Below are 71778 nucleotides of genomic sequence, written 5' to 3'. Positions count from 1 at the left end.
TTTGACTGGAATAAACTGATGTAAATGCCATAAATATACCTTGCATGTAGGGTATGTAGTACACCGATAGAAAAAAGCCCTGATATTTTAATATTTTCACTTAGATTTTAATATTTATGCCATTGATTTTCATCCAAGAGTGGTTGTATTAAAATTGAATATTTTTCACTTCAATTTTTATATAAATATGGAAATATTTAAATGCAATAACTTTAACCAATTCACACCATGAGGACTTGAAATGTAGTCCGCGTATGCAAAATATAACCAATTAGTTTAAAAATGAAATATATATACATATAAATATGAAACATATTAGATTTAAATATTAAATATATTCAATTTAAATATGAAGCATATTAGCTTTAAATATGAAACATATTAAATTTTAAATGAATATATTAAACTACAAATTTTATATATTATAGTTATTTTGAAGCGTTTGGTATTTAGATTAAATATTACCGTATTAAAGCATTTTTAATACATTTATATTTGAATCAAAGTGAATTCTATTAAATTTTACTATGTTTGTATTTAAAAATGGCATTTTAAATTCAAATATGATTGTAGTTATTTTTACTATGCCTTTTTTCTATCAGTGTAGTCTTACCACAAGTAAAAATAGCAAAAAAGAGAACTAATCTTGGAATCGACTGCAGCTCTTTCTAGGCTCCAACTTTCCTTCTGTACTTTCCTTCTGAATAAATCAGAAATTCCCTTAAACGAAATTGAATTGAATTTGTATTAAGGCCAAACATTTCTAATATATTTACGGATACATCAATTTTCTGTTGATATGTTTATACGATATGTTTATATGCTGGTGCATTGATTGGTATTCTGTTGCTGTTGCTGTTGCTCTGTTGAATTTGTTACCGAAAGACATTCATTCCACTGTGTGGCGTGTACCTCTGTCTGTGTTGTCTGCTAAAATATATAGAAACAATCGAAACAATAAAAACAAATATAGATCCGATCCAATCAACAGCTGAACCGAACAGCTACTCGCTGGGACATGCCAACTGATACAGGAATTGCACCAAAGTTCGGGTGGGGCGTCCCGTCATTTGGCCCGCTCGCAGATACGGTATCAGGCCGTATGTGGACATCAGGCCAGTGCCAAAAGTATCGAGATGGGCCCAATCGGCGCAGGGCACCAGCTCGTGGAGCACGGCGGCCGCCAGGCAGGACGAGGCCAGGCCATCGCCGTCGTTGGTTAGATCGAAGCTTATGTGATTGGCCACTCGGCGCCTGTAGAAGTCCCACAGCGGGAAGCGCCACAAGCGATCCCCGGTGAGGGATCCAGCCTTCTGGAACTGCTTCCACACATAATGCGAGTTGGACCAGATGCCCGTGGCGCCTCCGCCCACAGCCTTCTTCACGCCCTTGCACATCGATCCAATGTCTACGACAAGACGGGGCTTGTACGTCTGCTGGCCATAGATCAGGGGATCCGCAATGACCACCACTCCAGTGCGATCGATATTCCGAATCGCCATGTTCTTGGAATTCAGGAGGGTGACCACATCCCCAGGCTTCACGGCCATGCCAGAGGGCAGGTTCTCGCAGAGCGGCAGGATGGCCGTTATGTTGATCGGCAGCGACAGGGCGGCAGCCGCTCGCATGGTTGCCAGGATGGAGGAGGCTCCGTTCAAGTCGCCACGGAACTCGTCCATGCCCTTGCACGGACGCAGATTGATGCCGCCCGAATTGAAGGTTATGCCCTGGCCCACCAGCAGCACCGGCTTGTCCTCGGGCGAGGTGCCGCAGTAGGCGAGCTCCAGGACGACGGGCGGCTCGCAGCTGCCCTTGGCAATCGTCAGGAAGGAGTGCAGCCGCTGCTGCTCGATCCACTCCATCGTGCGCACCTCCACGGTGATGCCGCACGGGCAGAGCTTGTCCACGGCAACTTGTGCGAAGGCCGTGGGCGTCATGCAGTTGGCCGGAGCCTCGCTGATGAGGCGCGAGATGTTCTGGGCCTCCGCCTTGAAGAGGCCTCGCAGCCAAGAGTCAGTATCCGGCGACCCAAATAGCTCCAGTTTGGGCTGGATCGAGCGGTACTTCTTGGAGAGGTTGTCCTCGTAGCGAAAGGTGGCCAGCAATGCGCCCTCGGCCGCCTGCTCCGGGTAGTCCATGTTGTCCACGTGGATCTCAATACACTCGATTGACTGCAGGGAGCGGGCACCAATGCCGGCGGCCACGCGGACATTCTCCATGCCCTCGTCGATCATCTCCAGCTCGTTGAAGCCGATGCCCTCGAGCCCCACACCGACCACGCACACCGACCTGAACTCCTCGTCGATGTTGTTGAACACCTTGCCGCGTCCCAGGCGACCACTGATCCTGGTCTCGCATATCAGCTCGTTCAGCTTGCCGTGCAGACGGTCGTCGAACTTCTCGCCGGCTGGCGTCAGGCGTGGCCCCCTGCCCGCCTCCTTCTCGTACAGCCCCAGGACGAGGCCCTTGCCCCCCTTATGGGCGTCGGCACAGGCAATCGATGCCAGACGCCGCTGCTGCACCACCAGACGACAGCTCTTCGCCAGAGATCGGGCCATCGGCATCCGCGAATACATATTTGTATCTTGTGGATGTGTTCTGCCTAGAAATAAATAAGGATTATTTACGGCAGAGTCAAGCAACTCAAAATGTGAATACGAACACGAACTGAGTTGATCGGCAGCTGAATGATTTAAGGTTTAAAGGAATTTTCCAGCAACTGCAAAGATAAACATAAAGATCAGAAATATGGAATCAAAATGGGTGTGGTGGGAATGAGTATACACAGGGGATTATATGCATACCCTTTGGCGGAGTATTAGCTATGGATTTATTATTATTATAAACTTAAGCCCATCCGTAAGATAATTCTCCGATGGAAAAGGCTTTAATCAAAGCCAACCAAAGTTAGCTAAAGATATTGCTAAAGATACCTTGATAATAATAATGCATGGAAGATACTTCACTAATCACAGAAGGGTTTATAGATGTACTTTTAGAGTGCACCCCCAATAAACTATCCAAAGAGGAGGTCCACCCATTTCTTTACTGCTCTTAGTGGTTTCTATTGAGCTCTAGAATATTGTGCATACGTAGCAAAGACAATTAAACTCACCATCAAGTTAAAACTAGAAGCCAATTTGAGGGAATCGGAAACCCCACTGATCCTTTTGTTTGAGCTGTGAATGTTTTCTGTACTTTGATCCACCGAAACGCTGTGCTGTATAATAAGCAAATTCGAGGCCAAAAGGCAGGAAGTTTTTGTGGGTAAAAATAATATATAAAATATACAGAGTGCCAACATCAATAGAAATATATTGAAAGTGATTTGAAATCGCTTCAAGGGCTTGCTGGGATTGATATTGTATGAATTAATGTGGAAAATGCCATGTGATGGGAATATTTACACTTTATCTGTGTAAGATCAGAAGAAGATCTTCAATCCGTATCAAACTGTAAATATTTCTAGCTGCAATACGCTTAAATATCTAGCGGTTCAGTCTGTAGTTCCTGGCTAAAGCGACTTTGCCACCAATTCCCCCCGGTAGACCGCCCACAACTACTGCCCATTACAGCTTGTTGTTTGGCTTTGCCAGCTGCCAACAAATGAAAACATGGCAAAGGAAAAAATAGAAACTTGAACCAAAAAATGAATTCTGCATATTTCCCACGTGGTCAGAAAAGTTTGTCCAGCCCGTCAACTGCCATCGGCTGTGGCTATGGCTGTGGTTCATGGCAAAAGTTGACTCGTTTGTTGATAGAAAATGCCTTTTATTTGATGCAGGGGGGGACTTGTTTTTGTGGTGGGGGCGCAGGGACTACATGAATCGCATTTTGATTGGTAACAGGAGATGTGTGGTTGGTAGTGGGTGGCGGGGGTAACGGCACAGCTCACAGCTCACGGCTCACAGCTCATTCCATGGACAGCAGGTGCGTCTCGAAGCTGATGTAGTTGATGTGCTTGATGCTGGGATCCTCGACGGTGCCGTGGAACTGCTGCCAGTAGGAGGCCAGGGATGCCTCAATAATGCGGCGCAGGAACATCATCTGGATGTTCAGGTAGAGCATCACCGTCTGCCAGTAGGTGAGGCAAAAGTGCTGCAGGACCAGATGGAGCCGGCCATAGTTGACCATTCCGGTGACGACAAATGTCCAGGTCCAGGGCAGGGCAAACAGCAGGAAACTCATCCATGGAAAATAGGAGCCCTCCGACTGCTCCAGCTCCATGTCGAGCGCTGCCGCGTCCACTTGGATTTCCGTTATGGACGCCTCCTTGCGCCGACGCACCCATTCGTTCATCACCTGCTGCGCCGTTATCCACTGGCTGGAGGGACTGCTGATAATGCTCTTGCTGCGTGCCCGATGCTCGGCCAGCTCCTGGCGCCTCTTCGCCCGCCGCACTGCATCCCGCTGGCGGCCATACCACAGCCCAATCAGCGTCAGCAGCGAGTACATCATGGCCCTGAGCAGCATCGACGGCTGGTACAGGTAGCCCACATTCAGCCGCAGGCTACGGTCCACCGTCAAATTGTTCCAATTCAGTTTGGCATGGGCCTCCACGGTCGGCTGTATTTCGGCACAGACACGCAGACCCGTGAGTATAACGAAATATACAATGTCTCTGAACTTGAACATGGCGAATTTTGAATTTAAACGTAAATCCAAACAAAAATTTTAATGAAAAAAATTGTTTTTTAAAGGCTTAGTGTAGGTTTGCTACTGAATTGTAGCTGGACATACACACATGTCAGAATTGCTCGGAAAAGCAAAACTAGTACAATTCAAATGGCAATTTTGCCCGCCAAACGAAAACAGTTTGAGAGTCACTCGCATGCCGTCCAGTGCTGCCAGAGTTTCAGAGTCGAAAATAAAATATGCAAAAGTCTAAAATAAATAAAACTAAATGCCCCCTTAAAAACAGAAAATTGTGTAGTTTTTGTGACGTTATTATACCATCAATAACTTAAGAATATCGTAGACTTCAATGTCCTCCTTTGACTATTAAATGTCGTTTATTGAAAGAAAATTCAAATATTTTACTGGCCATTAGTAAAAACAATAAAACAAAATACAGATCCAATAAAAAGTGAGTCCATAAAATAACCAATCTTGTAGAAAATGGATTCATTAATCGGATAAAATTGTATGTTTAGTACTGAGAATGCTAACTAGCAAGTAATATTAAACCGAATATTAATATCGAGGAATATCAACGCATCTTGTCGTGTCCGTCAGCATATTATTAATAATAAAAGGTACATATATTTCGGTACAAGTATATTTACTCAAGTTCCAATTTATTTTTCCATACATTAAGATACTTTTAAAAATGACCGCCAAATTCCATTTAGCGCTTTTCATGGTGACTTCCCCTCATTTTCGTGGTGTGAGCCACATGTTCCTAACGTATGGAACGTAGATTCATTGCTGCGACGTTTCCGTAAGATACATTTGATTTGTATGGGAAAAACGTTAGCAACATGGGGAAATGATTAAGCAGCATTGCTGTACAATTTTGGCACTGAATGAGCAACACATCTGAATACCTTGGAAAAATGGATATTATAGAATAACGGTAATGTGTGTAATCTAAGTCTCCATGATTGGAGTATTGATATGCTGAAACGTTTTAAAGACATTAACGAAATTTTGCAGCTTAAGGGTACCAATAAAAGGTATCAGAACCGGGGTAAATGTATATATACAACACAAAACATATGCATTAATAGGTATAAAACATGTAAATCTAGGATTATCTCATTATAAATGTTTTAAATGGAGCTTGGAACAACAAACTTAACATCAATTAAAGGAAATAGGGTATAAAAAGGTCCATACGCATCGAAGAAACTTTGGTTGACCAGCAACAACGACGTCACATTTAGTCAACATTTACGTTTTATGCTTTGGCCGTTTTTGTTTGAACCTTAATATGTAAACAATCCAATGAAAAAGAGTTCTAAAAACTAACCAATCCTGAAGGAAATTTATGTATCTATCGGTTAAAATTATTTGTTTACGGCTGAGAGGGCCAACTATCTAGTAATATTAAACTGAATATCAAAATTGACGAATTTCATATCACAAAATATCACGGTATGGCAGCCCGCAGCAACTACGAATTGCACGAGTCTGGCAGCGCCACAAAACGACGACAAATTCGTTTTATGCTGTTTTTGTTTGAACCTTAATATGTAAATAATCCAATAAAAAGGACTTCTGAAAACTTGCCAATCTCTTAAAAAATGTATGTATCTATCGGATAAAATTATTTGTTTAGGGCTGAGAGGGCCAACTAGCTAGTAATATTAAACGGAATATCAAAATCGAGGAATATCAACGTTGAATGTTTTGAAAAAAACAATCGATACTGTCGTAATAGTATCGGGCTCAAATAATTATTAAAAAACCATTGAAACCTTTTTGGAACTTGTCCATTGTAAAAATTAGATGCCACCTGTCGATTTGTTTACAAATTTGTCTTCGTATTTTATAGCAGCCAATCCAAACATATCAAAAGCGCAACGACTGTAGCTCGATACTATCATGATAGTCGCAAAACCGTCGATAGTAGAGACTAGCAGTAAAATATCGATACTATCGATAGTGCCCTCGATGGTTTGACACCTCTAGTGCGACGCCAAGGACCGACCGCGTTTGTTTTTTGTTTGTTTAAAATTTAACAATTGCACTGAAATGGAGGGCAGCGCAATTGCGCATAATTTGGCGAATGGCGAAAAGCGCACCAGCGACGTGGAGGCTGGCAAAGTGCAACACTTCTCGGACCTGCATCTGCGCCGAGAGGTACTGGGCGGCTTGACTGCCAATAATTTTAAGACGCCAACGAAAATTCAGGCTGCGGCCATACCCATGGCTCTGACTGGAATGGGTAAGTGTTCGCGCAGAGTGAAATATTAAAAGTAGAACCCAAATTTACATTGATTCCATGTTTGTGCGCGAGCAGATCTGTTGGTGCAGTCCAAGAGCGGCACGGGAAAGACGCTGATCTATGTGGTGGCCGCGCTGCAGACGTGCCATCCGACGTCGAGGCCAAAACCGGAGGTTTTGATTATTTTGCCAACACGGGAGCTGGCCATTCAGGTGCACGACACGTTCCATTATTTGGCTAGGAACAAAATGCGCACACTAGGGGTAAATTCGTTTATTGGCGGCACCGATGTGACCAAGGATCGTGACAAGCTGCGCCACTGTCATGTCGTCATTGGCACACCGGGCCGCCTGCTGCAGCTGCACGAGAAGGGCGTATTGAATACGTCGCACGTCAAGTTGCTGGTGCTCGACGAGGCCGATCAGCTCTACATGACGGAGAGCCTGCAGAAGACGGTGAACGCACTGATTGCGGTGCTGCCGCTTCAGCGCCAGATAATTGCCTGCAGCGCCACCTTTGATCAGAATCTGGACGAGAAGATAGCCAAGATGATGGAGAAGCCCATACTGATATCGAACAGCGAGCGGGCCACCGTGCTCCTGGGCATCCGGCAGTTTGTCTACGAGCTGCCCCAACAGGTCAACAACATGCTGGAGATGCGCCTGAAGCTGGAGGCCCTGAAGAAGATCTTCGCCCAGCTAAACTACGAGCAGGCAGTGCTCTTTTCCAACTCCAAAATGCGTGCGGACTCGTACTGCAATTACCTGAACGCCGGCGAAATACCGTGCATGCTCCTCTCGGGTGACCTCTCCCAGCAGGAACGCTCCGAAGTCTTTGAGGGCTATCGCAACTTTTCGGTGCGCACCGTTGTGGCCACGGATCTGATCGCACGTGGCGTGGACTCGCATCATGCCAATTTGGTCATCAATCTGGACCCGCCCGATAATCATGTCACCTATCTTCATCGCACTGGACGTGCCGGTCGCTTTGGCTCCAAGGCCATAGCCATTACATTCATCTCGTCGCCGCAGCAGAGCGAGAACTTTAAGAAGATTCTAGCCAAAGCCGGCACCGGCATGTCCGTCCTGCAGTTCCCCACAGAGGGGCCGCCCTCAAAGGACTTTAACTACTTTGAGTTTGATGCCTATCAATTTCCATACTATTTCAAGTCCAAGGCCAATGAGCAGGACGACAACGAGCTGAATCAAATCAAAAAACCAAAATCCACCAAGCTGGCCAAACAAATAGCCAATGAAAAGGCTGATAAGGTGGCGACAGATGTGTCTCCTGTGACACAGGAAGAGAATGAAGTAAAAGATAAGCAGGGAGACAAGGATCCACAACCACAAATCGATGTGCCCAAAGTGGAGGAGTCTGCTGCCCCTCAGGCCAAGGAGGATGCAATCAACAAAGAGGCTCTCTCACCCGCTCCAGTGGAGGATGAAAAGCCAACAAATCTACAATTTGATATAATCACATATCCCCCAGTGGAGGAAACCAACCAACCGTTTGAGGTACTTCACATTGCCCGCACCAGTGGATGAGATTCTGTCGCCGAATGATGAAAAGCCCAGCACCAGCTCGGCAGCAAAAAAGAAGGAAAAACAAAGGCGCAAATCCGAAAAACAAAAATCTTCCAAAAGCAACTTAAGTCCGCTATCAAAGCCCAATATAAGCCCTTGCCTCAGGGCTGCTCAGCCACGCGCCTCGACAGACAACAAGGAGAATCGGCCAGAAAATGGAGTCTGCTCCAGCACAGACAAGCCGCTAGAGACCAACCAGACAATCATGGAAGTAGAAGACTCGCCTCAAACATCGCAGACACCAACAGATGTGTCCCAGGAACCAACACAGACACCAACAGATGTGTCCCAAGAACCAACACAGCTCACTGGCAGCTCGGCTGGAGCCGAAACCACCGCAGAAAATCCGCTACAGTCCCGCCAGAGAGGCATGGAAGTTGAAGAGTCTCCTCAAACATCACAGACACCATCGGATGGGTCACAAGAGCCAACACAGTCGACCGGCTGCTCGGCTGAAACTCACCCAGGGCCGCCAGTGAATTCAATCAACACGAAGACCTATTGCCTGGCTGTGCCTGGCACAGATAACAGCTCGACCACACTGCAGCCGCATGTCCTATCGAATACGGTGGACGATGCCAGCAGCATCGTTTCGGACAGCCTGGAATGCGGCTATGCCAGTGATGGCTCCTATGTCAGCCAATATTCGGAGAGCGATGGCCAGATTATTTGGCAGCGCTACAGGGCACGCCGGCAAGTGCTTAAGAGGCGCCGTCGATCCCTCAAGCCTCGTTCCTGGTACCACAAATGCTCTTCGTTTGTACGATTGCACCCAGCATTCAGGAGCGTCAAGGTATGTGCATGGATCATAGTTGTAGATGGAGAAATTAAACAAAAGGTCTTCCTTTTTATTTCAGAGACCCGGCATTGAGTCCCTGCTGCCAATTCTTGCCCACAATGAGTTCCTTATGAAGTTTGAGAACAGGGAGAGCATAATCAGGCGCCTGAATGATTACAAAAAGAGATTCAAGGTGAAGAATGAGTCGGACTGGCTGGACGAACTTTACAAGACGGCAATGGAAGTGTACTCTACGGATTATGGCAATGCCACAGAACAGGACAAATCGGAGAAGCCGCAACAGCAGCAGCAGAAGCCACAGCAGCCACCACCAGCTCTGGGAAAGCTGAGCGTTCATGTTGCCCATCAGATGGATATTCCAGCAGTGGCTGCCGCAGCACCAGTAGCTGCAGCTGATCCGGACGATGTTGCAGACGATGAGGCAACATCATCCGAATCGGCCTTAACATCCGAAGAGGGGGAGGCTTTTGAAGAAATGAGTTCCCCATCGAGCGGCTTTGGGGAGAGTACAGAGGAGAGTGCCTCCTCTGGCATTGAGACGTCTGTCTACGATCCCTCTGGCTCCTCGGATCCACAGGACAATGAAGATGATGATGACGATGAGGACGCAGAAGACGATGTCGATGAGGACTCAGAAGACGATGTCGATGAGGAGGAGGAGGAGGAGGAGGAGGATGCGTTGAGCAATGTCAGCGTGGCCGGCAGCAGCTCCTTCAGCTCTGTCACTAGCTTTGAGATGAGACACGCACGTTTTAAACTGGTCAGGCGTTCGAGCAATCCCAGCAATTCTAGCCATGAGAGCAGTACCAGCGATGAAAGCGAGGGACATGGTGTCAGCGATGTCGGACACAATGAGAGCGGCACCAAAAAAGCCAAAGGTACGACCAATGACCCAAAGGCTGCTGAAACCAAAGACCCAGATGGAAGTGATGAGAGCAGTGCCTCAGGAGAGGCTGAGGACAGCAGTGCCCCAGAGGCTGAGGCATCAGAGCATCCGAACTTTGACCACATGAACCGTGCCATGCAACTCTGGGAGGAGACCTTCAACAGGCAGTATCAGATAATTGCCAACCATGTGGTAGCTCACATGTCCCAATATCAGGACATTCATCGTCCGAGTGAGAGTCAGAGTAAGCACAAATAATAAAAAAAAACAAAAATAAGCAACAATTTTCTCTTTCCGATCGACTAGTCGGAAAGTCAAGTCATTATTATTATTATAGATCAAACTATCTAAATGAACAAACTGAAAACGGAAAAACGTTCCCAGAGGCTGCATCAGTCTCGCTCTTTATACTTCTTCGAATGTTAACTATTAATTTAACGACACTTTTTGAAATGTGAAATGAAACTAAAGTTACTTTTTTCTACTCAACGTATAACAAGGATTAACCCTACACATATTCTATACTCTATAAACAAAACATTGAAAACTGTACACATGGTATTGGAATACCTTTATATTTTGACAAAAAAAAAAACACTGCAGTTATAGACAAGTGTACCCCAGTTGAAAGGCTATGTGATTACATATAATATATATACATATATATCAATAGATTTAATACATTTTCATACGACTTGGTGATACAAGCAAGAAATATTCAATATTGAAATGACAGACAATGAAAAAGTTAAGTTTTTGTTATGAAATTTTGACGAACTGAACTGAATGCGAAACAGATTTTATGTGTGAAGCATCCATTAAATCAACATTAATTAGTATATGTTAGTTACATTTTCTATAACCGTTTAACGAACATTTTTGGAATTTATTTTGAATGCACCACTGAAAACGAAAACTTTGAAAAGCATAAATAGTTTTCTCGATTGACAAAATGTCAGGAATTAAAACGTAAAAAGCATTTAAAAATATCTTTAATTTTTCCCCTTTCAATTTTTAATACAATTAAAAAACGATTGAAAAGTTATAAATATTTTCTCGATTGACAAGAAGTCACATTAAAATTTGAAAAACATTAAAAACTATCTAAAGAAGTTTCTAAAGTCTCCCACCATTTATTTTTCAATATGTACTTAAAAAAAAAAAGTTACTTCGTTTTTCACTCATATAATTTTCAATAAAATTTTGTAATACAAAAAAAAATATTTTGTAATTTAATTGGCTGGTAAAAAATATTGTAGGTACTACCAAAGACAATATTATAATAGGTACTTAAGATGCGTAACTAGGAAGAGCAAAATTTGGAAATTGTCACGTGCTACTACTATATTTTAATACCTCGTACTATATTATATTTTAGGTTTATCTTGGTTCCTATAGCAAGAAATATTCCCTTGAACGACTGAGGCCAGTCCACTGCCAAGTGCATAAATCATACATAAATATGTAAGGAGAATGGGCATGGGCATGGGCATCATCAGCTGTGGGGCAACAACATTGTTGCACAGCCATGCTGTGCCGCCGCCGCCGCCACCGCCGCTCACTTTGAATTGATTGCAACTGAATGCGGCATCTGCGTCGGTGGCAGAGCAGAGTCCAATGAACATACATTCGCCCTGCGGTGGAGCACGCAAAAGCTTTTGCCCCGTCGTTGTAGTTGTCGTCCCCATCTGAATGGGGCAGCAACAGCAGCACCATCATCAGCAGCAGTTCGCGTGCACTTGCGTTCCACATCCAATAAGGAGCGTGAGAACCTGCCGCATGAATGCAAAGTGAGTTGGGCAGCAGCAGCAACAGCAACGATTGTGGCTGCGGCTGCGGCGACAACGACAACATTTTATAGATGCTAGAAGTTACATTTTGTCGCTGCGCTTTGCCCCAGAGCCCCATGCCCATACCCATACCCATACCCCTACCCATTCGCGATTCGATTAGCGATAAATGCGAGATGCGAAAAATTGTTGCTGCTTTTGTTGCTGGCCAACTGCTGTTGCAGGTGTTAAGGCTTTATAATGATGTTAACATTTTTATGGCCCACAACAAAATAAACTTAAAAATTTGTTCAGCGCAATAATATTTTTGCGGTTAAAGCTTCTCTTTGCCCCCATACATGGGGGCACAGGCAATTGCCGTTGCCGTTGCTGTTGCTGCTGCTGCTGCTGGCGCGCGGCTGCCTTTCGGCTAAGTGGAACGCTCCAGGGGCCAAGAGCCAAGTCACAGATACAGATACATTTACACCACTCATACAGGCCTCAACAAAACTAATTAAAATTGCTGAACGTCGTAAACAATTATGGCCAAATTACTGGAAAATTAAATAAATATTATATGGTGTTTTTTTCCTGTGTAGGTTGCAACAAGAGAGACTTTGGGGGCATGCAGCCAGAGGATCAGCCAGCGCTGAATGGGAACACCTGAGGTGTGATGTTGAATCTCCAAGGTCGTCTAAAATATGGAAGATTCCATGGCACAGAAAATTTTCGCAGATAATTAAAAAGTTTTTATATCTTAGAAATGTTTGCCGGATTCACTTGAATACCTGTATCTTTTGTTAACCGGAAGACAAATATTCCAGCTGCTTTAAAATAAGTTCTAAAGAATTAAGAAAGAAATTAATGAATAATCTTTACCCTACAGCTAATGAAAATTTATTTCCTAAGTTGCCTCCAACTAGAATTATGAATGACTAAAGGTGAGAAAAGATCTGAATTTAGATCCTATCAGAGCCAATCAATTCAGGTTTTGACTCAGTGTTTTCAGCCCTGAGTCGCCCCAACTGATCAGACCCTCTCCGGTGGGTAGGAGTGGCCCCAGGCCCATCGCCCGGCGATTTATGTGACCGAACGCCTGACGCCTGGCCACGCATTCATAAATAAAAGTCATCGTTAATTAAATTTAGTATAAACAACATGGCATGCCTGCAATTATTCACTCACTCAGTCACTCACTCAGTCAGTACCGTGCCGTGCCACTCCCAGAGCCCAAAAAGCGGCGACAGGCCACAAGAAACAAAAACAAACAAAAAACGCTAGGGAAACGCACGCAATGTTTGCAGTGACAGCAAAGAAAAAAAAAAGGAGAAAAAAAAGACAAAGACAGTAAAGTGGCTGGACAATGGGTATACCCTGTACCTAAATGAGCGCTACAGCTGCTGCTGCCACAGCAGTTTCCTACTTCCCATGGCAGATGCAATATCCATCTGATTAGCAGGAATATAGGCAGACAATATCATTATGTACATGTCTAATAAAAAGAAGAAAATCGTATATTTTCTTGGCTAACATAAGGGATTGTTTCTTTATGTGTATACAGCATACCCTTTGCTGCTCAACCGAACAGCAAAGGGGCATCAAAACAAACGTTGACAAAAATGATCTGTGGGCAATTATAATGAATTATTTTGACACTTAGGGCCTGTGCAAATGCATAACTAAAATCGCATAAACGTAATTTATGCACTGCCCCTCTGCACCCTCCACCCGCTCACACCATTGGGGAAAATACTTTTTATTGCATTTTAAATGTGATAAATATCCAAGCGGTTCTTTTTGGTGCCACTTGCAACACAAATAAAGACCTACGCAAAATCTCTGTTAGAGGAGCGGCGGCCGCGCACTGGCAGCATGGAATTTTTCACTTAACTACAAGTGCAAAAACTAGTTGCACACATGGACCAGGGACGAGACTTTTGGCTGGAGGGGTCTCTGGTGGCATGGAGAATTGCGGAGAATCCGTTTTTAATTGGTGAAAAATAGCTAAAATTTTCTACGCCGATGCCCCAAAGGGTTTTTGTGTGTTGCCAAGTAGCCACAGCCGGCCTCACCTTCATGGCCGTGTCTTCCATCCAGCACCTCCTGCCCTCGTGCCCACTCTTTGACCATGTATAAATCGCACTCTTAATAGCCCAGCGACTTGGTCGGGACTTGTGCGCGACTTGTGCGCGACTTGTACGCGATTTACATCGCCCCAAAGATTCGTAATGCTAATAAATTCGTACACCTTATGGCGGGTGCTAGTGTTACTGGTGCTGTTCCCCAGGTCTTGTCCTGGAAGTTGAAAGGTTGAGCCCCGTAACGCATCAGCAATGCGTGGCATACTTTTACCTGGCAGTGTTTGAAATATTGGAAATTGAGAAAATACCACATGCGATGCTGAAGAACAATACATACACATTTATATTATAGTTTAAATGGGAAGCTAGAAGGGCAAGTAACAGGATCCCCCCACACCCCTCTCCTTCCGGCAGGCTTTAATGAGAGAAAAATCAGGGAGTGCCTTATCGAATTCCAATGAGCCAGCAATTAAAAGGAGAGCATGGAATGAATGCACCAACACCGAAGCCTCCACTCCCCTCACACTCACACTCCCCACAGGAGCAGCAAAAAGAGAGCATCGAGTGAGAGAGCACTCAGACTGCTACGCACTTTAAGCGTGTCACTCCGCTCTCTACCACACGAAGGAGAGCATGGAAGCATTGGAATTGGAACGAGCACTAAGTCACGTACGCATCTATCACTCTCTCCTCCCTCATATGTAGCTTCCACTTGTCAGCGTTACTACAGTTATTCCATCTTCCTTTGCGTTTTAGAACGTCCAAAACCCCCCAAAAGCGAGACCAACAAACTTCCAATTGATGTGGCAGCCAAATGGCGGCAAGAGTGCAGCAGTGGCCACAAAACTTTTTGGCTTTTGTGGTTCCCAGGCGACTTGAAGCGAAACATGCGAGTTGCGGCTTTAATTGTTGCCGCAGCAGCGGCCGCAGTCGCGTCTGTGGCTCTGGCTCTGGCTGCAGCCAAGTGGATTTTCTAATGCAATTTTCCAAAAGCGCTTACGCAATGCAGCAGCGCGGCAACAGTGCACCAGAGCAGCAACAACAATGGCAACATGTTGCAACCTACCTACCGCTGCTGCTGCTGCTGCTTTTGTTGTTGCTGTTTGTTGTTGTTGTTGCCGCCGCCTTGAACGTGTTGCGCGCATAATTACCAAACGCAGCCATTCAGCGAGCAGCAGCCCACAGTCCATACCCAGCAATGTTCTCAGATCTCGGGCTCTGTGCCGGCGGCTTCAGTTCCAGCTCCAATCCCAGCTCCAGGTCTCAGACCCCGGGCAGTAATCATTCCTTACATACGCGCATATTTAGCATTTTTAAATTGTTGCATTTCGCGCATTTTTTATGACAAGAGAGAAGCATGAACCAGCAGCGGCAGCCAGTAGTAGTACCACCATAATTAAAATACATATTGCAAATCACACTAAATAGTTGGCTGTTTCTCAGGTATTTCGGCAGTGATTGTTGTGTGGTTGCTGGTTGGCTAGAGGGGGGAAACAGAAGGTGGAGAATTTATGTATGTAGTTTTAAGTAAAAGACCAGTCGCAAATATCCAGAAAACCCCCCCCACTCCCACCAACAGGTGGCCATAACCACAACATTGAGATCTGATTTTGCATTAGTAGACGGCAGAAGAAGAGAAACATCACAGGCGCATATTTCCAATAAGCATCGCCTCGCTCTTCTTAAGGGAGAGGGGGAAAAAACAGCAATGACAATTTGCAATAAGAAAAAAGAGCGGGAAATGAGCTCCTGAGCTGCTACGTCTCACTCACACTCCCACAAACAGGAGCCTTTTCCATTTCCTTTGGCACTGTCCAAAGGGAGAGCAAGAAAGCATTGGAATTGGAACAATCACATCACCCACGTACGCATCCGTCATCCTCACACTTTCGTTTTTTCGTCCGATCTAAGCACGCGTTCCTCAAGCCGCGAAAATCGGGGAAAATTGTGAAAATCTAACCGGAAACATGTCGGAATGCAATGCAGTAATTAAACATTGAAAATTTTGTGTTTTAAGTGCAATAAAAAGTGAGTGATCAATTGCGGGGGCATATAAGCAGCAGATTGCAGAATAAAATGTGCGGAAATATGTGTGAAGTGAAGTGCAACAAGTGATACACATACATACATTTGTGCATATGTTTTTTACCAGCATATTTTTTTTATTATTTAAAGCATTTTTTAATGTGCAATATATGCGGAGCATCCATCGGCTTAGGGTGTCGTTCTGTTTTTTATTTTATTTTTCTGTTTGGTCACGAGATCTTGCTGTGCGTGTGGGTGTGTGTGAGAAAAAGGCGCGTCTCATTCGTTTTTTACTCTCATTCGTATTGGGCGCAAGGAAGAGAAGAAGGACGGCGATTAATAATATTAAGATTAATATTTCCTGCAGTAATTAATTTAATTTATATACAAAATGTGCGCAGCATCGGTGTAGGTGTCACACGTTTTTTTTTCTTAGGTCACGAGATCTCTTGTAGTGTGTGTGTGCATCTGTAGAAATTATGCAAAAATGGCGCGAAGTTTTTTTTTATTTTTCACTCCTACATGTAAAATGCGCAAAGAAGAAGAATTCTAGAGAGAGTGCGTGACCATGGAGCGCTCTCCTTGCAAGTCTCGCAATAGTAGAGGGTGAGGCATGCCAACTCTTGGAATATGTCCCGCTCTCTCTCGTTTATGATGTTCACAGGCTAAGTGCCTGTTGATCACAATAGGCAAGCATCGTGGGTGGATTTCCTCTTGTGCCTCACCCTACATAATAATACTGCATTCCTTATGTGCGCTCTTATTGGAATTGCTCTCTTCGAACCGATTTGGAGGTACAAAAAAAGCGGGAAAACGGTCAAATTCGCGCGCGAAAAAAGATTGCAGAAAAAGGCATGAAAAAGGTGAGTTTTAATTTATTATTATTTATTTCGATCTGTGATGTTTACAGAATTGTTTGCCCTTCTTTTTTTCAAGTTTAAAATATTCGCAGCTCAGGCGCATGTTAAAATTCAGCCATGCGGGTGCGTGCCACAATTTTGTAGATGCCATGGCCCCCATTTTCCTAGGTCAGTTCACACCAAAAAAAAAAAAATTAAACAAACCAAACAAAAAAAACAGTTGCCAAGCAAATTCCGGGGCCAAGCCCGCACCCTGCACCTCAAACAGAACTCGCCCACATCCGCCACCCGGTACTCGGCACCCCCCTCCTGCCACTTTGCATAACAAACGACTTTATTAATTTTCAAATTACCGAAAGTCAGAGGCCGACCGAGCATTTTTGTGGCCTTTCCGTGAATATGGATTGAGCCGCCACGAATGGGGGGGGCTTATACAGATTGTGGCCGCTCTGTGGGCGTTGTGAGAAAAATATTTGCCCGAAAATGCCAAGAAAATGCTCTGTCTGTCTGTGGGGGCAGCGGCAGCTGCAACAGCATCGGATACCCCGAGGGGGCGCTCCAACTGGGAGATAAGATGTATGAAATATTCCGGCTTATGCAAATATTGGCTAAAAGCAAAATGTCGCTTCGTGCCGTGTCGGGCTCAAAGTTGGCTAATAAATCAGTGGAATTATCCAATGGCCGATAGATTGATGAGCATTAACCATTTGACAAGTTGTCTCGTCGATTCCGGTGAAGGAGGGAGGGAGGGTGCTGGCTGCTGCAGTAGACGCGGAGGGGGAGGGGATTTTGTTGAGGGGATGACTAAATTGTACACATAAAAAAATAAATAAAATGTTAATTTCTCAATTAACATTAACATAACGCGAAATGCGAAAAGCGAAACGCGATTTGTGCAATGCCATAAATCATACAATTAAAAACTAATCAAGCGGTGACACAAGGCATCAAAAATACATAAAAAAACACACACACACACACAATGGCGACAAAACAACAATGTTGCAGCAACAAAACACAATTGGCACGTTGCAGTGCAACAGCAACAGCAACTGCAACAAAAACAATCTTTTGCTGCTGTCGGGCCCACATCAAAGACAATTTTATGTATTGTCAGAGACCCACAAAATACGAACAAAAAGGGAAAACCTTACAAATTCAATAATTATTAGAAGCATTGGTGGGGCAGCAGGAGGGTGTAGTGTGGAAGGGCTCTGAGGGCAGCTGAGAAGAAAGCTGCACAAGAAAAGACACCTTCGGCTAATGATTTGTATATTTTTTTTGATTCAAAATATTTCTTTATTGTCTGGCAGATCCATCTGCAGCTTGCAATTGTCTGCTGTGGAGTTTATCTAACAATTGTCACGGAATTTTATAATTTTACTAAATATTTTCATGAAAATTTATGATTGAACAAAGCTAAGCTGTTCAAGTCTTATTTGCAGATCAACAGAAAACGTGTTTCAATTACCGAATAATCCCCAATAAGCCTTAGCACCCTTGACTAGAGTCAAGTACGTTTCAACATTAACTGTTTTAAAGATGAGAATCCCCTCGTTACGGAATCCCCCACAATCATTTGTAGCCATGATTCCTGTTCAAAAAAGTACAAATAATACTTGCCCAAGAGCGAGAGACCGAGAGTGTACGATATGTATAGGAAGTGCCCCAGCCATTATCCATTAATCCATTAATTAGTTCGCCTTCAGGGTAGTAGCCTGCCCGCCGCCCCTCTCCCAAGCATTTAGCCAAGAATCCGGGGGCTCCAATGGAGCACATGTGTATCGGAAATTAATCTGTGTGGCGTGGCATTTGTTTTGTGTTTGTTTCTGTTTTCAACACTTCCCCTCCCTCCCTGCCTGTCTGTTCGTCCGTCCCACCATTCGGGGGTGGCTGTCGGGTGGGTTTTGTTTGCTGGCTTTTGGTCAAATTAGAAGCCGCCAACAGCAAAATTGCTGACTAATTAATGCCAATTGGCCAAAGGCAAAACAGCGAGGAGAGAGGGGGGAGTGAGAGTAACCACCACTCGGCGGCGGAGACACCAAATGTGGGCGCAACAGCCGGCTTTTACGGCATGCCACTTATTATAGACTGTTATTATTACTATTATTGCTGCTGCTGCTAGTGGTGGTGCTGCTAGTGGTGCTGCTGCTGTGGCATTTGCATGTGACATAAAAGTGATTGGAGTAATTGATAATTGTGCAGAGACACGGAACGATCCCCCCAATTACGGGACGGATTACGGGTGGGGGAATACAGCACACGGAAGACTTCTTCTCGCTCGCTGTGGTCTTTCTGGGCTGTATGTTTGTTGCCTAAGTTTTTGGTTTTTTTTTTGTTTTTTTTTTTAGAGGAAAAAAACCAATTACAACTGCAAATTGAATTAGCCGAAAGCATTGACCATAAACCCAGAAAAATCCGCAAATAGATTTATGAAAATATATTGATAGAGTGGCTCAAACAAAATATATCTAGCATTTGAAATGCATTTGAAAAATGTTTCTACAATTCCGAATGCAATGGTTTTGCTGGCTGGCTGACTGGCTGGCTGGTTGCTGGCTCTGGCCAATCTCTTGCCATAAATCAAAGCCATAGAAATGACCGCAGGCGCCTTGTAAGCGAGTCCCCCCAGTGACTGTAGCTGTGTAGCTGTAACTGTAGCTGTAACTGTGACTGTGACTGACAGCCGTACGAACCGAGATCTTGACCAACAGACGGATAGACAGGACAGGACAGGCAGGCAGGCAGGCAGACCCACGCCAGCTCTTGGCAAATCAAATACAAATTCAAATTCAAAATCTAGCTAATTTCCAGTGCCCGAAACTCATTTAAGTTTTGGGGGCCTCTCAAATGGAGCAAAGCAGAAACAACAAAATACAACAACCAAAATGTTGTACGAGTATATCAAACCGCAAAGTTAATTTTTTATTTTCCACCTACTGGCAAAATCAATTTGGTTCGTGTGGCACGTGCGCCAAATAGAATGAAAACTTTAGTCCGAGGACACATGGTCGGGGGGGTCGCTGTCGTGTGCGTCACTCCAAGCGGAGCTACAGAGAGATCTCTCTGACTCTGTTTGGGCCACAACGGTAGCCAACGAGACTTGAACCCATTTTGCAATAACAACAGCAATTACAATTAACAATTTTCGGCACAATTTGCCGCCGCGAGGCATCAAGAAATTTCTAGCAGAAATGTTGAAAAATTATCCAATTGAAAAATGGACACGGCATCGGCTTTCGGACAGTGTTTTAGCTGTGAGCTCTGGGGTTAGGATTTGTCTACCTACCTTGCAACATATTTAACAAATGCGTATTTAATGTGTCGAAAAAAGGGGTGAGGAAAGGGGGGAGGGGACTAGTACTGTTACCGATGCTGAAGTCCAGTTTCGATTTCCATTTAAAGCGGCCCGAAGTAATTCTCTAGTTTATGGGTGGCATGGAATCGTGTAGAGCGTTGAAAAAGCCCTCCGGCTGCATTTGCGCTTGCATTTTTAATTCGTTTTTAATCAACGCTCGGACACGGAGCCAGGTACAGTGCGGCCAATGATATATGTTTGTATGCAACCAGATTATAGAGAGAGAGAGAGAGAGAAGGAGAGACCCGACCCTCGCTCGTGTAATTTGGAATTCAACACCCGACCGACTAGGCCCACCAATGCCGCCAAATGGTGGGTTGTCAGCGCTGCTGCTGCTGCTGCTGCTGCAGTTTATTGCTGCCAGAGATGGGCATTGGCCAAATGGCTAACGACAATTCCATGCCTCAGGGTAGATATTATATCATGAGCATCGAAGCAACGCTTGAGCGTATCGATGCTAGCGATACCCTGGCAAATCCATGAGGAAATGCTCATGGAAAGAATTTAATTTTTGTTTTTTCTTCTTTTATGCAGTGCACAGCAAAAGTATATGCCCCCAGGCGTGCATGGGTAGAGGGTAATATTTCTTAGATTCAATTCCCATTTTCCAGGGTCAAACATTTCTTGGTTTCTTGGAATTCTCTGGGAAATCGCCAACTTAATGAGCAACATTTTGTGCTCAGAGGCCAAGATCCACTTCAATTATATAATTTAAGCGTGAATTAGCAAACAGCATTGAGTCGATGGATAGATAGTTAGATTGTTAGAGCAGCAACAGCAACAATAACTGGTGATTGTGTTAGAGAGAGAGAGAGAGAACATGAAAACATGTTAAGTGCAGGCCGCCGCATTATGTTGCAAAATGTCACTTTTAATTGGGAGACGAGAGACCTTGAAACATCCAATGTGAAAAACGAGCGAAAGAACGAGCAACAACAATAACAACAATAACAACAAGAACATGCATCCAGCAACATGTTGCTGAAGGCCAAACAACACCAACAAAGAAAATCACAATGACAAAAACAACAACAACAAAAAAAGAAACGAAACGAAACGATTAATGGAATGGAATGGAAGGGGTTGGGGGGGGATCGAATCAAAGTAATCCATGCGCGAAGGAAAGGGAAAGAGAGGCATAAGAGACCAAGACACAGTTCTGCAGTAGAAGAGAGAGAGAGAGAGAGAGAATGAGTGTGCAGGACAGGGATAGATAGACATGAACAGTTAGAGAGAACAAAAAAGAGAGCGGCGCTGGGTGGGAGGGCAGTGTATGTGTGTGTGTGTGTGTGTGTTCGTGTTACAATTAGCAAATTGCACATTTATGCTCGCTCACTCACTCCCCCCCTCACCCGCCACCCGCAACCAACCACCTCGCTCGACTGACAATATAAATCAATCATTGACCGACCGACCGTCGTCGGTTCTTATTGGAAAGGCAACCTTGAAAGCTGCAAAGTTGGCAGAGCTTTTGGCTCTATCTCTGTCGCTGTCGCTGTCTCCATCTCTGTCTAGTAGATTGGCACAAAAGCTTGCCATTAGATTGCAAAACACATACACACACACACATTCGATTGATTGTATGTGTTAACAATAATATATGGCACATCATTTATAATTTCCGCTCGAAACTTCCAATTCAAATTCGAAATTCAATTAATGTGCATTTCCTGTCGTTGCTTGGCCCCAACCACAGGAAATCGCCCCAACCCCAAGTGGCAGCCAGGCACGGCACTCGTTAAGCAATGTTGCGATGCACTTGCGGGGCTCCTTTCATTCAGATTGAACTCCAATAGGCAGTGAGCAGTTCAGTTTCCCAGCTAACAGATGAACATTTCGCTTACGTTTTTAGCTGAAAATTCACTTTCAATGGTTGGCCCCCCCCTAGAACAGCAGCCGAGCAATAGATTGTTCCCGCTACTGGCTTGGGGCATCCACGATAATAGGTAGCAGCATCAGTCGCTTGTTTGCTCTACACCTTTCCCTACTAGTCCGCTTCTGGGGCCAGCCAACTGGGTCAAAGTGGCACAAACCTGCAGGCACCCTGGAGCCCCCCCAGAGCTGGCCGTGTGATCATTAGGCGAGTCGTTTGCTTTGGGGTAAAATAAGAAACAATCTTCAGCCCACAGGCCACAGGCCACACCGCCAAAACGAAACGAAACGAAATGTTGACAACCAAAAGTGCAGGCAAATGTATCATAAATTTTCATATAATTTTCCAGTCTGGAGAAGGAGGCTTGTTGCCTGTTGCCTGTTGGCCTGCCAAACACTTGCAGCAGCAGCAGCAGCAGCAGCAGCAGCAGCTGTGTGGCAAGACAAACAAAAGCAACAACAACAACAACAATGATCGCTGCTTGTAGTTAATTTTTCACAAGTGACTGCCAGATTTGTGCAACAAACGAGAAGCGGGTTTCGGCTGCGAAGGGGCCACAGTCACAGCCTGACCTGTCGCGACTTTTGCCAGGTGCACGGAAAATACTTCTCTAAGACTCTTTTTCTGTTTCCCCCCTCCGGCTGGTTGGGCTTTCGGCAGTCACTTAGCTCTTTTTTTTGTTGTTGTTTTTGTTTTTTGACTCTTTGCAGCTGAGACGATAATTAATTCGGAGCACAAAACACTCGCGGTATCGCGGCATACACCCTACCCCTACCCCCCCGTATATCTATATATAGCCACCTCCGATCCGGTTCAATTATGTCCAAGGAATTTGTGTCGCGGGGAGGGATCTACGGTAGACCGAAAGTCTGAGATTTGGGGCAGTGCCATTTCTGTGGAGGCAGCTGGGGGCCATTTTTGACACTGACATGCTACAAATTCTATGGCAGGCAGCTTCAGTGCTGTTAGATAACCTTGCGGTACATAACCATAAGGTTTCTGTGGCACAAAATTGTGTTGCATTTACTTACGACTGATGGTTAGAAGCACAGGAGCTGAATGCTTCATGCTGTAAATTGTTGATTGTGGCAGGGCTTATGCAGAGATGCAGCTATGTCGAATGGGGCAGAAGGTCGTAGCAGAAGGCTAGCAGAGGGCTAGCAGAGGCTTTAAGCGTCCCTATAGAGTGCCTCCCCCGTGAGTATTTCTTTCTTTCCGTTTTCTAATGTTACTCCTGCCTCTCCGTGGCCCCTGAGCATTGAGTAAACTTTATTGGCTAGAATAGACATTTTCTTGCTCTGAAATTGATTGATATCCATGGACTCTTCCTCCCCGAAAGCCTCTCGGAACGCAGAAAGTTAATCCAACTGCTTTACTAATCAGAATACAGCCCACAAGTCAAGTCAAAGCTGAGAATATTCCATATACACGTATTAATCGGGCTTAATCCATCGATAATTTACGTTTAGACCATGGGAATTATTGCATCATGAAGTACGAAAGAAAAGAAAAAAAAAACACTTAACAATCGCAAGAAATGTCACCGTTTAATTACGCACACAAAACAGTTAAATGTTGCAGCAACTTGTGGCAGCAGCAGCCGTCACAGTGACAGCAGCAGCAGCAGCAGGCAAAAGGCAGCAACTTGCGGCAGCAGCCGGGCACTGAGGCATTGCACAAATCTCGTCAGAAATTAACATAAATCCAATCACAAAAGCCCGCGCACGTAGCACGTTAGTCGCCAGGGGGTTGGTGGGGGGAAGGGAGGGGGAAAGCCGTAGGACGGCGATCGTTTAAGCTGTGCGGCTAGTGGTGGGCAGGGGCAGGGGCATGCAGCCAAGGAGTGTGGGGATCGCTGCGGATCGGATCGAATCGGATCTGTCTGCCTGTCCGCCTTGGTCTTTGCATCTCAAACGGGCATCTGTCTCTTGTGTGTTGGCCGTCATGTTGCGCCTGCGCCTTGCGTCTGCTGCTTGCAACTGCAACTGCATTTGAAACTCTGCGGCGACTCTGCGCCCACGCGACTAATCGCGCAACTGTGCAACGCCAACTGCAGTTACGTCTGTGGCACATTTCTTGCTGCTGCTGTTGCTGCTGCTGCTGCCTCTGTGTTTTGATTGGTTTTCCGTTGCAAGTTGACAGAGGCAGAGAGAGAGAGAGAGTATCCGCAGGGTATGCCCAAGCAGGCGTTCTGTTTGCCCTCAAAAATTCATGCAACCCCCAGCGAACTGCATTAAAGGGTATCTGCCAGCCTGTACACAAGTACTTTTGCCTTTTGTGGATAGTTTTGGATGTGTTTTGCATGCTGGCTAACTGTCTGATCTGCCACATTCTCCAGTCCCTGTCACTGCCCCACCACGCACAGGAGAGGGAGAGAAGAGAGAGAGACACTTTGCGTTCCTTTTATTTTTATTGGCGGGAATTTGCGATTCTGTGGATGCTGGCTGTGGCTGTGGCGGCGGCGGCGGCGGCAGCTATGGCTACTCATGCCACATAAATGTTGCATTCAGCCGCACCGAAAAACAATTCAATTATCAGAAAATGCAAATGCCAAATGGTGTCTTGAAGGAATGCCTTGAGAAATCGAAATCCACAGCGAGAGGAGGTTCGGGTGGGGAAGGAAGGAAGGAAGGAAGGGAGGGAGCAGCGAGGGAGCAGAATTGCACTCGTGACATATTCGGGCGTGTATCTTGATTTCATTTTATTCAATTTTCCAGCAACTAACTGAAAGGAGGAGCCAGAGGAACCTTTAGCCATGAGCTGGTGGCCGCTCTGCCCCGAGAGGGAGGGAGAAGTGGAGTGGCAGTCGGCGCTCGACAACCTTCTGAGAGCAGAAGGAGGAGTTGGAGGAGTAGAAGGGCAGCAGCAGGGCCCAGACGCAAATTCTATGGCTCCTCTTGGCTTGTAATCTTTGCAACATGTTGACAAGGCGCAACCAGCAGCAGCAGCAGCAGCAGCAACCACGTAGCAACGTGGCCGGAGCGGGGGGGCCCATTTCCGTTTCACAATTAACGTTCTACGTGACAAGTGACACCGATTTTACCACCTTTACCACCATTTGCCCGCTAGTCTGTTATGTTCCATGTTCCATGTTGCATGGTTGCACTCCTGTTGTTGTTGTTGTTGTTGTTGTTGGGGGGGGGACCACCATCAGGGGGGCCGCCCCAGACACAGAGCGTGCTGCAGATGCACGTTCCGCGATTGTGTGCGCAGTTTTGTTTTGGGTTAATGGAGATGATTTGTTGCCCTATTCTAATGCAGCACAATGTGGCACACAGACAGACACCTCTGGCCACACTGCCACTCCACTCCACTCCACTCCACTCCACTCTCTCTCTCTCTCTCTCTCTCTGTGTATGCAATAAAAATGCTGACTCTTCTGGCCATATATGGCAGTTAAGAGCCACAAACTTCGGAGAGTTGTTTTCCGAGTTATGAAATTGACAAATTGCCACAGCAGCCGCTTGACCTTTGCCGTGTGACCCTGTGACGACACGCCTAACCATGAGGTTTTGCCTCTGCATCTGCCTCCGACTCTCTCTCTCGCACTCTCTCTGTGGTTGCAAGTTGCATGGGGGTCAGTGTGTGGGTCTTCCATGCATGCCGCTGACAATGAACTGAGTTATGGCCATGCAGATGGAAATTCGTTTCGACCAAACCAAAAGCGAGTAGAGTGTTGCCAGCCACAGAGAGACGGTGAAGGCTATGGCACCCATGTGGGCCATAACCAAAAGCCAGCATAAGCGAACGCCACCGCCACCGCCACCACCACACACCAGCATCGTATGTGGCATGTTGTTTTCCAGGGAAATGGAAATTTAGGAGAGTTCACTAGAGTTCAGGGGAACTGCTGAAAGAGATACTGTGGTTTGGTGGCAAGGTGAGAGAATGTTTCAATTAGTTATTGTCCAGTGCGGATGGGGAAAGATTATCTATGGATCTATGGAAGGATGGAGCTATGGATATATTAGTCGTATCCCCGCTCTTTAGATTAGATCAGAAGCAGCAGCAACAGCAAGAAGGAAAGGTATTTGCAGCATTGAAACATTCAACAGAAGCTAAAAAAAGAATTAGAGTCTAGTAACAGCAGTGTAACAGTGGTATAACAGGGGTATAACATCGGTATAACAGTGATATAACAGTGGTATAGAAGGGGTATAACAGTGTTACAACTGTAATCTAACAGTGGTGTAGAAGGGGTATAACCGTGGTATTACAGTTGTATAATAGCAGTATAACAGTGGTATAACAGATGTATGACAGTGGTGTAACCTCAGTATAGCAGCAGTATAAAAGCAGTATAACAGTAGTATATAGTAGTATAAGTAGTATAACAGTGGTGTAAATAGCAAGAAGAATATATGTGTGTCGGAATTACCCACATGAACTTATCATTCATCTAACATCCATCACACTGGCAAAATTATTCAAAGCAGCCAGCAACACCCCAAAGCGCAACACCAGAGGAGAGGAGAGCACATCCAAACACCTCATAGACACGATACCATAGGATAGATCGATCGGTGTCAAATCAACACAGTATTTTGTCGATTCGATCGGTTGCTGATTTTGTTTTTTTTTTCACACTCGAAATTCATGCAAAGCGGAGCAAGAAAGAAACAAACAAACAAACAGCAACATGACCATCGGGTTGGCACCTCGCAACATCAGAGATTTAAGATTTTAGATGGTTAATTTATGCTACGACTATCGCGGGCCAAGGCGCATTTGCATAGGCGTTGATTACAAAATGCCAATCCCTGCCTCTACCCTCTCCTCTACTCGTACTCTTGAATGGGGTGGCAACATATCTGTTGCTGTTGCTTGCTGGCAACATGTCGCCTTGCACTGGCTTGGCAACATTTTTTAAATGTGACTTTGTACACGAGGCATTTAACACCGACGGTTATGTGTGTCCGGGAAAGCCCATCCCACATCAGTCCATTGTGGAAGGATAATAATTGTTAAAGACTTTTCGGTGTATTATTTATTCTATTACTTCCATATGCCAGCCACAAAGACCCCCTCGTACTTCCCTGTAAATCTCATGCGAATTGTATGAATGGCAAAATATACCGACGGCAGAATACGCATCGTGTGGCCGCTGGAAAAAAACGTTTTTGACAGGCGGAAATTGTTGCTCGGTTTGCCTGTCTGACAGTCTGTTGCCTGTTGCCTGTTTGTTATGGCAAATTCAATCAGCGAGGAGGGCAAGCCAGGTCAAATGCCACTAATGAGTTGCCCCACACGCAGCCACGCTGCTGGGTCCATGAGGCAATGAGGCAGAAGCACAGGCCAGGCCAGCCCAGCCCATCCCAAGCCCCAATCTCGTAGCTGCAACAACACTCAAGGCTATTTTATCAATGTGTTGCTGTTGTTGCTGGTTTTGCGGTAATTGCAGCATCATCTTGAAACTTATTACATGCCCCAGCCATGCCACAGCTTATGCTGCAAACAGCAACAGCAACAACAACAACAATGATAAAGCCGTTGCTGATGACAATCGCCTAGACCTGGACATGGACATGGCCTGGGACTCAAGCTATGGCTATGGCTCTGGCTCTGACGCTGGCCTGAGACTTGGCTCTTTTTTGTTGGCCGCTTCGATGAGTTGAAAAGTGCAGCAGCAACAGCAACAGCAGCAACAGCAGCGACTTGGTTCAGCAGCAGCTGCTTAGATTTATTGGTCTTAAGTAGCAGCAAAATGCGTCTTTTGTCGTAGTTAAAGTTTATTGGCCACATTACCCCCCCTACCCACATTGCGGATGGATATTTCTGCTGAGTTGTGCCTCAGATAAACATCATTCATTTGAGTACGAAGTCAAGTCGAGTGTAGTTTATTTATGCCACAAGCAACAGTAGCAACAGCGACAGCTATGATGACGACAACATAAGCGTTTATTACAATGCATTAAAATATCAGATTATCGGCAATTACTAGGCAGAGAACGATACAAAGCGTTGAAAGAAAGCTGCAAGAACGTTGAGATGACATTAAACAGCAGGGGAAAGATACATATCTGAAGGGGTTTGCAAGGGATTATAAAGATGTAAAATGAATATATACAAAAATATTAATATAAAATGAATAGTTTTTACATATTAATGGGCAGATGTTTCTAAGGTAATGCCCTAAAATACAGTTTGCTCAAGCAAACAAATAATACAAAACCCTTACCTAAAGCTATACCAGATACAACAACAATTCAACCAAAAATAAAGTCACAAATGCAATCTCTTTACCAATTTGAACCGCTAAATAACTCAATAACCAAATTCTAATACAATTATCACCTTCAAATCTTCATCAATCTCTGCCTCATGCCTGCCTTATGCCCATAAAAATAAATTTGCTGCAGTTCAATTTGGGTCGTAGCCACACATTTCGTGACAGCAAACAGCTAACGGCAACGCTCCAAATTTAACCAAAAGATCGAAAAATGCTTACCAAAAATGTTGCATTTTGTGGTTGACCTTTTTGGTTATAAATGCATTTAAAATAAATATGCCATAATTTATGCATAACATTAAACAGAAACACAAACAAATAACGAACAAAAAATCCGAATATTTGGATGGAGCTGCCAGTATAGAGTTGCTGGGGTGGGTTGGTGGTGCCTGGGGGGCGCTGTTTCTGTATCTGTATTTGACTGTTGTCATAAGCCATGAAAATAAACTACATTTACCACCTCCTCTCTTTCCCCAGCAGCTGGTTGCTGCCACAGAAGCCGAACGAATGACAGAGCAGCCACCTAAAGCCCTAAGTGGCAGCCAGCTCTGCTCTGCTCTCCTCTGAAGCTTAAGATTCGGCAGCACCAGCAGCAGCAGCAGCAGCCTCGACTCAATCGTCAACTCATTGAGATATTGATCTGGCTATGCCCTCTACAAACCCACCACCCCGCTACTCAGCCAGCTTAAGGTTTTTATTTTTGACCAAGAGTCAGATCATCCAGCCGCCGGGGCCCCGATAGTGAACTATTGTTATTTCACGAACTGTGACACGTTCGATTTTTTGTTTTGTTTTGTGTTGTTTTTTTCGATGTTTGCTATAAGTTTTTATACCCTGGAAGAAGTTTATACACGACCCAAAAATTATACGATTTATGTGTAATATTTGTGTATTTAATATACATGAATTTCCCTTCTTCTGTCTGTAAAGATAAAGGCCTTTATTTCTGAACACAAGTGTAGTTTTATTTCATTCTATTCTATGCCATCAGACAAGGCATCTCATAGGATTTTTTTTATAAAAAAAAGCAAAAAGGTAAACAAATAAAAAATAATTATAATTAACTTAAAGACATTTATTTACGTAAATGCAGCTTACGCATTGGATGGCAGAAGGTAAGAGGAAGAAGAAAAAAAGGGACAAAGGCGAAATTTAAATCTTAAAAAAAAAAGTTTTAACTTATTCCTAATTAAAACTGTTAAACAACTTTAACTGTACAAAAATGGGGGTATACGAAAGTTAAATGCCAGAATGTGTTTGTACTCTCAACAAAAATTAAATCAAACGGTACAATGATAAAATCTCTGCTGAATTTCTAGGGTATCCAAAGCTTCGGCCCCAAAAGCTAATATTTCTTTCTTGCCTTTTTTGTTGTTGCTATAATTCCTTCATTTTTTGTTGTTGTTGCTTGGTATTATTTATTTCTTTATTGTACAATGAGTAAATAAATTCGGTGCTACCGTTGTGGGTGCTGCTGCCGCTGCTGTACCCCACCCTCACTCGACCTTTTGTGGCAGTAGCAGTAGCAGCTCCCTGGCCAAAAACCTGGCTAAATGTTTGTCTGCGATTTATCATTATCGTGACTTGTGATCTCCCGTTTGAGCCTGATTCCAACCTTTTTTTTTATTTGGTTGTTTTTGTTGTGTTTTTGTTTTTTTTTTGGCAGTTTCTATTGTTGTTGTTGCTGTTGTCTTGAGAGGTATTTAAGGCTATTTTGTTTTTGATTTTGCGCTGTGTGCTTGTGTTTTGTGTTGTTTTGTTAGTTAAATTAACATGTTTTTTGCTTTGAGTGACATTTGTAGGTGTACAATGTGGCACAAATGAAGTGAAGTGTGCAACAAATATGGATAGCCAGTCGAGAGATCGGAGATCGGAGGCGCTCGATAGCTTAGCTGTGACTGTGGGGTCAAGAGGTTGGCATGGCATGCCATGACTATGGGGCACTATGGGAAATGCGCTGAGATGGGAGCCTCCCTCTTTGCCAGGGGAATGGTATGGGTTGTGGGGGGTGGGCTTGAGTGGGATTTTCTTGTCAATCCGTTACCAACGCCCCACCCGCCACACAATTCGTCACCCAATTCGAGCTGCAAAGAGCATGACCATAACATTAAAATAACAATCGTCTACCACTTACTTATCGCCAAACCATCAACTGGGGGTCCCCCGTCCCCGTTCCCCCAGCCATGGCAACGCCTTCTTTTCAATCTCCAGCGAACGATCTGTTTAAAGTCTAAGTATGCCCCATGGCGACACTTGAGTTATTTTGGCCCCCACACCCTCCTCGCTTCCACCACAACTCGAACTCCAACTCAAAATCCGTAAAATCAATTTGCCAAAACGACTACAACTTTATCAGGGGATCCAAAGAAGAAGAAGAGGTCACCCCCCGCGATCCACCCACCCATTTGAACCCGCATCAAATGCCATAGACAACTCCATCCATCTATCCATCCATCCATCTATCCCTCCATCTATTTGCCTGGGATCAATCATAGCTTGAAGGCAGCTCCCCAGCTCCAGCCCCAGCTCCAAGAAGAGGAAAAGAAAACACTTGAAAATTTTCGGGGCTATCGTTCGGGCCATATCAATTGACTTTTCATGGCCCAAAAAACATAAATCATAGTGTGCCCCCACCCCCAAAACTGAGTACCAAATATAATAATTCAAAGTTGGTTTTTTGTTTTTGTTTTTTTGGGAGCAGAGAACTGCAATTTTCGCATCAAACGCTTTCAACTAATGTCAGAGATTATGAGAAATGGGTGGGTCGGGGAACAACTGGAGGGAAAAACACCAGGAAATGGCCAGCAATTGATATATATAGCAGTTGCAGCTGTTGTTGCACTTGTTATGTGAGTATTATGTGCAACATGGCTGCCAAAAAAACGAAAAAAAAAAGATTACTTTTGTGGGTCAGTGGAGGGGCTCTGGGGGTTAATCAAAAATAGTTGAACCTTCGACAGAGATCGCTCTCTCCATCGCTTTCTATCTACCACGCATGCGCTCAGCCTGGCCTTAATTGGCCATCATATAAAAGAGTGGCTAACATCGAGAGATAGAGGGGGAGAAAATTGCTTAATCAAGGCGTTGGTCAGGCTCGATCGCACGTTAATGGCCCATAAACATGGCTGGGTTGTGCCGGGGAGGGGGAGTGGAGTCCAAGCGATTGCTTGGCTAATTTGTCGCTGGCCAGGCATCAGAGGCAGCAGGCAATCAGACAGCATCATGGGGCAAGTGCAACACTGAGACTGTCCTCTGTGTGTGTGTGTGTGTGTGTTTGTGTGTGTGTGTGTGTGTGTGTGTGTATCTGTGTGTTGTTTACTGTCAAATGCTGACATTTGCAACGGTCGCTCCAATATGTTTGACATTCATTTGGCGATCATTCCGCGGCCAAAGCATGTTGCCAAAGTGCCTGACATTTTGCGTTTGCATAACACAGAGAGACCAGCCATGCCACAACAACAAGTGCAACTGCCACAGATGCAGATGCAGCAGAGGCAACAACAGGCAAATCAAATGCAGTACATCAACTGATTGCACTTGTTGCACCGCCGCACCAATCGATGCAGTGGAGTGGAGGCGACAACGAAACGAACCAACGAACACAACGAGTTTTGCAACAAACGCGCTGGGAGGGGGGGGCGACAACTGAATGCAAATGTCGCCGGTAACATGATGCGGCAACATGTTGCTGTATGTCTGAGTGCCACACAATACCCTGCAATAAGCTATGTCATTAGGCTATGAGAGTCCTTAGAGTAAAGAATAACTGCCACAAATGCAACAGCACATCTTTGCGGCAACATTAAGGGAATGAGGAAAATTTCAATAACTTTTAAATGGTATTCTTCGCAGAATTTATAAGTTTATTTTAAAACTAAAAATAATAAACAAAAAAAAAGAAATTAACTTAAATTTGCACATGTAAATTGTATTTAAATATTCCTAGTGCTACAAGTTATACATTTTTAAATTAATTCACTAGTCACAATCGGTTTTTACATGAAAAGCAGCTTAACTTAACTTTAAGAAACTATAAAATAATAATTTAAAATTTAAAATACTAAAAAAGTCACATTAAAATGAAAATATTTTAAAACATTATTCTTATAAATTAATTTAAAATTTTGGTAATATATGCCTATTGATGTTGATTTTTTAAATAAATTTTTAAATAATTTTTTAAATAATTTTTTTTTATAAATTTGCAATAAAGTTTCAATTATTTTTAAATATTACTCTTCCCAGAATCTTTAATTTTATTCTAAAATTAAAATGAATAAACATTAAAAAATAAGAATTAAATAGTTCAAATAAAATATTCTGGAATTAACTCAGTTCATTGTTTTTTGTGATAATTATCTTGTGTTATTCCATCTTCGGGAGATAAATTCTACTACCTTAAGCCACCTACTACCTTTGCCAGTCACCTGTCAATGCAGAAGTAGAAAATTCACTTGGGCTGCTCCTTCAAACAAGAATGTGAAGAAATTGTTCCATAGAGCATCCAAAATTCGCCCAGCTAAACAGCTGCCACAGTGCACTCTCCCCGTCTGGTTTTGTTTTGTTTTTCTTGTTTTCTTATGTCGGGGGAAAATGCGTTTGCAATAAAAAATCAGCCACATAAACGGGGCACTTAACAACAATAGTTGATTGATTGTCGACAATTGGCAGACCCGAGAGCTCTTTTGACAGCTCTCGCTGTTTGCTGTTTGGCTGTTCGTTGTGTTGCAGGTGTTGCCTGGTTATTGATTTGCTTTTTTTCCCCACACTACTGCTTCCTCTATATCACACTTTCTGTGTGCCTCGCATACGAGTGAGTAGTACCTTTTGGCGTACAGACCCGAATCCAAAGTCTCACGACACTGAGACTTAATGGTCTCTGTGGCCAAACACTGAGGCTTAACAGTCGCTGTGGGCCCAGGGCTTAGGGCGCTACTTACAAGAGCTTCGGGACGGCACGGTACGGGACCACACACAAACCTCAAACACACAACAAACATTCGAGTATTTTCTCAGTTATTTGATACTCGTTTTCTCCACAATTGGAAATTGGTTTATGTGTGAAATTATAAGCTGGGATCTAACTTTTTGTTTGGTATACAATTTCATGGGGGGTTTCAGATATCACTGCGATTGGGATTGGGATTATGAATGTTTTTGCCATTACTTTTGGTATTAAATTTTGTTACTTTTCTGAAGATTTCTTTTTTAATTTTGCTTTTCATTCCAAAAAATTTTTTGGGAAATAAACTGATACTTAGTTTAAGGAAAAATCAATAAAAATATATAAAAGGTTAAATTTTGATAATAAACTTAACTTTAAGTATCTTTATCCTCATTCCATAAATCCTCTTTAAATGTCTAATGCCAGATGTATTTTATTTCCCATAGTTTTTTCATTGCTTAAACATTTTTGGAATACTTGAAATTGTTTGCAATGAAATTTTCTTTATATTCGAGTCTTATCTCTGAGCGCTTTGTGTTTTTCTTGACTTTTAGCACATAATTATCTTGAATTTTTTCGCCCACAACTGGCCACAAACAACAAACAGTCAACACATGAGGGCCAACAAGAAACGTACGTATGCTTTTGTGGCTTTAATACCCATAAAAAAAAAGGCAGGCAAGACAGTCCAATGCAGGCTTTAAGCCAAAAAGTGCCACACAAAAGTAAGCCATAAAAAATATTTAACACACCCTCGGACAAAGCTGTTAACAGCGCAGCAGCGCGCATTGGAAATGCGTAGGATATGGCCATAAAATCGATCCCTCTGTGTGTGCTGTTTTGTGGCCTGCAACACAACACAACACAACACAACTCTGTGGCAATGCGACGAGTTGTTGGCAATTTTTCTTCTTTTTTCCTTTGGCTCTGGCTTTGGCGACAATTAAAATGCAAACAAATTGAATTTGTGTGTGCGAAAGGTTTGGCTCTTTGGCTTTTAAGTGTTTTGTGCCATAAACTCGCAACAACAAAAAACAACAGCAACCATGCAACAGCAGCAACAACAAATAATATGAGGCAAATGCTGACGGTTTCGAGGGTCGAAGCTTTAGATACGCTGCCGCAGAGCCAAGGTGATGGGGAGAGAGCAGAAGATTAAGGTATTGCTGCTATTCCACACTGGGATAGAGAAAGTGCAGCCAAAATGGCGCTGCAAAGGAGCAACTTTGATGCACAGAACTGGAGAAACCTCCTCTTTCCCCCCTCTTTTCTGGTGGCAAGACAAACATACAGCTGATAACCAAAATACCCTATCTTCTAGGGTATACCATGGCCCACCAGAGATGGTAGTAGATTTTGTTGTTTTGTTGTCGCACGCGCGCGAGCGCAACATATTTTATTTTTTTTTTTTAACTTTTGCGGGCGAAAGTTGGCGTGCCGTTATTTTAATTGCAACATGTTGCCCGGTAATTTGTCTGGCACTCGTAAATGTTGCGACGCTAATTGCCGCGGAAACAACAATGTTGCCGCCAATGTGTATGTGTGTGTGTGTGTGTGTGTGTGGGGGTGAACAGAAAAATTGATTTGCTTTAGTGGAGCGAAGTAGTTAACGCCCAGCCCTAAGCCGCCACACAGTATATCTCTCTCCTCATAGCCAAAAGGTATTAACCGTTAACCATTAACCTGTCAACGTGGCCGCAGTTTGCAACACCATTTAGTGGCAACACGAACGAAGTTCAAGTGTAGTGGAGCCTGGAAGACCCAGCGGCGCGGCATTTGCTATCGCCGGTGCCTAATCTATAAGCAGTAATCAAATTTCATGCTTGCAGCGCTACGGCTACGCTACCAACTTGCAGCAGCGTACGGGGCCCCAGCCACTGCCACAGCCACAGCCCATAATTATGCAACACATGTTCAATGCAACAATTGGCCATAATTTAGTCAAAGGTAATTGAGTAAGCCACGTCTCGCTGGCTAACGCCACGACGCGCCACGGTCTGCTCTATCATTATGCGGTACCCAAACTCCCGAGAACCGAACCGATCCGATCCGATCCGAGCCCCGGCTCAGGGCCCTCCCCATTGTACGCACAGTAGTCACAGGCAGGGGCAGGCTGGCAGGCGGACAGGCGGGCAGGCAGTAGCCTTGATTGACGACCACAATGAAGATTGAGTGATGTGGCTGTGGCTGTGGCATTGGTGGTGCTTCTGTTGGGCGCCTGCCACTGCCCTACCCCCCCGTGAGTGCCGTCTGCTGCCTGCTGCCTGCCTCCTGCCTTGTTTATTTATTTCTAGTTAGTCGCATTAACTCGCTCGACTGTTATATAATTGTATACCCAAGCGATTGGATGAGCGAGCATCTGTGCTCCTTCTGCTTGGAAATTCCTTGGATCCTTGGATCCTACCGTAATTGCAGTACTTAATGATTGAATAATGGAAGAAAAGAGTGAGCTAAGCGCTTGCCTCATACGAGATACGAGATACGTATCCGAGCGCACATACTGGCATAAGCTAGAAATTGTTGTTTAATTTGCGGAAATTGTTTGCCAAAGTGTTGTTGGCCGGGGTAACAAAAAAGGAAAAAAGTGAATGTAGATACGCGGAAAAGAGACGCAGGATTCAATCGGCGGTTATTGATTGCTTTCTGATTGCAAGAATACCAAATAAAACGCACTTAAAAAAGTGTTGGAATTTGTGCAAAAAACTAATTAATTACATATTTAGCCTACAATCATTTTGCATTTCCGCCTGGCAACAATCAGCGGTTGTCGCGGGCTGGCGATTACCTCCCCCCAATCATCAATCAAAATGCAACACACAAATTCAACCCATGCACCACCCACCTACACGGCCAGTGCCTCCGGGGGGGTCAGGCCAGCCCACTGCACGCCTTCTCATGGCTCGTATCTAGTATTTAGAATCTCGTAACCTTGCGCCGATTTCTCAAACAAACACACACACACACACAAGGGAAAGAGAGAGAGAGAGAGACAGTCATATACATTTCGTAGCGAGAAAGGGATGGCGAGATATTTGCAATTTTTATGCGCCACAAAAATTATAAATTAAGTACTAATTACATGGAAATACTCCATGTACAGCCAAACAATCGTCTAGAAAATCTGTAGGAAAATCAAACGAATGCCGCCTGCAATGTGTGTGTGCAACGTGGTGGTGGTGGACACGCCCACCTAATGCCCATTGCGTGGGCGTTACACTAATGATCGACAGAACAGAGCAGAGCAACAGAGCAACAACAACAACAACAACAAAAACGTACAGAAAAATGTATGAAATTATCGAAACTTACAACAGCAACAAAAAGTAAGAAGAAATAAATGAAGCTGAAGCCGACGCATTAGATGCACTTGCAAATGCAATTTTTTTTTGGTAAATCAGAGCATAAGTGAGAACGGGCATAGCAGGGATTTTCTTCATGGGAGTGGGAGTGAAACGCAAGTGTTTGCGTGGCTCTCTCAGCAATAATAACAACAATGCCGATCGCTCTCAATGCACTTCATTTCATGCACGAGCTTTCTCCCCATTCTCGCACTCTTATTATTTGCTTCATTATTTTGCGCTCTCACAGCAATAATAACAAAAATGCATTTAAATCGAACAACAAATGCGAAGACATAAGAAATAACCAACGGGACTTTATTACTCTTTGTTTTCTGCGTGCCTTTCTTTTGTTGGCTTTTGTTTATTTTATTGCAATTTATTTTCAATGATGACACGATTCTGCTCTATTAATGCTCCATTATTAAACGCTGCTGTTCCTGCATCGTTCCCTTCTTCGTTTGCTTTGGCAAACCCTCTCCATAAAGTCATATTACCCCTCTTTGCTAGTGTAAACATGCAACAGCAGCAGCAAGACAGTAAAAACCCAAAAAAGTAAAAATAAAACTCACATCACGCCATGAAATATGCAGCCCGAGTGCGCCCAAGCGGGTGTCTACTGTAGTGCAATGCTTGGATGGAACATTTGATTGGTAGTGGCATTCGGCATTCGACATTTGGCGTTGCTGTTGTTCTCTTGAATGGGGTGATAAATTATTTCCCCGGCATTTACATAAATGCTTTGAATGCATTAATTAAAGTCCATGCCACGCCCCCAAAATAGACAGACAGCCGCCGCCTCCTGCTCCACCAACATCATCACCACCAACAGCAACAGCAACAGCAACGAGCAGAGAGCAGAGTTGTTCGGATCCAATCAATTGTTGTTTATTATTGAGCCAGGCCCATAGAGAAGCCATTACCATTCCGATTAGCCAAACGGCCTTATACGAATGTGTACGACTGCCAGAGTATCTTTTGTTTGGCGCATACATATCTGCAATCGGAGGGGCTGGGGTGGGTAATATATGCATATATATTGTGTATATGTATATTCGCCATTTTAAGTGGCCTGCCGCCGCCTAATTGTTCATAAAAGTCAACAGTCAATAGCTCTTTATGTTTGCGCTTTTGAAATTTATATTTATTTATTGTTATACCGATGGGTTTCGTTATTTGTTATGCCCAGCTTCATAATTTTTGCGCAAAAAGACATTTCTGCAGCGTGTTTCTGGCTGGGCATTCTGCAGTAGCCATTTGGAAATGAGTCTTTTCAAACGCCAAGGTCTGTGCCGTGCCATTCTTTACAATTAGCAACTGAATTTATGAGCGATTTCAATTTCAATGCGATTTGTTTGTTGCCGATTGCCGATTGCCATTTTCTGTTGCTGTTTGCTGACTCTTGGCTGTGGGCTAACGAGTTTCAGGCCAAATCAGCTAATGACCACAATAGAAATGACAGCAAAACAGCAGCAGACCAGCAGCAGCAGCAGCAGCAGTTAGCAACATCAAAGTCAAAGTCACTGACAGCAATCGATGCCATTTAATTGGAGCAAAAGGGTCAGCCCACAGTGTGTGCTTGGGCCACATAAAACCCACATAGTTGTTTTCTATATCCGTCTATAACCACTATCAATGGTATTTCGCACTCCAAAATGCATAAATAGAATAGAAAGACATATATTTGCATGGAAGAAAAAAAGATTTGTTTAGTATTTGTGATAATTTCTTACAAAATTTAAAACGGAAATTAATATGTTTTCTTTTAAGAAATAATTTGTTTAATGGCAAAACGAGCAGGAAATATTTAATTATAAAAAAAAAACTCCAAAAAAGTTTTCCTACCTTCACTAACTGAATAATCATATTTTAGCTTTTACACTACGTAGTGTAAAGTGTCCAGTACTCGACAAAATTGGACTTTTTATTTACAATTATGTATTTAAAATATTGCAACTTTCCCAACTGTAAAATGTTGATTTTCGGAGGGTTGGTAAACAATTTTTTATCAGCCGTTTCCCCATAGATTTTGATGAAAAATACTTTAAACGACTTCTAATTAATACACAAAAATATAAGAATACAGGATATCATTTTTTTACACTTTTTCTAAATTTTTAAAGTCACTAAAACCTTAATTTCTGCATTTGAAAGCTTAATATTCCTCAGACGGTAGGCTGAAACCACAAATAGCTTTAACCCATTTTATAGCTATTCAGAATGCCAAAAATGATTACAGCCAGATGTAATATACTTCAGTTATGTGAAAACAAGAAGAAATACCTCTTAAAAACGCATTAAAAATATATGTTTTTTAATTCTTAAAAAAAAGTTCTGCAAAAAAAAAAAAAATTTTATTAAGCATTTTTAAAGCCCCAAATCTATAAAAAAAAGTGGTTTTGTTATGAAGTGGAAGAATGGTGTCGGAAAATATTATTATTATTATTACTAGGAAAACAATATTCAATGCAAAAACTTTTCTAAATTAATTCACTCAATCTCTGCCCTTACGACAGAATATTACTCTCCAGAAATTCCTAGAAAAGAACGCTTCCATTTCGATACATTATCAGATTCTTTATAGTTTTTACAAATTTCTGCACAGAATCTCTGGCCATTTCTAGACCAGAACGAGGGTAGCTACAATTCATGTCAGTGAAGGTGTTTCTTATGCCTCCATTTGCCTTCACATTTAGCACCTTAGTTGTCCGGCGATACGAGTAAATCTTCTCTGGCCTCTTGCCCTTCACTTGTTAGCAATTTAATTGTTGTATCTTTCATTTGGAATCACATACGACACACACCACCACATCGTATGTGAATGCTGACATAATTTTCTTAGATCATCGCCCAGTTTAGCGCCAATTTCATGCAATCATTGTAATTCTATTAACAATATCTCTGCCTTACCTCCCCTCCCACCCATTCGATGTATGACATTTAGCAATTGTTTGGTCACGTTAGAACAAGCCATAGGAATTGGAATCGTAGACCATAAACAATTACGTGGTCGTGGTCAAGGGGGCAATTTGGTAGATGTTTCGATAAGAATAACTCGACTCTGGCCTCTGGCACGACTTGCACTTGAACCCACCTCCACCTCCACCTATTAGCTGTAACCGATTGAGATCTTGTTGGGGCCTTAAAACTGTGGGAGCTCTGGCCCTAGGGATACAGTGTCCTTTTGTCAGGCCTTTGTGGTGCAACATGTCTTTGATTTTCTTACTTTTGCTGCTGCTGCTGTTGCTGGCGGGGGCCCTGGTGGGGGCCTTCAAAGCCCGCGATGTGATCCAACAGCTAAATGAAGATCTCAGACTCGAACTAAATATCTACTTGAATTGTGGAGGACTCGCTGAGGAGACGCACCGCATGGAGATGCCCAAAATTATACTGGATACAGAATCGGATGATCCGCTGCCTAGGATTTTGGGTCGCTTCAGTGAGCGATGCCTGACGATTGCCTGTACGGAGGACAATCGAACGTTGTCGGGGATTGTGCAGCTGCTTTGGGGGCTGCAGCATTTGCCGATACTCTTTGTGCTGTCGCACCAAAAGGATTTCCCCTTTGAGAGGGCTCTCGGCCAGGGTTTCCTGCACGTATTGGCTCTAAATCGAAGCGACGGTGAACTCTACACGTATCTGCCATACCCCAGGGTACAGGAACATCGACTGGCGGCCGTCGCGGAGTACCATCGCCTGACGCGACTCCGAAATCTGCAGGGGCATGCGGTGCACATCACTGTGGAGACAATGGCGCCGCGTTGCTTCCACTACACGGATCGCTGGGGCAGGCATGTGTACGCGGGGTACATGTACAAGCTGCTGCACGAGTTCATTCGCGTCCACAACGGCACAGAGGTAACTGTGCTACAGGACGTGGATCCCATACCCCTGGCCGTGGGTTTGTTTATGTTCAAGCGGGGGGCCATTGATATGGCGCCCAGGATCATCCATCCGCTGGGCTGGGTGTCCTACTATCGCAGTCATGTGCTCTTCAATGTGAACGGGTATATTATGGTGCCGTGGGCCGAGCCGCTGCCCAAGAGCCTGTATATTGTGCGTCCGTTTGAGTCGGCCGTGTGGGCGGGTCTCATTGGTTACCTGCTGCTGGCCACACTCATCATCCGATGGATGCGCGATGAGACGAGCAGCCTGGCGGCCACATTCCTGCAGGTGCTGCAGATGATGCTGCAGCAGTCGATGAACAGCATGCGGCACTTTACGCAGGGACTGCGGCATGTCCTCGTGTTCTTGGCCCTCTTCACTGTGGGCTTTATACTGAGCACCCTTTACACGGCGCAGCTCTCCAGCTCCCTGACGACGGGCCTGTACAAGCGACAGATCAACAGCTTTGACGATCTCGCCCACACCGATCGGAAAATAATGATGGAGAAGTTCGACATTGAGTTCCTGCTGAACCACACGAGATCTGGCGTCATTCAGCCGGGCCTCATTAACATCGTTCTGAACACGTCACTCGATCAGGTCTTCTACCATCGCAGGCATCTGAACACCACGTACATCTATCAGGCCATGGAGGATCGCCTCCGTTTCGAGCTCTTTCAGCAGCGATATCTACGCGTGCCGCTGTTCAAGAAGCTCACCGAGGTCTTCTACCAGGTGCCCTTCTTTGTGGGCCTCCGGCACGGCCTGCCGTATGCAGGACTCTTCAACGTGTACCTCCGACGCATCTGGGAGTCGGGCATATTGTTGAAATGGGAGGGGGAGGCCTACTTTGAGGGTATATTCAGTGGCGAGATTCGCTTTCACATACCCACGGGCCTGCAGATCCAAGTCTTTGACATGGAATTCTATTACTGCACTTACATATTGCTGGCTCTTGGCTGGCTTAGCAGCGCCATTGTGTTTCTGATGGAGCGAATGGCATGTTGTAGAGCTGCTAAGTCATCGATGGTGGAAATATAAAATATCCTAGAAATTTTTCATAAATTCAACTTCATTTCTTAAAATAAATAACAAAAAATCAAATTATTAAAAAAAAAAAAAAGTTGACTCATTTCTTAAAACTATTGAGATATATTTGTCATTTAGCAATTGGATTTTGATATGCGCAAAAACATGTCCATTTTAACCGAAGTAACCACCAACCAAATTGAGAAAAACAAAACAAATGCTTATGTCAGTGAATACAGTGAAACATCGATGATAAAAAAAAAAAACATCGATGCATCGCACAATTATACAAAAATTGATGTTAACATCGATGTTTTTTGCAGTCCTAATATGTTGGCAGCAGCCAGAAGCCAGAAGTTGGAATTGATTCGATTTCACTTAATTGTTATTGTTGTTACCTGCCAAAGAAGTGACTCACACGTTCCTTCCCATTGTAAATGTAATTAAAAATTTATAAATGGAATTCTGTCAGTCCTCAAAAAAAGTATTTCAAAACAAAACAAAGAAGAAATATAGATTTTTCCATCGATTCTTTATTGCTTCAAATGGCTTGGCTTGGATTGGACTGCTCGTGGGGATCTTGCCGTCGTGTTTAGTCCTCACAATGATTGACTGAAGCCAAGCGGGGTCGAAGACGACGAGTGTTTGCTGGTGGTCTTGGCTGGATGAGGCGCTTGCTCCGATTCTGTACTCTGTAAATCGTCCAATGTGATGATTGTGCGACCGGCCTTTTGTGCAATGGCCTGAGCCTCACGGAGTTTATTTCTTGCCTCATCTGCAACAGGGTTGTGCTAGATCTAGATCGGTTTCTATCGCTTTCACACACGGATCACTTACCGATAGGCATAGCAAAAAGAGCGCTGGTCAGCTCGTGGTTTGGCCACATGGGCAACTCCACAACTCCGTCGAGCAGCGTGCAAATCCGGCTGTAATAATTTTCAAAACTCTCCATTTTACAATTTTACAATCAAAAAATTCAGTTGCAGACGAACGAACACTAACTTTTGATATTTTGATATTTTGGAATGAAATATAAACGACAGGAAACTTGATTTTGTCAAATTTTCAAATCTATGCACATACGATATTTGGAACAATTTAAAAATCTTTGTGTTTTCTGTCAAAAATGGTTGAAATAGAAACTCTAGAGTTTGATTATAAAGCTAATATACATCATGGATCACTTCCTCATACTTAGAATTAGCGGCCTACCCGTAAAGTCTTTTTTAAAAATTCAAAAACCGTAATTTGTTGACCGCAGCGCCTATATCCATACTACCTTTCACAGGATTTTTGATTCGTGGCTATAGCATGGATATAACTGAAGATATAATGACTCAAAGTTGAAGTTTTCCACCAATTCTAATGTTTCTTCAACGTTGTATTTTTTACATATTTTGTATGTTTTGGTATTTCTTGTAGACATGAACTTTTTAGTGCCATTTATTCTCAACAAAATTAGCTACTAATAAATAAAATTGTCCGAAGAATGCCAACGGTACGATTTTTTTAAGTAAGTGTACCTTATTAATAATAATTAAAATAATTATAAATTATATTATTTCTTATGTACATACATATGTACTAATATATTATATTAAATTTATTGATGTATACTCGAGAGCCCCAATTTGTACTGACTCCTTACCACTCTCCTACTTTACCTCTTCATATCGTTCGGCGAACGAGTAATAAAATATAAAAAAGCTGTCCAAAAAAGGTAATTGAATGTGTTAATTGGAACGTACGCAAAAAAACAAGATCCAAGTGGCGGCTTGTAAATTACAAAGAATTAAAATATATAGACTTTTTTGTAGTTGCTGATTTTTATCAGGATAAATTGGACATAATACACTACACCTAATGCAGGAATCTCTGAATGAAAAAATGCACTTAAATGAATTAAACTAGAACTGGAATTAGTGATTGCGACTAGAATATCCCCTGTATTCAAAGCAGGGCCCCGAGCTATGGAAGGACTCCGATTGGTTGGAAAATCGTTTTCTTAGGGTTCGTTTGAGCTTTAGTTAGAGTTAATAATTTGTAGGAAAATACCCTAAAATTAGCATTTGGCCCAGGGAATAATTGAAGGAGGATAAGAGGATAACTAAAGCCTATGACACGCGTTTTTATTTTTGCTTTTTGATAAGAGGTAATCATTTGCTTTGTGCCAACGTATTGAGGAACTGTCAGTAAGGTTCATTCAGACACCATTTGATGGTTTAATGATTCCACAAGAGATAGCTATAAAAAGCAGAGCCACCGCATTGCCGGGTAACGAGTCGCTTCAATGGATTTGCTGAGCCTGAACACGTTGCAGAACCTTTCGCTGCTTTCGCAGTCAGTCGAACAGCTCAATGGATTGTACGGAATGGAACTCAATGTTTTCCTGGATTTTGGTAACAGATCTGACAGTCTGGCAGCCATACGGCAGCCCTCGGTGGCGAGCCTATGGATACGAAATGTGGAAATTCAATTGGTGCTCGAGGGGAACTTCAGCAGTCGCACTTTGACCATTGTTCAGCTGGAGCAAGCACTTCTACAACCGACTCTGGAGTATCTAACAGCTTGGCTGTGGCGTTATCAGCATCTTCAGGTGCTCATCGTCTATACGGGGGCCACGCAAGTGCTTCTGGAGATCTTTGACTACTGCTGGAAGCAGGGAATGGTGCACATACTGGCAGTGGAAGCAGCAACCGGCCAGCTCTACAGCTTCATGCCGTATCCGAAACTGCGGCTGCTGTCGCTGGCCTCTGTTCAGGCGTACTACGCGCGCACACGGGGAATGTTGAGGAACTTTCAGGGGCACAACATTACCACGGGCATCGCCTACAACGGAGGACCGCGTTGCTTTGGCTTTCGGGATAGTCACAATCGTACGATCCTGGCTGGTTATATGCTGCACATGGTGCTGGAGTTTATCAAACACTTTAATGGCACCATGCAATTGATTTACATCACATCCGTGAGCCAGGCCATAGGACTGCTGACCAATCGCACGATTGACCTCGTGCCGTATCTGATGATACCCGCAGATGACTTATATGCCGCCACGAATGTACTGTATCTGGAGAACTGTGTGATGATGGTGCCCTCGTCCCGGCCATTGGCTACGTTTTTGTATATGGTGCGACCCTTTACGTGGGGCACGTGGCTGACGTGGCTGCTGATACTCGTCTACTGCTCGGCGGCGTTGCTGGTGCTGTCCCAGGGTCGCCTCAATCCGAGCGCCGCCTTCCTGGAGGCACTTTGTCTATCGCTCTTCCTGGGCATTGGCAACTATCTGACGCGGGGCACACCCGCCCCCCGTGGCATACTAATCTTTGTTCTGCTCACAGCCTCTGGCTTCATTTTGACCAATCTGTATCTGGCCCAGCTGTCGACGAGTCTGGCGGCGCGTCTCTATGAGCGGGAGATCAACACCGTGGACGATCTGCCGGGCACCAATCTCAAGTGGTATATGATTGCCTACGATGCCGCACAGGTGCGCAGTCAGTTCTCCAATCGGCCGAATGTCATCAAGCACATTCTGGTCGGATCCAATGAGAAAACGGACGATCTGCGGCGGCAACTGAATACGTGCTGCGTCCACTCGGGCTACGAGGATCGCATTGATTTTATCCTGTACCAGCAGAAGCTTTTGCGGTTTCCCATCTTCCGCAAACTACCCGAGATTCTGTACCAGCAGCCCCACCAGATACCCGCCTCGTTCGGGCGTCCCTATCTGCCATTTTTCAATGATTTCACGCTCAGGATATTCGAGAGTGGCATTCAGCAGAAGATGAAGAGCGACTCCTATCGCCATGGCGTGCAGAGCGGGCAAATTCAGTTCAATTTCAGGGATCGCTACATGGAAGTGAGCTCGAATAATCTCGAATATTATTATGTGATTGCGGGCCTGTGGCTGGGCGGCATGCTCCTGGCCACCATATCGTTTCTCTGTGAGTACTATCCCCATCGGAAGGGGGGCAATACGAGCCTGAATAAAGTGTGAATGGAATCCCAGAAAAATAAACTGCAATTACAAATGAAATATTTCACCTGTCAGCTGTTCGCTGGTGTCCGTTACGCCTCCCTTGCAGTCTCATTTGCATGGCCGCTGGCCTGGCTGCTGCTGTTGCAGGAGGTTGCAACTGCCTGCAACTCTGCTGCTGCCTCTGAAGGTGTCTTCGATTATTGCCAAACATTAATTATTTGCGCGCCGTTTTTTTTTCATACGCCTCCTTCTCCTTCTCCTTGGTTTGTTTTGTGAAAGGCCTGGGCTAGTAGTTCAAATGTTTATTTTTCTGTTGCGCTTTTGTGGTGTATCTTTGATTGCTGGCTATAGCGGCAGCCACAGAGCCACCGAGTCACAGAGCCTGGCGCGCAACACTGCAATTTTTGCGCAATGAATGTGAGACGAGGTACGGTCAGGTCGTAGTCTCTCTCCCTCCATTTGAGCCTGGCTTATTTATTTTTGGCCAAAATTGCACATTTTCCCATGCTGCTGTTGCTGTGTTGCCTCTCGTTGTTGTTGTTGTTGCTGCTGCTGTTTTTGTTGTTGTCGCGTCTAATCAAGGAGCGGAGTTAAGAGTTGTTGCCTTGGTCGCCCCTTGGTTGCCATTTAGCCCGAAGCCGGGGCTGGCTGGCTGCCTGGCTGCCTGCCGCAGCCAAAACGATGAATATTGATTTAATTGAAAGTCATTGAGAGGCGCGCACGTACTTCATAGACACGAGGCGGCGGGCATCGCTGTCGCTAGATGTTGTTGCGGGTTTTGTATGCCCTAACCGAGGGGTCTTATAGAAATGGGCAGACATTTGTAACTTATGGGAGGGGATAAGTGTTTAAGTTTCGGTTATAAGTTCCCCCAAAGGTTCAGTTTATTTTTTTCTTTGATAAATAAATTATTTACATACGGAATTAAATTAAATAAAAATTCATTAAAAATTCAGAACACTTCCAAAAGTTATAGAAAGAAATCTATTATCGGAAAGAGTATTTGTAGCTTCGTTCTGTCAAAGTATTTGCCTTTCTTGCTGTTGTCATGGCTTTCCATTGGCGTGGCAGCAAACCGAACGCCGATCGCAGCTTGTGCCCTCCCACATGCCACATCACACACATACACGTACACATGGGACAAGAACCGACGCCCCAGCTAAAGTTTTTGTTGTTGTTGCTGCTGCTGGCACATTGACACAGTTTTCCGTGTGGCAGATGTGCCCAAGCCCCCACTCCTCCTGCTCTGGTGCAGCCTCCCTCTCTATATGTATATTGGAATTTTGTCGACTTGTTTTCTGCTTTGGCGTCGTCGTTGGCGATGCTGCCAAATGTCAAAAGGTTAATACGTGAATTAACAGCAAATTTCTTTGACTTGTGTGTGACTGCATGCCTGTCTTTTGCTACCCTGTGTTGGCAGAGGGGTACATTGACTTTGCAGGCAGCGTAAACGTCGAAAGAAATCTTCGAGTCTCTAAAAATAAACGTAAGAAATTACAGTTCTGTTATGGAAGGGTATTTAAGAATTCGGCACTCAAATTATGTTGTTTTTTTTTTTGGGCTTTTAGTCGTTGTTCATTCTTCGTGCAGCTGCTGGCGCTTTCATCGGAATGCGGGCGTTGCTATGTTTGTTGATTTTCCTCCTTATTTTTGGGATCCATCCGCTTTCTTCGTGGGTTCCCCTTAATGCAACAGCATGTGGCCGAAAGTGGGGATGGAGATGGCGATGGGGCTTTGTCTCTCTGCCGCATATTACATTCAAATGGCTTTTTGTTCATAGTTTTTCCCAATGGTTTGTCTCTATGCTAATAAATCAATGGGGGAATCTCTGTGGGGCGAATTCCTTACATTTTCCCAGGGAATAAAAAGGAAGCTCTTAAGTATGTTGTAAATATCCCCGATACCCAATCAGAGAATTTCATTTCTGTTGGAATAAACACTTAATTATTTTCTTGGAAATAAAATCATTTTAAAGTGGAAATAGAATAGAAGATATATAAAAATATTTTGAGTGTAATTTAATGGAGTTTTACATTCTTTTAAATCTTAATAACTAAAATTGTATCTTTTGATGTTTTAAAATCAATTTTTTGAAGTTGTGAGATACACAGAGAATACATATTATTTATTTTATTTTATTTCTTTACATTTTATTTTGTTTACTTAATTTGTTTTTTTAACTGTCTGGCTTATATCTCAATCAAATTTCTCTTCTTAAAATTCCTAAAAATTCAACCTCATAAAAATACCCCTAAATAAAAGTCCCAACAAGAAAGTTATTTTGTATAACAGTGCTCCTTTAAATATAACAGTTGTCCTTGCTAGTTAGCCGAGACCACAACCTTTTGCGCCTTGCGTAAAAATATCCTTGTAATGGTTCTGTACTTGTCCGCCAGATGGCGTCAATCAGAAATTGAATTTTTAAGTTGGAAAAACATTTTCAATTATTTTGAAAATTCCAGGCCATGCGCTCGATTGAGTTTTTTTAAATGTAAGCCATATGCAGCCCACATAAGATAGATCTCTCGATTAACCCCCCCAGTGGCAAAGACAGAAATGCAGCACAGAGACAGGGACAGCGAGAGAGAGACAGTGTATGCTAATTTGTGCGGCACAGCGGCGGCAAGTGCATAATTTTTATTATTATTATTATTTCGCTTTTTGTTTTTGCCAAGTGTAGCTGTGGCGCTACAGAAGTGCCAATATCTGGGGGCAGATCAAAAAGCAGCCTGTCCCACTGCCACTACCCCTGTCAGCCATGGACTGTGGACCAGCGCCAGCAATAGATTCGATTCATTAAGCGATCGTTCGCTCACAGCCACAGCGATTAAATCGTTCAGAAAACTGTACTATAGCGTATCTATATCTATATTGTATTTAGTTGAATGGACCACTGACAATTTATTGGCATTTTTAATGTAAATTATGTTATTTCAATAGAAAAATGATTTTTTCTTTTATTGCCACACCACACAGCAGCACAGCACACACTTTATAAAGAGCACAGCCACAAAGTATCTTGTGGCTTGACTTTATCTATATCTAGTGTGTGAAAAGTGGTTCAATCGCGATAACTTTACAACTCACAGCGGACGCTCACTGGATCGTAGATTTCCTTCCCCCTTTCCCACACCGTGCATCCATTTTAATTGATTCTTAATGGAAAATATTTCCTTATCACGATTGCAAATTTATGAAAATGTTAATTACAAATCGACACAGATACTCGAAGTACGGAGCCACCACAGCCATAGCCACAACATGTTTTAACCGTAATTCAAGTCAAATTTTCGTTACTTCTTTTTCTCTCTTTATTTTATTGTTGCGAAAACTGTCAAAGACTTTGTGAGAATTTGATATCCGATAAATGGAAATAATCACAGCAGGTGGGATTCAGCCTGCCCATAAATATTGAAATTAGTTTTAGAATTGCAAAAACATTTGAGAGAGATATGCGGACGGGAATCGATATTAGGCATATTCTTTGAATGGATACGGGCTGTGACAGACTTTTGGTTGCGTTTATGGGAGACTTACCTTATAATCTACAATTTCCTGCTTTCCACGGACAAGTTTCAAGTTTTATGGCAAGTAATTTTACTAGACAGACGGCTTTGAAACTACTAAAAATCAAACTTTAAATAAAACATTTTTTTGGTTTATTAGTGGTCTATTTTTTAACGATCGATTCGGTTTCATTTCAATGCTTTCTTTATCCCCTGACTATCGTTTAGGTTCATCCTTAATCTGCACTTTCTCTGGCATGTGAAATTCGAAACGTAAGCTGCTATAAAATCTCAAGAAATCTCTGATAAAAAGCATCTACCTTTGATAAATGTATTTTGCGTTGATCTTTTAAAATTCTAATAAATTTCTGCCTTAAGAATTCCATATAAGACTACCTTAAGATTAAAGTTCTTAATAAAAACCTTAAAATCTATGGGAAGCTCATTCATTGTGTCTTCAATGCAATCTTCTTTAAAACTTATTAAAAAACTCGTTGAATTTTATGGCTTAATTCTTAAAAGGCGTATAAGTATTTCCCGTAATTTGATGGTTTTTTTGTGCGGATTAATTATATGATCTAGTGGTTTTTACGATCCATTGATTTACCATAACTTTTTCTCCCTTTGCTCTCTCTTTCTCTCGGCCTGTTTGCCCCATTTTTCTCATTATCTTTTCTCCAATTTAACGATCAATAAACTGCCTTAAAGAAACGTTTTTATAGATATTTATGCCATGATCTGCTCTAATTTCTTGGACGATCAAGTCATTTCCCTCCACAAAGAGAACTTCCCACTGTCTACATTTAACGATCGTTTCCCCAATTTTGGGGGCAGGCCATCTGGGGCAGCACTTGACTAAAAATTTAATAACATCATTTGAATGCACTTTACTGGGGAAGATGTATTCTGTGTATTATTTCTCTCTGCCTAATAGCTGTCCCATATGGGCAAACATTTAAATTCCCATCTGTCCCAAAGTCCATGCATATTTGCCGCTGCTTTGACGCCATTGTTGCATGCAACGCGGCTGGCGGCTGTCGGCGGCGGCTGGGGCGGCGGCGTCAGTAGTCGGCAAAATGAAATTTTATATTTTTTCATAATTTTTTTTCCCGCTACAATTCTGTCGGGGATTGTGGTACTGGGGACTAGGAATGGGAATGGGAATGGAAATGGGAATCTGTGGAATGGGTTCTCGGACTGAGACTTCATTTAATGTCGCCCTCCACCCACCCGCACACACCCTGCACACCCCCTGGAGGCGCAGACAGCAGTGGCAGGCCAGGCAGCGTCGCATTTAGCAAATGGCAGAACCAGCGAGAAAACCGAATCCATGGCCAAAAGCAAATGTCGGGCGGGGCGCATCCTTTTCGTCGTGCAAAGGCTGTACAAAAATCCTTTTTGTCTGGGCTGCGTCGCTTCTCATTTTCGCCAGGCGTTAATATTAAAATGCATGTAAAAATGCAGAACTTGGACAAGGAGTGGGAGTAAAAAAAAAAGAAACAAGTGAGAGAGAGGGAGGAGGAGGGGGGGGGGGGGGTTTGAGGGCAGCACCACCCGTCGCTTGAGATTGTTTGCTATAAGAAATTATGATACGTTTAATTACCAAGTGGAGAGGAGCACATGGATGGGAACGAGGCACGTGCCCCACCACCACCACCAGCAGCAGCCGTGGAGAGAAGTTACCTCTCTCTCGTTCATTAACATCTGCTGTCAGCACATTTGGCGGGGCAGCAGCACTTGGCAGCGTTTCACGAACGGGTGGCATGGAGCATGGGGCATGGTGCATGGGGCATGTGCATTCCCCAAAGCGCTTCGCGTCGTCTCCACAATTTGCACCTTTTTAATTAACGTGATTGCAGTGGCACCCATCCTCACACCTCACACCTAACAGGTCCACACCCGCCGCATCTCTTTATGCCACATGCAAACGCGTTGATCTATGCTCTACGTGCCCCATCCATTCCATCCATCCATCCATTCATCCCAAGGGGCAGGTTTGCTTCTCATCAGCAGCCATCAGAAGGCTGCTGCCTGCCTGCCTTATGCCTTATGCCTTCTGTCTTCTGTCTCAAGTGTGCACTTGCACAAAAAGCATGCAAAAATTCCTTCTAAACTTGGAATACTCTCTCTACCTCTCTCTCTCTCTCTCGCTCTCGCTCTCTGCCGTTCGTTGCTTTGTCTTTCTGCATAAAGCGAAAGTTGTTGTTGGTTTTCTGTTTTTTTTTTTCTTTTTTGGAGTTTTCAGAATCAACTTCCAGCTCAATGATGTCACACAATGTCACGTGCTGATTTGTGCTGCTGCTGCTGCTGCTGTTGGGTGGGGAGTGGGAGGGGAAGCCACCGCCTCCGACAGGTTCATGTGAGCTATGGAAATTTCGCTCTGCTTTTCTCTGAGTACTCCGACATTTATGCACTTCAGCGCGCACAGAGGTGAGAACCAAGGGTATGGGCGGCACATTGTTGCCACAACTTTAAGCTAAGAAAATGCTGAGATTTTATAGACAAATTATTAGAATACCTATCTTCAGAGTAACTATTCTATGGACTGCTTATAGAGAGGGGATAATTACTTGAATTCCATGTCTGTATGAGACAGATACTCCTCTAGCCATGTGAGATGGATTTTCCAAGCTAGAAATTACATAGAAATCTCCACTGATATTTTCTCCTCATGGTGAAATTATCTACTGCTTTGAATACTTGAAAATTGATGATTTTTGGAGGTGGAATCTCAAGCTGTTTATTCTGTTTGGAATTAACAAAAAGTATCTTTGATTTATGCGATAAATGTCTTAGTTCCAAACACACACACACACTTCTTGTCAATATTTCTTATCGACAGACTGTCTTGTGGCTGTCTCTTACCATCCAATTCGCCAGCGAAAAGCCAGTCGTAAGCAAAAGATTCTTTTATATGTATTTTTGCAGCAATATTTCGTGCCGTGTGAACCCTTTGGTGAACCCTTTCACACTTTTCGTCTCGCGTGAGGCGCTCGGCTCTTGGCTCTCTCTCTTGCTAGAGCACTCAAAACAATTTATAATTTCAACGCCTTGAGATAACAAATAGCCCCAGTGGTGTGCACGATTCGACAATTAATCAAATGCCGCGTCGCGTCGCGCCGAGTCGCGTCGCGTCGCGTTGCTCGTGTTACTTTTTCGGCATAATTACGGTTAAAATGCTGCACGGAAAATACGGAATATTCGTAGTTTGCAGGCCCCCAGACCAGACCAAAAAGATAGACAGTTAAAAATGACAGCATGGGCCAACAAACGAACCGAAGCCAAATGACAAAACCCCCAAAAGCTGCAAGCGGCAGCGGCAGTCAGCGTTTGAGCCACAACAACAACAGAAAAAAAAAGACCAGAAAAGAAACATGGCCCGATGATCGATTAGCCAATGCAGTCGCTCAGTCCCAGTCTCAGTCTCAGTGTCTCCATCTCCGTCTCCAGAGCCTCCAGAGTCGGGCGAGTCATGCAAAACAATTGCGGCCACAAATATTGGGACAGCGCCAAATATTGGCCATGGCTATTTCTATTTCTATTTCTTTTTGCCATTTCGGTTGGCATAATTTGGCAATTGAATTGATTCGGTTTGTGCATTTGTTTCTGTCTGTCTGTCTGTCAGGCAGTCTGGCCAAGCCCTAGAGCCACATTTGGTTACGCTCACGTTCGCGGCAGAAGGCAGACGGCAGAAGGAAACCCCCAGTCCAAAAACCCAATCGAAAGAGCGTTTTTTTTTTTGTTTTTGTTTGGGATCGTGAAAAGGGTTTGGCTGGGCCGGGGCTGTGTGATATTTCATGTTCGCCGACGCCGCCAACGCTGAAAATTTTGCTGCCGTGCATTGATTGATTGGGGTGGATACTCCATAGATGTGGGCGGCAGATCTGCTTTGCAGAGCGAGGAAAGTCTCCTTAGGTGGGGTTGGGTACTCAGAAGCTGAGCCTTATCGGTGCCATAATTGTGGCATCTCTCATTATAAATATAAATAATCTTCATTTAATTTACAACTCGCCCAGCGCTATCATACAATTTTTTAAATACTCGTACATTTGTACATATTTTTGTATGTAAATGTTAGAGAGAGATGGAGCAACAGACTGCTACGTTTATTGTTTTTTTTTTCCATGCCAGAAGTTTTTAAATATTTTATTATTTATTTTATTTTATTTATTTATTTTTGTTTATTTTTTTTTTTGGTTGCTGCCCCCTGCCGGGTCTTTTTTTTCATCCACCTTGATGGGGCTTTTTATTTATTACGGCGCCCGCGCCCCCCCAGGCCGGCGCCGGCGCTCTCAAAACGACAACGGACTTTTTTGCGGCCCCCTTGCCGGGGCCGCCCGGGCCACCCGTGTCTACTGTAATGCAACTGCTCTCCGAATGTTTCAACGGCATACAAATATTTTCACAACTTTTTCAATGATCAAATAATCCAAACAAAACGCGAATGAAATTCCCTGAATTACCAGAGATGTTCAGATTTCCCGACAGGATTTCAGATACAAATCGATACCCCCCCTGTCTCTGCTCACCCTGAACAAAAACATTTTATTGATAAATTTTCATACGAAAAAAAAAAATATAATCTGGTAGAAATTTAAGCACAGAAAACATCGAATTGTTCTACGTTATTGTTCGTGGCGATTCAGTTTTTTTCTGCCTTGCAAACAATCCCCAACACAATTCACGTTCCATGTGCAATTTTTGCATACTTCAGCAAACGCGTCATATTTTCGAGTGGTTTCGCTAACATGCAAAGGACACTTGAGGGCCCGGGCACACAAGTGGATCCTTAAAGAGCATTTCTTCTGCTGCCGCTGCCTGCTGCCGCTGCCTGCTGCTGGCTGCTGTCGTGGCAGGGGCTTGAGAGTGTAGCTACATTCTGAATGGGCCAGATGAGGAGCAGTAGCAGTAGCAGCATCAGGATGAGTATGACGACGATGACGATGACGATGATGATGGATGTGACTGCTGAAACAGCAAATGTTGCAAGTACATGGAGGTAAGCAAATGGGTGGATGGACGGGACGGATGGATGATGCTTACAGCAAATCAATGCAAATGCTGATCAAATGTTTGCGACATTGAGAGCAAACTACTACACACAGCGCACAGAAAGGGTAGGGAAGGGTGGTAAAGGGTTCAATCATCAGTTAGAAACGAATAGTTAGAAACATTCCGTTAGTAAAGTTACACATTTAATGCATTAATCGCCTCATCGGGCTTTAAGTGCCAATAACAATCTCAGTGGCTGAATAAACAACAAAATATTGTTGCATGCAATATGCATATGGTGGCCCAATGGCTGTCCCAATGGATGGACACTCCACGCTGTCTCCACCTCTCCACTCCAATGGCAAACTGCAAACAATGCTTGTTGCCATTTCCGTTTCCTGTTTAACCACACACGCACACACACACACATAAACATCGAGTGGAGAGCCACACATCCTGTGCATTATGCGAATATCATTTACAGTGCCAATCACGAAAGACAGACAGACTGACGGACAGACCATCCAACGAATCCATGCCGTGGGGCCAGGATCAGAACTAGAAAAGGATAGAACTCTTTTTTTTATACCCTAGAAGAAGCCATCAATAATTAAATAATTAATAATAATAATAATAAAAAAACAGATACTAAAAAGAATTAGAGTAGATAAAGATATGAGATAAAGAAGTTCGATTATTTATTTTATTTATTTATTATTATTTAGCTGTTCTATAAAGGCAAGGCTGCGCTGCAGGGTATACAGAAATCCACACAAATAAATGCCACACGCCCAGCAGCACAGTGGAAATCGATTGGATGTGCCAGATCCTAGCCACCGTTCGAGTGTAAAATGTTTTGCGGTCATTTTAATATAAAATAATTAATTTCAATGTAAATATTTATAGCAGCAGAAATATGCCGCATAATTGATACGTTTACGGGCCAGGACAAGGACGAAACGAGCCAGTACTGCTGGCAGGACGTAGGCAGGACTCATGCAACATCAAATTTGAATACGTACTCCATTGATTTGTCCAATTGTACTGCCATCATCATTGGCAGTCGCTCATTCATTCATTCGTGTTGCCATTGCCATTCAATCATTGCAAATGAAATAAATACATTAAATTCATGTGCATCTCTGCTGTCGGGGGTAGGGGGGGTGTCCAAATCAATTTCAGTCAAACAAAATTATTGAAATTATTATTGATTCAAGCGGGGAAAATGTGTTTAAACACATCCATTTGGGAGGGCTCTGAGGGCTTTTGCATTCATTTCATTTCTCGTTTCTGTCTCTGGTGTTTCGTTGTGCTGTGTGCTGTGTGTTGCCGCCTCGAATTGTGGCCACTTTGATGCAATTAAAAGCTTTACACATTTTTCAATCAATATATGAAATAATTAAATGAAATGCCGCTTAATTAAATTGGCACGACCTTTTTTTTTTCTTTCTTTCTTTCTTTTTGTTTGCGCTTAAAACGCAGCAACGTAAATGTTGATGAAAGATGGTGATGATAACAGCCCAAGGCACTCTCCTCTTGCCTCTCTCTCTCTCTGGACTGTGGAATGCGTTTAATTTGCTAAAATGACATTTGTTATGTGTACGCGTATACCCTAACCAAAAGAAGGGTATACGGGCTGGAAGAGAAAATTCGTTGAGCTGCTTATTGGTGAAATTTTATTTATCAGGAATTTTTACTCTTTTATTTACGATTGGAGGTCTTATTTTCTTGGAGAAGAGTATTCCGCCTGGCACTCATTAAGATAGGCTCCTCCACTTGTGTGTCAGCGTGAGTGTTGGCTCCAATTCCACGCACTTAACAAAAATGTGACAGCTAGTTAGTGGCGCAACATTGTGGCACACTGCCTCCTCGAAGTGTTCTCCTTTTGCCTGCCTTCAATTAAATTCAATTGAATTCTTTTTGTTTTCTCTCGCTGTTTTTCACTGTTCAACGCCTGCGCGCGTGCCTCAATTTAGTGGCCTCACAAAAGATGAAGAGAGAGAGAGAGAGAGAGAGTCGTGTTTGGATGCACTTTGCGGCTGAGGCTGCGTCTGTGGCAGGCGATAGGCAAATGAGTGTCGGCGCATTAGAAGGTTTCATGCTGGAGGGGGGGAGAGGTAGCGACGCGGTGCGGCGCTACAGTTGCGCTGTGCGCCGCCTGTCAGCATATCAACACAATTTGTGCACTCGTCTGACCAAGACGACTCGAGCGGACTCACGGACTCGAGCCACAGAGTCGGCCAAATTATGGCCAACGATGCTCAGGCGACTGCGCAAAGTGCCCCATAAATTCACGTCGCTGATGAAGTGATAGTGTGTGGCAAGGAAGGAGCTTGCAGCAGCACGGCAGCGGCAGCCACAGATTGTTTATGCCCGGCCACATTTCTGCTCAATGGCTTAACTAATGCGCTGCAGATAGGAGCCACGGGGTCGGGTCTTGTCTCCACTATCCATTAGAAAGTACCACAAAAACAAATTGGCCAACAGCTGGTATTACATCGCGGGCTTTGTCCTTCCAACAAGCTTAATTTTCCCGCATTCAGCTGATGAATTCAACGCCAGACATTGACACAGTTTTCCGCGCTAATCGAAATGCGAGCCTCATCCTTTGGCTTACAACACCAACTGACGGCCGGTCCATTGTCTCGGACTATTAACCGACCTACAGCGGAGGCCAGGAGTCAAGGACAATGGCCAAGGTCCATAATTGAAAGTACGCGACCAAGTTGTTAAGCAACTGTAAGGACATCAAGTGGCAGACAAGGGCGAAAGAAAAATCCAAGAAAAGAAGGGACATCAGGCCTGAAGTCGCAGCATTAGATACACTTAAAGAATTAATCTAAATCAGAGATGTTAGAAACTTGCCTCACAAAGTGCTACAAAATCATACTTTTTGAGTGCATATTTCATGAGAGCTATAAGTAGGCCCTGTTCCGTGCAGTTCTTTGGATGGATTACGATTAATAAATCAGTAAACAATGTAGAGCAGGGTAGGAATAATACAGAAATATCGATTGCATAGCCCCAACAACAAACATCGCCGAAAGTGTCTGAATTAAATCCAATAACAACAGCAAACATTTTTTATTTTTTAGTAATATTATTTATTATTAATTTAATTTTTTTGTTGTAATATTATTTATTATTAATTTTATTTTTTAGTTGTAATCTTATTAATTATTAATTTTAATTTTTTATTAAAATTTATTTTTTTAATAATACTAATTATTATTAATTTTATTTTTTAGTTTTAATATTATTTATTATTAATTTTATTTTTTAGTTGATTAATTTTTAAAATTAAATTAATTAATAGAAATAAATTCTAAAAAAACAAACAGAAGCGGCACTCTGCATAGCTACTGTTTCAGATCATGAATATATATGTGTGTATATATCTTTGTATCTCGCACTGTATGTTTGTGTTGCTATTGCAAACATCTCTGCAAAATATTAATACCCTCTCACTGTCAGGGTATCATAATTCAAGAATTTGCCATAATAAAAATAGCTAACGCCCTGGCGAGTGCTCGAGAGAGAGAGAGAGAGAGCAATAGATTCAAGACTGCAGATTCAGTGGAGATGCCGTAAGTACAAAGGCAAACTGTAGATAAAAATTCAATAAGCCAGGAGCCAAGAGGCAGAGCAGCAGTCCCCTGGAGCAGGACACGAACTGTGACCGTTAAGCTGTCGGAGGGAGGGCGAGAGGAATGAAGGCATGGCTAGAGGTTGCGGCGTCTAGGGCTGGTCTGTGGCTGTGGATTTTGTGGCCAATAAATAAAATTAATACGAAACGCACTTGAGGGCACATCTCTTGACCAAGGAGGGAGGCAGCACTGCTGGCGGCAGGACAGGACAGCACCAGGACTCTCTCACTCTGATTGAGGTTTCTTTTTCTTGCTACTTCGTGTCGTGTTTGTTGACTTGTTGAATGAGCCCACAGCTTGGGCAAGCAGGACCTGGCAGGACCTGGCAAGACTGGCACTGGCACTGGCACTTTCCTGCCTTATGGCCAAGCCGATATTGTGGGTAAATATGTAGAGTGGATGGCTGTAGAGTGGATGGCTGTAGAGTGGGGCTTAAAGTTGGAGCAAATAAAATGTTGGAAAATGGGTACCAAAGATTCAAAGGAGCAGACCCGACCGCATCTTTCTCTTTCGTTTTTCTTCCATTAAATAAACCCCGAAATGCATTTCATAATTTGCAGTGCCACAGAGGCGTGTTCCCACAGTGCATCCATAAATTAGTCAACGAGTGGGACTGGGGCCGTGGTATGGTGTGGTGGTGTGGCATCTGCAATGTGGCAATGAGGCAATTCGAATTCTGACACGTTGCTGACCCCGCAATTGAACTGCCATAAGAAATCACTCTGCCGGGTGTAGACGATTATGGGTGCCGTTTGTGTGTGTGTTTGGTGCTGTGGCATTGCAACCCGCCCACTTTCAACACTTGCCACAACAATGGTGCGCAAATATTTACCAGGCAGCAGCCAAGGCAATGGGGCAGGCATTGGGGCAGGCAACCAGGCAACAGGCAACAGGCAGTCAATCCCAGGCTGCAGTTAGGGGGATCTCGGATCAGGCTCCCTCGCTCTTTCGCGCTCTCTCTTTCTCGCTCTGTCTCTCTCTGGCGGCAGCCTCAATTTGAAATCCAATAAAATTTAATTGGAAACTTCATCACGGGTGCGAAAATTCACACTCTGCTAAGCCACAGAGAGGCACGACTTGGCTGCCGTTTGCCGTAAATCTATTGGCCAAGGCTTTTCCAAGCCAACGTTTTTTTGTTCTTGTTTTTGTTTTTTATTCACCGTCCGTTTCGTTTTGCACCTGGCGGCGGCGCTCGTTTCGCTGTGGAAGCCATCGCGATAAGGAAATATTTCTTTCATATACTCTCGTACTCGTAGTCGTACTCGTACTGGTACTCGCACTCCATCGGATGGACGGCTGTTCCGTTCCGTTCCATTCCAATCGAATCGAAACCAATCCAATCCGTTATTGGAGCCATGGCAATATATGGCTTTATTTATGATTTTCCTTATGCCATGCCATATTTTGTGCTCCATTGTCGGACATTAATCGCTTCGTTTCGCGGCTACACTCTGCTGCTCTCAAATGTATAACAAGAAATTTCCAGATTGATTTATGTTATAATTATAAAAGATACTAGTACATACATACATACATACATACATATATGTGGAAGCAGCAGGGGGAAATGAGATGCTGCTGGCAAAAGGTGAATGAAGAGCAAACATTGAAGGAAAAGGTGCAAGAATTTAAGGCATTTTAAGCGCAAAAAGGGGAGCACTAGAAGATAACGAAAAGCAACAATTGAAAAACGAAAACACAGAATCATAAAGAATTATTATAACTATAAGATTGCCAAAGCTGGTTGCAATCGGTTGCTTAATATAGGAAGAATGAATAAAATAAAAGTCGCTTGGCTATTTGAACAGCTGGTTTTTGGAATATTATTAGTGCTGAAGCAAAGCGCTTTCAAGTTCATGCTTGCCGATAAAGTTTGGATGCATAGAAAATATTTAAAATAAACAAATAAAATAAATAAAGAAAATTATTTTTCAAAAGAAAAAAGAAATTCCACCCAGAAAATACCTTTAAATAATTGCCATTTTCGTATGATTATTTCATACTTCATACTGCCATTTATTGCAGAATTTCGAAGGCTCTTGGCTGGATCTTTAGCCAGATCCAGCCAGCGAGGAGGAGGCCAAAAAGTGTGAACAGAAAAAAGGTTTTGATATTAGTCTTCAGTGAAATTTTCCAATAGTTTTGTTTTGTTTGTTGGTTTTTAGGATTGGATTTGTGTCGGGAACAGTACGCTGACGAACGGGTTGGCATTGGCAGCCTTATGGGGCAGCAGGCTCTGTGGCTGGCTCATCCAGGCTGGTGAACTCCCACCAGTCCTTGTCGTAGCCCTCGCGCACATGACAGAGCAGCACCGTGCGACGCATCTCGCAATAGTGCGACAGATCGAGGACCTTCTGCCTGACGCTCGGCAGATTCAGGGCCGTTATCTCGCGCTCCAGACACTCGGAGATCTTCTCTGTGGCACTCTCCAGATCCCGCTGATTGTCCTCGAAGATGATCTTCTGGTTGTTGTTCCGCAAATAGTAGGCAAACACATAGCTGTACATCAGGGTGACGCGACACTGGCAAAGCACCTCCACAGACTCCTCGAGGAACTGCACCTCGAACCAGGTCATCGTCTCCCGCATGGCCTGCATTTTGGCCTGCACCTTGCAATAGATATTGTGCTCCAGGCGGGCGCTCTGCATGTGATTCATGTAGCGATTGTAGTAGTGCAGATACCGGGCCATGGTCGATCGATACAGCTGCTGGGCGAGGCGGGCCTTCTTCGCTTCCTCCTCGTTGAAGCGATTGCAGCTGTACCAGGAGGAGCCGTGCGGCTCCCACGAGCCGAGGCACACCCAACAGAAGTCGTAGCGGCAGTTGGGATTCTTGCAGACCATGTGATTGCAGCCGCCATCCTTCTCGATGGTCACATTGCACTTGGGGCACTCCTTGGTGTTCTGGGCAATCCAGTTGGAGGTCTCCGAGTCCTCGCGGCACTTCTTGAGCCACTGCTTCAGCAGGGCACAGCTGGCCGGCTCGTGCCAGTTCTCACCGCACCCAAAGCAGAACTGATGGCCGCACTTGCAGCGCACAGCGCGTGCCTCCGGACAGCTAACCTGAATGGCGCGACAGCAGCTGGGGGCCGGACACCAGCGCAACAAAGGGTTGCACTCCACGAAGGTGTTGGTGATCAGCTGCTGGTAGCGGGCCACCACCTCCCGGTTGTCCGCCAGGATCAGGAAGGAGACGTAGTCCACGACAATGTCACAGCCATCGGCCGGGCAGGCGATGGTGTGGCCCAGGCCCTCGCCGAAGGTCTTGCTGGCCAGATACTGCTTCCAGCATTCGGCGCAGAATCGGTGGCCACAGCCCAGTCCCCTCAGATCATCGCTGGGGCAGCAGCAGATGCCGCACATGTCCTGCGACCCCTGTCCCACATCCAGAGCGCTGCCCCCCCCAAAGCTGACGTGTGGGGCCGGCATGGTAAAGGGATTGACGAGATGGGCACGCTGGAAAAACTCCTCCGGACTGCTCTCAAAGTACTCCTCGAACAGCTTCTCCTTGTTCCACTTGTAATGATTGAGGATGCAACGCGTGACCTGCGGCGGCAGGTTCAGCACGCTGTTCACCTCGTCGATGACATGCCACTGATGCTGGACGATCTGCTTGACGGACAGCACCTCGTACTTGAAGTCATCCTGGTCGGCATTGCTCGGCTTGGGCTCCCGTTCGGGCAGGACTATTTCGGTGCAAGTGTCCTCATCGCTATCGGTGTACATGCTGTATGTGGACGGGGACGGGGACCCGCTGCAGCTGTGCGGTGAGCGATCCGCGTCGCCGTGATCCTCGTCCGAGTAGTCCGCGGTATCCGCATTCATATTTTTTTGGGGTTTGCCTCGTCGGTAGCTACACAAAGATCACTGGAAATACCACAATCGATGGCCGGAACACATTTGCGCTGCTTCTGATTCCTTTCTGTATGACTGGCGGGGTGGGTGGAGGGGACAATACCAGAGCGATATAATCCGTATTTGAATTTATATTGTGAAACTTTTACACTTGTAATGTGACGAAAACGATACTTTATCTTCGTATTTCTACTGAAGACTGAACAGAAAGCCAAACAAACCCAAAACAAATCAAGCAATAAAGTTTCTGGCAAAGATTACTTCGATTCTAACTATACATATATGTACACATATATATTTTTTTTGTAATTCAATATTATTGGAAAATCTACCTACAACAGATTGGAATAGGTTTTTTTTTTTACCTGGCAACTGCAGCGAATTTTTGCATTGCATTTTTTCCCATCAAAATGCATTTTGCTCTCACGTTAAAAGCTTTTTGGGTATAACCCCTTCGCTTCACACAGAACAAAGCAATGTCTCAAGTGGCAAGAAAAGAGGGCGGTGAGGGGGCCCATAAAATAATAATAAAAAAATAAGGAAGAACAAACAAAAAAAAAACAACACATGCGAAAATGTGAAATGAAAGTGAACGAGCGCACAAGGATAATGCGGGGTAGGGGTAGGGGTAAGGGTAAGGGTAATGAGTGTGCATAATGCACGGATGCAAAATGCAGATGCAGAATCCCTGCAACGACGAGGAGCAGCAGTCAGGCCAGCCCATCATTGAACAAACGGACTCAATCTGCCCCCGTGAGAGAGGAGGTACACACACACATCATGGCCCTGCTTTTATTTCTTTCTGTTTTTTTTTTTTGATAAAACAAAAGCTGCACAACAAACCGCCGCCGCTGCCAAAAGCAAAAGCAGAAGGCAAGGCGCTGAGAAAAATAAAAAATGAAAGAGAAAAAGATAGATAGAGTGAGAAGGAGCTAAGAGAGAGTGGAAGTGGGAGAGAGAAAAATCATAGCGATGAAAAAAAATCATTCACAAATAAAAATGCAAAGTCGCCAAAAAGCAAAGGCGGCGGCGGCCTGGCAGCCACAGAACCACAGTCACAGCCACAGAATCCGAATCTGAATCCCTTTCATCATCCCCGTTCCCCACCGCCGTTCTGTTCGCCTCTCCACATCATCATCTCCCGTTTGATCCGTTCTTCAGGCATATCTTTTCAAGTTGCAGCCAAATTACAAGAAATCCTTTCGTGCGCGTGAATGCTTTGGCTGGAAAATGCGGAAAAGGAAATAATTTGACCATTTGCAGTGGCAGAGAGAGAGAGACAGACAGAAGGAGATAGAGGATGGGGCGAATCTGCGATTGCGACTGGGGCGTGGCATGTCATATGTAGAAAATTGCAAGAATTTCTACGCCAACTGTGCCCCGGCCCCAATGCAAATGAGGACAGACAGCAACAACGATGCGCCACTTGTTGGCCACGACTTGATGTACCCTTTTTGCAGAGAGTGGGTACTGGGATTTTGCAAGTTAATGTGTAAGGCATTTGTGGGAGAGAGCTTGGACTTATTGTCTTGCATACAACCAGAGTAAAAAGTCCTGAAATTTTCATATTTACTATTGGATTTAATTTAATTGTTTAATTGTATTGAATATGAATGAAATTAAGTATTTCATATATAAATTAAATATTATCACATTTAGATTAAATATTATCATATTTAGATTAAATATTATCATATTTAGATTAAATATTTTTTTATTTAGATTAATTATTATCATATTTAGATTAATTTTTTTTCTTATTTAGTTTAAATATTTTCATATTCAATTATATTTTTATTTTTAAATTAAATATTTTAATTTTTAGATTAAATATTTTCATATTTAGATTAAATATTTTTCTTACAAATTTAATAGATATATTTTATTATATCTAATATATTATTAAATATATTAAATATATTTAATTAAATTAATTAATTAATTTAATTATATATTTAATATATATTAATGTATTTCTTAAAAGACTATTTCAAAGTGAATTCTATTTCATTTCACTATTTATTGTATGTAAAAACCGAATATTTAATTTAATTTGCCCTTTTGATGGGTGTAGCAACGAATGGAATGGATCTATAGTGTATGAAAGCTTCGGCTACCATAGGCCAATCTTTCTTTCTGCCTCACTATCATTGACAATCGCCGCACACACACAGCCACAAAGAGAAACAGGAAGAGAGTCGGTAGGACAGAGAGAGAGAGAGAAAGAAATACACAACGTCAATGATGGTCAACAGCGATGGCCCTGTGTGACGTGACCACGCCATGACCATGATGATGCCAAATAGCAGATAGGCCAAAGCCAGGTCCGGCCAGCTTCGAGTTCAGGTTCAGGTTCAGGCCAACATTCGCATTTTTCAGCGCCTACTTTGGCTGGAGAAAATATTTATTCTTGGGAAATATTTCTACTTTTGGGAATCTCTCTCTCGCTCTCTCTCTTTTTGTCTCTGTCTCTCGCTGCCATGCTGGGCCGGCTGGCCATTCGCCGCATAAAGGATGTTCGGTTGTTTGCCTGGAAATTCATGTAAATTAGCTACGTAATTACAAGCTTTATATCACAGCGGATGTGTTTGTGTGTGTTGTATGCTTGATCGTGGCGATAAATGCGTTCGCCCGCTTCTCGCATTATAATTACACATTTGTGCGGCTTTTGAAAAGCAACAACAAAATATACAAAAAATTAGCTAGAAATCAACGAGCATGAAGCGCCACAGTCGAAGAAAAATCAACGCTTGGAACTAATTTGATTTTGATGCGATCCGCCAGAGAGAAATGATATAAAAAAAATATGTGTACACAGTATAAACATACATATGTATATGTATATTCCATATACAAAAGCTGAGCTCCAGACATGAGTTATTGCATTAACGGTGTTTTGGATAGACAGACTTGGCTTGGATTTATGTTTTGCTTTCTCTCTCTCTCTCTCTCTCTCTCTCTCTGCTCTGCGCCATTGATTGACCTTGACGTTTGGGGCTCTGCTCCTCCAACGGTAGCTCTCAACGGTATACAAAAAAAAAAAAAATGTATAATTAAAACTTGAAATTAATTTTCAGTTTTGCGAGTGTCAGAGATTAATGTGAGGTTTCGTTTTTCGGTCTAGACTCTAGACTGGAAATTGTTGTTTTTTTAAATGCGGCATGAGTTGGTCATTCATCAAGTGGCAGAACAGAACACAATAGAGGGAAAGAAAATGGGTTAGCAGAGCTATCATGTGTCATAATTATTGTTATTATTCATGTGCTGTTGATGATGATGATGATGATGGATTGGGTAGCACAACAACAACAACAAAAACAACAAAAACAACAAAAATCTCTCATCATTCGTGCCTTTAGCAATTGTCATTTCATATAGCTTTCATCTTTCTGTCAAAGTCAAAGCAAAAGCCAAAGCCAAAGCCAAATCATGGCCAAAACTTCTGCTTTGATAGCATTGCAACCCCAGGCAATATCCTAAAAGGGGTTGGGTTTGATACACCCACCCAAGGATCTCTTTCCCAATCAAAATAAAAAGAAACAGAATGAGGGAACAAAAAAAAAACCGATATCAATTTTGGGTGTGAAGGAAAGTGAAAGTGAGCGCCGCCAACCACCAAAAAAAAGAAGAAAAAAAAAACGCCACCACACATATGGGACTCCTCCGCGTTCACGTATGTATGTGTATGGTGGGCGTATGTGTAGCTATCTCTTTTCGCCGCTTGGCGGCTTTTTCGCCTTTGAAATTGAAGCATTTCCGCCATCTTTTCTGGGTGGTTGGGTTGTGTTGTGTTGGGCTTTTCTTTTGGGCTTTGCTGATTTTGCCAGAAAGTGCGTTAAGACGCGAAAACTACGCCACTTCAAAGCGTCCCCCCAAACCAAAACGTACAGTTTAGTGGCTCGCTCCCCAAGAAGGCAAATCAGTTGGGGCTCAGACTTCAAAGCGGGCTCTTGGTTTGGTTTCTCGTTCTCGCGCTTTTGCGGCTTCTTCTTCTTCTGCCTTAGCCGTGTGGCAACTGTCGCGGTGTCAAATTCGGTGGGACCCCTGGGGGGTACGGGACCCTCTACTCGTATGATTCAGCCGAAGAACTTTGACCAGTGAAAGTCCTGCGCTGGAATTTCGCGTGCTTTGTTGACATTTAGCTGTCTTGACGGGTTCACACTCGTCTAAGTGAGGGGCGTATTAGGGTTTTCATGTATCCATTAAATGGCCTATAATAGGGTCGATTATTTTAAGTATTGGCTACAAAGGGGATGATTGTAGATTTTTGCTTAAGAAATAATTTAAATAAAACTTTAAAAGTATTTAAATTTTTTTTTCAGCTAATAAACTTGGAAATATTTTTATTTATATATTTTATTCTGTTTTAAAGTAAATTAAATGTAATAAAATGTTTCAGACTTGCGTTTCTTAGGTCAGTGTACACAGGGTAGCTTTATAGTCATTATCTTTGATATTCTATCATTCATTCTTTACAATTTACTTGGACTTTCTTGTCGGCCTTTAACTGTTTGTTGTTTTTGTATAATTTTTTTTATTCCATGTATTTGTTTGGACTGCGTCTGTCGTCTGGCACGTCTTGCTGGGGTCTCCAGCTCTGGCTCTGGGTGTGCGTGTGTGTGTGTGTGTGCTTCTAATGCATGTCACGTGACAAAATTGTATAATTTCCAAAACGGGCAGCGGGCCGCACGTCGCCCATTGCCATTGTGACATTTCCGGTTAATTTGGCGCCAGCTCAGCCAAGGCCCAGTCCCAGGTCTCCCTCCACCCAGGGTCTTTTTTGGGCGGGGGGGGGCCTGTGTGACAATCTATGGTGGTGCTGGCTGTGGCCACATTTTTGACACTTGGCCAAGCAAAAATCACAGCAAAAGGAAACATTTCCTTTCCCTTTTTTTTCGGCCAACTGGCAATTACCTTTCCCTCTGGTTAACAGTTAACGTTAACTTCCAACGTTAACGTAATCGTAACTTACTTTTCCTTTCATTTTGCGGCCGCCGCCGCTTCGGCACGGGCGAGCGGACAGGCGGGGGGGGGTTCGGGCAGACGGCCAAAGCCAAAGCAAAGCAAAGATCAATGCCAGTCGCAGTCAGAAATTAGTAAGTGCAACTAAGCCAAAACCGCTGGAAACCAGGGCGCCCACTCACCACCACCGCTCCACCGCTCACCACTGTAACTCCCTCTCACTCTTACTCGTTTTCTCCGCAGAGTGTGGCAGCAGCAGCAGCAGCGGCAGCAGCAGCCATGCCATGAGTAACTGACATTAATTCAAATTGTTAATTCATGCCTGTCACGCTTTGGTACAGCGGTGTCCCCACAATATTTCCTCCTAGCAGCTCCATTCTGCGTTGCAGTCGCAGTCGACGTCGATTAGTGGATGTCGCCGTGACACGTTTTGGCATTTTATTTCGTGTGCAACCAAAAATTATAACAGCAACGGAAAAACATACACACAAAAATTGATAGATAAACAGCATTAATAAATATAATAATTAAAAGGAGCGAGGAGGTGCAGCGAAATATTAAATTAAATGATAAAAAAAAGGAGAAGCTTTGCTGACTTGTCCAGACAGGCAGTGGAAGGAAGGGGAGAAGCAAAGCAGTTAGAAATGCAATTGAATCGAGGGATTTCGCTTAACAGCAGCAATCAGGGCTGGGCTGGGGTAAACGAAGTGCTGCCAAAATAATAAATGCAGAAAATATTTAAGCATCGCAGTTAGATTATTGTAGTTGTTGTTGTGGTGCCATTACTTTTTGCTTCCTCGGGTGGTTCGTGTTATTTCGTGCTAGGCCCGAGCACATCTCTAGCCTTCGTCGTCGTCGAGTCCATGTGGTGATTGTGTTGACGTCTACTTGGCTTGTTTGTTGCTATTGTTGCTAATCCAGATCAGTGACCAGTTCCACTTAGTAAATACTACAATGCAACAGAGTAACAGTGGGTGCTGCCGTCGCCGCCGCCGCCGCCGCTGCTGCTGTTGTTGCGTGAGCTACCCCTACCTGACCCTCCAACCAACCACAGCCCCAACCCCAACCCCAACCCTAGCTACTAAGACGTTAATTGAATTATGCGACTTCAACTTAATTACAAAACCTGGCTGCGGGCGGCCAGCCCCCCTTCTCTTAATCACACTCACCCGCGCAGGCCAGCCAAAATTTCATTCTCAATGGGAAATTAAACCCAATAATCATTTGAAGTTTTCAGCGTATTTTCGAACTCCGATGCAGAGTTCTTTTTTATATTTTTTTATCAATTTTTTTTTGTTTGCTTTGCTCTTGAGTACAAAATGAAAGTTGTTTCTAGAAGTTGTTTCTTGTTTATGGTTCTGATTTAGCCTCCTGGTGCCACTTTGCACTCCCTCGGTGCTCCGCTTGTGGTTGTGGTATCGTATTTTGGCCAACTGACGTCATAGCCACAGTACAGTCATTGGTGGGGGGGGGGGGGCCCATTTATTGGAATATCATTTATTCCTCCATGCAGCAGCAGGCCATGCCATGCCATGCAATTTATATGCACGGCCTCACTTCTCTCTCTCCAGTTTTTTTTTTTGTTTTGTTTTTTTTTTTTTAATAACATTTTCAAATGCCATGGCATTTATTACCATACTTTGCCACTTTTTTGTTGCACTCTTTTATAACTCTATAAAGCGCAATCAGAAAAATATGTATTCACTTTATGGCACGCTGCGAAAGAAATAGTTAACCCATGCCATTGCCATTGCTCAGATACTTAGATACTTCGATATCGCGGCCACTTATGAAGTCGTAACAATGGCAAACAACTCAATTGCCGAATGCAACAACTGATATAGTTGTAATGGCTATAATAGATAGAAGGTGTGTATGGCATTTCAGATTTGTGCGCTTGCAACCCCTTGGGCTAATTAGCAGCAGCGAGTAGGCTGCTCCCCCCAAACTACAGCAACAAAATGCAATCAATGAAGACCACTTGAGAGCTGAAGCTGGAGCTGAAGCTGCAACCGTGGGGATCCCCTTGATGCAGCCATCAGCTAAATAAAGTGTGCGCGCCTGAAGTAAAAAAAAAAGTAAAAAAGAAATGGCAGAACAACAACAAAAAAAATTGGAGAAGGGAAAACCAACAAAAAGGATAACCCGTGTGCTTCTGGAGATGTGGATGCACTTGAAAATGGAATTTATGCTTCATGCATGATACATCATCCATCCAACCAGACATCATTCCACTGGCATTTCGGTAATGGAATCGTACGCAGCGCCGCATTCAACTTCAACTCCAGATGCAGCTTCCATCTACCATATCCCTGGCTCCATCTGTGGCTCCTTCTCCTGCTCTACAGCGCTTCAGTGCTCCTCATTGTGCTCGTCATTGTCGTTTGCTGTTGTCCTCGTCGGCTGATGATTGTCGTGATATATCCTATAGCAGGCAGGGGCAGGAGGCAGGCAGGCCAGCAGGCAGGCATCCCTCGCTGGCAAGCACTTGTCCGCATGTGATGCAGAGGGGCCCATAAGTGTTGCTACGTGCTCAAAAGCGTTTCATATTAATACGTCAGACAGAACAGGACAGCGGATAGAGGACAGAGGACAGAGGACGAGAGAGTACACGGGATGTGGAATGTGATGATGATGGTGGGGCATGTGTGGCATATCCCATGTTCTTCTATGGCGTCTGTGTAAGCAATCAAGTCATGTGATCCCTCTATTTAAGCGAGAGGGTAGAAAGTGACTTTACTGCCACAGCCACCATCCACTTTGCTCCATCTGAATCCACTGGCACAACCCTATCTGCCCGCCAGAATCCGTACTAGGGCCACAGGACGACATCATCATCATCTTGGGCTGTCGTTCTGGCGGCCATGTGCATTCATTGCATATTCATATTCATATTCATATGCTCGTCCACGATGGCAGCAAGTTTGTTGACTTTTCATTTTGTTTGGCTGCCTGGAAAATTCATTGCGCGCCTTGTTTACTCTTAGTGCCGCTTGGCATGCTCAAAACAAAACGCTTTTCACTGGCTACTGCTCGCTCATCCTACGGCATCCATGGCGTATGAATAATTTAGTGAGTCATTAAAACTGTGCTTCAGCGTCGTCATTCATTCATTCATTCATTCATGGCCTCTTACTCTCTCATCTCTCATCTCACATCTCTCATTGCGTTAGTGTTAGCCATTCGCCCAATGCCCGCTTTTTGTTATGACACTTTTCACTTTTTTGCTCCCCCTCTGATATTGCCAAAAAACATGGTCTACTCGCCTCCCCTCCCTATTCGTGCCACCCACCTTCTGCTTCTGTTGGCTAACACTCCACCCCTCTTGCCCTCTTGGCTGCCCCCTCCTTTTGGAGCTTAAACTCGTAATCGTAGTGACGCGCCCACTCAAATAATTTCACTAATTGCACTTTACTCCTCTAGTTTTTTTTGGGATGGCGCGGGGGGGGCGCCACAACTTACATATTCATAAATATATATATTCCTTTCGTGTTTTTGCTACAAACACCTAACCGGACTAAAAATGGGGAGTGTAAAACCACTAAATATATGGTTTCGAATGCTCTATAAGCGGAGCAGAGTGCTGTGAATCGCTTGGGAGTCTTGGAATAGGAATAAAAGTACAGAAAATATATAAATAAAATACTAATAATATGAGGAAAGCGGATTTAGATGTAGGTAAATAAAGAATAACTTGAATACTTCCAAGAGCGTCGCTCTCAGCATTAATAGTGCTCGAAAGCCAGGTGTTCAAATAGCCAAACGATATTTGTTTTCTTCATTTTGGCCATAATAATCCACCGATCGAAATCAGATTCAGCAATCGTATAGATATGATCATTGTTTATGTTTCAGCATTTGCGTTTATCTCGTATATTTCGGGGTTTTAGGGCGGTAAATAGGAGTCTGTCATCAGAAGTTTTGAGTGGGTAATAGAGGCCACGAGGGGCTGCTACTATAGCTACCTTAGCACTGCTCCTTCTTGCAAAATCTCTTTCCCATTGTCAGAGTGTCAGAGTTCAATTTTTTGGGGGGAATGTGCAATCAAAAATCCACTCCCATGTAAACCGCACTCCTGGGAGGAAGGAAACACCCATCTTAGTTGCTGCCACAAATTGCTGCACTCTGCCAGACGATGACTACTACAACTACAACTACAACCGCAATGAAACCAAGAGGATGATGGCCATGCCATGCCATGCCATGATGATGAAGATGATGATGATGATGAGAACCCTGCCAAGGTGTTGCTTTTGTTAGAAAATTTCATTATTTTGGCTTAAGCTGCACACACACACACTCCCCTCCCTGTCTCCCTGACTGCCTGACTGCCATGGATGCCCTCCTCCGTCTCCATTTTTGTCGGCATATTTATGTGCCAGGTACTCGTATATATGCACACACATGCCATTTATAGCCAGGGATTAAAAGTCAAATCCTTTTGTTTAAGTGCCAAAATTAATTTTCATTTGACATGCAATGGGCCACAAGCGAAAACATGTTTTCATGCTTGCCACACAGACAACAACGTGGCCAAAAAATAAAGTCTGGGATGGGCACTCACGGCGTCCCATCTGCTGCTGCTGCTGCTGCTGCTGCTGGCTCCCATCTTGGGTGGAGTGCTGTTGTTGCCAGCAGCAGACGATGGCATATCTCTTTGGCTTTAAAATATTTACCGCAAAACTGCAGTTGAATGCAAAAATCTCACTAATCCATTGATTGGCGACTTAATTGAGTTTGGCCATAAACGGCGGCGTTGCGTTCCGCTCGTCCAAATATAATCAAATACCAATTTAAATTAACTCAACAGCAATTTAAGCCAACAAAAAACAAAAACAAAAACTGTATTACCAACTAGACAGTCCAGCCACAGAGCCTGCCACAGCAACACAACAGCAACAGCAACAACAACAACGAAAAAAGAAAAATTAAATTAGTGCAAAAATGTAAACATGTTGTATGAGAGACAGAGAGAGAGAGAGCGAGAGAGAGAGAGGAGTTGGGTGGAGCTGGTCAGGGGGAGGGAGGGAGGTAGGGAGTAGACACACGGACATGTAAATGACGCCCGGCACCAGCCTCAAACATGTTAACCGCATGTAAAGTGGTCCGCTGCGATCCAATCCACTGGGACGGTGCGGTGCGGTGCAGTGCGGTGGGGCGGGCCGGGCCGGGCTATGGATTGGCGGCGCACTGAGATTGAGGGGTCCATTTAAGCGTAGGCATTTTAACGATCCCATAGTCCAAGATCCAACCAAGCAACCGCCAATCGGCAATCGCCAATTTGCCAGCAGA

The 71778-nt window shown here is 43.8% G+C and overlaps 6 protein-coding genes across 7 annotated transcripts; 3 read left to right on the top strand and 3 right to left on the bottom strand.

The window, feature by feature from the left end:
• Window positions 1-746: 746 nt before the first annotated feature.
• Window positions 747-3309, bottom strand: LOC111071474 (cytosol aminopeptidase-like). 2 transcript variants are annotated; one of them, XM_041592560.1, is made up of 3 exons: window positions 3116-3309; window positions 2663-2719; window positions 747-2602 (listed from the first exon to the last, which is right to left on the bottom strand). In XM_041592560.1, exon 3 carries the CDS (start codon window positions 2574-2576, stop codon window positions 1005-1007), a length of 1572 nt encoding a protein of 523 aa, XP_041448494.1. In that variant the 5' UTR covers window positions 2577-2602; window positions 2663-2719; window positions 3116-3309; the 3' UTR covers window positions 747-1004. The 2 variants fall into 2 exon arrangements, with proteins under 2 accessions (XP_041448494.1, XP_041448495.1); XM_041592561.1 differs by having other exon boundaries at window positions 747-2598.
• A 445-nt stretch (window positions 3310-3754) lies between these two features.
• LOC111071498 lies at window positions 3755-4744 on the bottom strand. The gene has a single exon (XM_022362886.2). It carries the CDS (start codon window positions 4633-4635, stop codon window positions 3913-3915), a length of 723 nt encoding a protein of 240 aa, XP_022218578.1. The 5' UTR covers window positions 4636-4744; the 3' UTR covers window positions 3755-3912.
• A 1879-nt stretch (window positions 4745-6623) lies between these two features.
• Window positions 6624-12593, top strand: LOC111071499 (probable ATP-dependent RNA helicase DDX20). Its single transcript, XM_022362887.2, is given in 5 exon segments — window positions 6624-6889; window positions 6965-8427; window positions 8429-9265; window positions 9330-10401; window positions 12526-12593. Coding segments are annotated over 5 exon segments (3633 nt in total). The 5' UTR covers window positions 6624-6696.
• A 27249-nt stretch (window positions 12594-39842) lies between these two features.
• Window positions 39843-41561, top strand: LOC111071503. Its single transcript, XM_022362890.2, has one exon. It carries the CDS (start codon window positions 39843-39845, stop codon window positions 41559-41561), a length of 1719 nt encoding a protein of 572 aa, XP_022218582.2.
• A 2278-nt stretch (window positions 41562-43839) lies between these two features.
• LOC111071504 lies at window positions 43840-45543 on the top strand. The gene has a single exon (XM_022362891.2). It carries the CDS (start codon window positions 43840-43842, stop codon window positions 45541-45543), a length of 1704 nt encoding a protein of 567 aa, XP_022218583.1.
• A 14102-nt stretch (window positions 45544-59645) lies between these two features.
• Window positions 59646-61742, bottom strand: LOC111071477 (E3 ubiquitin-protein ligase ariadne-1). Its single transcript, XM_022362855.2, has one exon. The coding sequence runs from the start codon at window positions 61492-61494 to the stop codon at window positions 59890-59892; it is 1605 nt and encodes a 534-aa protein (XP_022218547.2). The 5' UTR covers window positions 61495-61742; the 3' UTR covers window positions 59646-59889.
• Between the last annotated feature and the right edge of the window lie 10036 nt (window positions 61743-71778).

This window comes from Drosophila obscura, unplaced genomic scaffold, assembly GCF_018151105.1.
Source record: "Drosophila obscura isolate BZ-5 IFL unplaced genomic scaffold, ASM1815110v1 contig_181, whole genome shotgun sequence".
Lineage (NCBI taxonomy): Eukaryota > Metazoa > Arthropoda > Insecta > Diptera > Drosophilidae > Drosophila > Drosophila obscura.
This window is presented reverse-complemented; position numbering and strand designations above follow the sequence as displayed.

Excerpts from the sequence above, each read along its gene's own strand:
- LOC111071474 (XM_041592560.1), bottom strand. The coding sequence starts at position 2,576 with ATGTATTCGCGGATGCCGATGGCCCGATCTCTGGCGAAGAGCTGTCGT.
- LOC111071498 (XM_022362886.2), bottom strand. The coding sequence starts at position 4,635 with ATGTTCAAGTTCAGAGACATTGTATATTTCGTTATACTCACGGGTCTG.
- LOC111071503 (XM_022362890.2), top strand. The coding sequence starts at position 39,843 with ATGTCTTTGATTTTCTTACTTTTGCTGCTGCTGCTGTTGCTGGCGGGG.
- LOC111071504 (XM_022362891.2), top strand. The coding sequence starts at position 43,840 with ATGGATTTGCTGAGCCTGAACACGTTGCAGAACCTTTCGCTGCTTTCG.
- LOC111071477 (XM_022362855.2), bottom strand. The coding sequence starts at position 61,494 with ATGAATGCGGATACCGCGGACTACTCGGACGAGGATCACGGCGACGCG.